The sequence below is a fragment of the Panthera onca genome, chromosome A3 (genome assembly GCF_046562875.1).
Source record: "Panthera onca isolate mPanOnc1 chromosome A3, mPanOnc1 haplotype 2, whole genome shotgun sequence".
In the NCBI taxonomy this organism is placed as follows: domain Eukaryota; kingdom Metazoa; phylum Chordata; class Mammalia; order Carnivora; family Felidae; genus Panthera; species Panthera onca.
Window position 1 is genome coordinate 57,802,265 of NC_138341.1, and position 71,447 is coordinate 57,873,711.

Consider the following 71,447-nt stretch of genomic DNA (forward strand, 5'->3'; position numbering starts at 1 on the left):
TTCTGGGGAAAATCCAAAGGTCTTAAAACCTGAATTCTGCATTTGATGATCTCTTAAACTTGCTTTAGGATTTGATATCTCTTTAACAAAAATTATGAAAAACAAAGCAGGAAGAGCCCCATTTAACACTCTGTTCTAGTAAATGATAGGTGCCCTTAGAGAGATAGACAGAAACACTCCTATGGGAGTTTAAAGGAGCACACAATTTCTTCCATTTAAGGAAAGAATCAAGGAAGACTGACTGGAGGAGATGGCCTATGAACTGGGCCTTGGATGTGTGGAGGTCAGGGATGAAGGTATCTCAGGCAAAGAAATCAGCATACAGAAGACACAGGGGCAGGAATTGTGCCGTATCAAAGGTGTCTTAGGGACACAGATCATATGGAGAACACCACACCTGCCAAGCGAGCCTCTTAAGGAGAGTTGACAGGACAAGTAGAAGAGCTGAGCTCCCATAACCACCCCCTGTTGCATCCTGGGTCAGGAGGTGTCTCCGGGCCAGCTCCTAAGGGAGATGACTGGAGAAGGAGGGGACTGAACTGCAGACTATCTCCTGCAGGCCTGACAGAGAGTCCCTCTGTGGTTTACTACAAAGGGCAAAGGCACACAACATCTATGTTCATGGTTAAAGGGAAATTTAACCACAATGAGATTCCACTTCTCATCTTTAGAATGGCTGCAAAGAAAAGTGATAGAATATAGCAAGGGTTGGCAAGGATGTGGAGCAGTCAGGACCCTCATGCACTGCTGGTGGGAATGTAAAATGGTGTCGCCATGGTGGAACAGTCTGGCAGCTTCTCAAACGGTTAAACATAAGGTTACCATATGACCCAGCAATCCCACTCAATGGGAGCATTGAAAACATACGTTCACACAAAAACGTGTACATGAACGTTAACGGCCGCATTGTTCGTAATAACCTAAACTGGAAACAACCCAAGCGCCCATCAACAGATGATTAGATAAACAAAACATGGTATATCCAGACAGCAGAGTATTATCTAGCTGTCAAAAGGAAAGAAATACCGATGCATACTACAACATGGATGAATTTTAGGAATATTGGAAGCAAAAGAAGAGAGTCACAAAAGACCGTGTATCATATGATCCTGTCGATATGCAATGTTCAGAGAAGGCATATCTACAGAGGCAGAAAGTGGATTAGTGGTTGCCAGGGGCTGGGGTGGGGGCTGGCTGGGTGGTAATGGGGAGTGGCCTGTTAATAGGCATGCGGTTTCTTTCGGGGATGATGAAAATATTCTGGAATTTAGATAGCAGTGATGGTCGTACAACATTCTGAATACACTAAAAACCACTGCATCGTACGCTTTAACGTGGTCATTTCATGTTACAAGCATTATACTGCAATAAAAAATCATTACAAAAAAGAACCGATTGACTTCTCCATCCACACTCCTGTGGGATAATAAAAATGTAACGGGTCACCCATCAAATGAAAAACACTGATGTGAACAGACCTCTCTGGCAGGGGCAGTACAAAAGCTGAGCTTTTAAAATTCACATTCTGTGTGATCTACAAGGACCTCATGAAAGTGGTGTTTGTTTTCATTTCCTTACCTCCAGTCACTTGCCATATTTTGATAATGTTCTAAATTACAGGACCCAAAACTGGTCTTTAATTACAGAGTGCTTTAATAGGGCTTGCTGGCAAATACCATAGAATTAAGGGAGCCACTAATGAAATACAGCATCGTTTTATCTGTTCTCTGGTGGCAGCTTTTAAAATGCAATTAGTACCACGCAAGATATTTATTTAGGATTTTATCTCATGTATCATTCCATCTCCAAATGAGTGTTGTGATTCCAGCTGCTTTTTACTCCTTCATATGAGTATTTTCTCATTTTCAATCCACTCTTTTCTTCCCTCTTAGAATCCAGGGAGCCAGAATGTCAGCAGCCTGGGGGGCTGATTAAAGGAAGCAAACATCTTATGGGTTTTGCCCATCCCATTCCCTGCTGTCTCCCGGCGCGGATGGAGGGAGGAATGGACACGAGGAATCAAGCTGAATCTTTGCCGGGTACCCGACCATTACGTACAGGAAAGCTGCACAGCCTCTGGGCGAGGTGTGACATGTCCCCAGGACCTTCCCCTTGATCCCAACTCTAGACACACATCCTGTGCTGACCACTCCCTACTCCCAGAAGGGACCAGGCACTTCCATGGCTCTTCAGTTCCACCTCGAATGCCCACTAAAGTGTCATGTCCTCTGTAAAACTCCCTCAACCCACCTCCCTGCCCCTCCCCCCCAAAAAAAACCCAGACTCTATTCCTTTTGGGATCCCTTTGTCCATATTCGGCAATACTTGCCTTGGTCCGCTGCTTGGCAATCAGCAGCAGGGCCGCTCGAGGGCAAAGTGATGATCTGATCTCATCTTTGCCTGCCCCAGCACCACACGCAGCACCTCGCACACAGGAAACGCTCAACAAATATTTGCAAATGAAATTGTTTCGAGTCTTTCCTATGCAAAAGAGCCACCAATGAATCATTGTCTCCTCTTAAGCCTGTAGTCCTCCCAAAGACACTGGATTTATCTGGCTTGTGGCTTGTGGCCAGGCTGCCTCAGAACAAGTGGGGACATTGATCAGTTTCACAAGGTGCGCACACGTGCCCAGAACGGCGAGGGGTACAGTGGATATGATGGAGAACAAGACAACATGGTCATGGCAGAGTCCACCTCATCAGGGCTGTCTACGTGAGGGTCTGTTTCTGTGGAAACCAGTGAAGGACTGAGTTTTATATCAGCTATGACCTGGCAAAACAAATGAAAGCACTCTTAGAAGGGAGCGTCCGCGGAGCATGGGGCGCCTAGGTGGCACCAACTCTTTGATTTTGGCTCAGCTCGTGATCCCAGGGTTGTGGGATCAAGCCCCGCATCAGACTCCGTGCTGTGCCTGGAGCCTGCTTTGGATTCTCCCTCTCCCTCTGTGCCTCTCCCCTACTCCTGTGCGGCCTCTCTCTCAAAAATAAAAATAAGTGGGAGCCCAAGGGGCAGAAAAGTCTATGAGAAATAAAAGCTCTTCTTTGCTACCAGTTTAGTAGAAATGGGGTGAAGGGTGGGTCTCTAATTTATTTATTTATTTGTTTATTTATTTATTTATTTATTTGTTTGTTTGTTTGTTTTTTATTTTTCAGAGATTCTTTTTTTTCAAATTTTTTCTAATTTATTTACTTCTGAGAGAGAGAGAGAGAGAGAGAGAGACGGGGAGGGGCAGAGAGAGAGGGAGACAGAAAATCCAAAGCAGACTCTGGAAACCCGATGCAGGGCTCCAACTCACAAACCGTGAGCTCGTGGCCCGAGCCAAAGTCGAACACTAAGCTGAGCCACCCAGTTCCCTGGGTGGGTCTTAGGTAGCCATCGACTCTGGAATCTACGTGTCTGTGTGTTTGGGGGGCTATCGGTGTGATTTTGTACAGATCGGAAGGGGAAGGGAGCCCCCATCTGACGTTTGGGGTTACTAAAACAGTAACGTAGGTCTGAAGTGCCTTGCTCAAGTATATTCACCCAGCAAATCAAAACCACTGTGATGATGGTAATGAAGAAGATGATGAGGTGGTGGTGTTGATACCCACACACACAGCTGTGTCCCGCTCCCCCACATTCAGTAGTCTTGGTGCCCAACTGGGCTCTTCATCCTCTATAAGCTGAGGGATGCTCTAGGACAGCCCCGTGTGTTTCTGGAAGGATGTTATTGAGGACATTGCTTAGCACCGTGTGTTGACGAAAGAAAGGCCGTGACGGAGAAGTACATCCCCACGTGTGCGGATGAGAACCTATGGACTCCAGAGCACAGACTTCTAAGGGCGGTGCTTTCCAAGGAGATGGAGCACCGTGGGTGGCTCTCTCTTGTCTCTCCTCTTCCTGGGTGACCACGGTACAGGCTGGCCCCGCCCTCTGAGCAGGCTCACCCCCGCCCTCCTTCCTGTGTGGCACTCACCCGTCCGGCTGGCAGCAGGCTGAAGCTGTGGACCCTGGGCAGCCTAGGCAGATCAGTGCCTGCATGGCACAGCGGGAGGAAGCCTGCAGCCTCTCCTAGAGGCCCTGCTGGGGTCTCCTAGGGTCAGGTTTCATTGATTGCAGAGGTAAAATCAGAGACTCCACGAGACGGCTGGGGCTGTGATAAGGATCCAGGCTGCTTAATCAGAAGCCATCTAGGTATTAACCGACTTGGGGAAGTGGAGCTGGCCCAGGAATTAAACTCCAGCTTCCTAGAGCACTCTGCATTGGAGGTGGGGGCTCAGGGCCCAGAAGACAGTACTATATTACCTGGTGTTTCTCATCTGAACCTTCTAGGCACATATATTCCTTGGGAGATTCACAGGGACAAGCTGCTTGGGTTCAAATCTCATTTCCTAGTTGGTTGTATGGTGTTAGGGAAATTACTTGACCTCTCAGTTTCCTCATCTATAAAGTGGCAGTGAGGTCACTGTGCTCATGAGGTTACACAGGTAAAGCACTTTGAACCACACTCGGTTCACGGCAAACACTAAGCTAATGTTGGCCGTTACTTTTCCCACTGAAGTCCAGTTTCTCCAGCAACCTGACACTGTCAGTGTTCAATCTTCTCTCCTCAACATCAACCCTGTCTTGGTGGGTAGCACCCCTATCCATCCATCTAAGCAAGTCACAGACCTAGGGGTCACCCCTGACACTTCCCTCCTGTCCCCCCAAACTGTCACCAAGGCTTGTCACCCTTATTGCCTTACTAACTTCTGTCAAAGTTACCAAACTTCTTTAAAATCTCCCAGATCCCTTCTCTCCTCTATAACCTTCCACCAGGACTAGCACAGCAGGGTCCCTAACTGCAACCACCCCAGCTCCCCACTAAACCATTTCCACCCACTGCCAGAGAGATGCTTTGAAGTGTAGATCTGATTAGGCCAACCTCTCTCTGGGTTCTCCCTGCTGAAACCTCATAATGACAGTCCACTCTTCTTGGGTTACAAGCAAAATCCTAACACCATGCAGACTGAGTCTGTTAGAATGTTTTTGGCACCAAGGGTCAGAAAGCCCTACCCAAATTGGCTAAAAATACAAGGTGATTTATTAGCTTCTTTGGAGGTAACTGGAGTAGTTCAGGCTTCAGGCATTGCGTGATCAGGGGTCTAGCACCTGATATTCTGCTCTTTTCTCAGCTCTGCCCTCCTTCCTAGGTGTCCGTTGTATCCACATCCCAGCTTCCGTTTGATCAGCATCAAGTGTGACACTTCTAAGAAAAAAGAACAAAGAAAACCATTCCCAGCCATGAAATTCCCTTTCGGCCTGAGCCAAATGAGACCATGTGCCCATTCCCAACCAAAAAATCCCTTGTGGTATGCCGTGCACTGAGGGTTTCCATTCCCTGCCCCTGGTGGGAAATGAGTCCTTTGCTACAAACACACGTTGAAACCATGCTAAGAAGATAACATTGGTTTTATTTTAATAATACTCAGCTCTGAAAAATATGAGAGCTAACCATCAACCTTAAAGCTCCCCACTGTCCTTGATGATGGATCTGGGACTAGAGGTGCCCATGGTAATGACCTCATGGTAATGGGAAGTAAGTAAAATGCTGGAGTATGGATGAGGAAGGAGGGCAGGAGACAAGGGGCTTGCTGCCCTCGGAGACGGACTTTGGATGGATGGAATGGGAAAAGTAAGAAAATGTTGCTGTAGTGTCTTCTATGCCCTGGTGGGTTCTCAGTCTTCTTCTTGTTCTCTTTCTGAAAATGGACTTAGCCCAGCAGAGGAACTGAAAGCCGGGACTCCAACAATTATTTGTCCACCCGTGTTCAAAGCAGCATATTCCCAGTAGCCAAAAGGTCCATTGATGGATGAATGGATAAGCAAAATGTGGCATATACACACAGTGGAATATTATTTAGTCTTAAAACAGAATGCCATTCAGACACAAGCTTCTGCATACTTTAAAGATATTCTAAGTGACATCAGCCAGACACAAAAGAGTAAATATTGTATGATTCCATTATAAGACTCCTCTACAGCCAATTTGTACAGACAGAAAGTAGAATGGTGGTTGACAGGGGCTGGGGTGGAGGTACAGAATGGGGAGTTACGTGTAGAGTTTCAGAATATGGGATAAAGAAGTTCCGAAGATGGACGGTGGTGATAGTTGTACGACAGTGTGAATGTGCTTTGTGCCACTGAAATGCACAGTTAAAAAAATGTTACAATGGTAAATGTTTTGTTATACATAGTACCACAATAAAAAAGAAGTGTTTGGCTCATCATTCCGGCATCGAGGGCACATCAGAGGGGCGAAAGGAAATGCTCAAAGAATGATTGTGGATTGATTGGGCCATCTGGACAAAAGGCATTTTTAGTGATATACTTTCATTTTGGTCCTGTTGGGGAAGAAAAAGTTTTCTCTACCTTTCAAGGTTTTTTTGTTTTGTTTTGTTTTGTTGGCTGGACTATGAATTAAATAAAATTAAATCTTTCATGAGACAGATTCACAGGAGAAAATCAAATTTAAGTACGTATTAAAGGGCTCCATAGGAATATGAGGCCCACAGGCAGTCAAGCAATGGAGGCTTATATGGCACCCAGAGCTAAGGAGAAGGGGGTAGGGGTCTGGAACTACAAAGGGAAGGAAAACAATTCACAGGAAGAAGAAAAATAGTAAACGTTTGGGAAACAAATGTTTGTGGGGCCATATAGAAGCAGTAGGACACAGGGAGGAATTTTAACAAACGGACTTTGCGAAGTCCCTCCCTGTCCACCACCCCTAGTTCGTAGTATGTGGTGCTTATCCATGGTGATAGCTCCCTTCCTGGAGGGGGTCCACCATCTAAATTGTTCTAGGCAGTTAGAGGAAGGTCAAAGGCTCTTCCCTGAGCCTCTGTTTCTTAGAAATAATCAGCCTAGGGGTACCTGGGTGGCTCAGTTGGTTAAGCCCGACTTCAGCTCAGGTCATGATCTCATGGTTCGTGAGTTTCAGCCCTGTGTCGGGCTCCGTGCTGACAGCTCAGAGCCTGGAGCCTGCTTCAGATTCTGTGTCTCCCTCTCTCTGCCTCTCCCCCGCTTTCACTCTGGCTCTGTCTCTGTCTGTCTCTCTCTCAAAAATAAACATTAATAATAATAATCATCCTAAAATAATCCACATGCCAAGGAGACACATTTTGGGGGTGGCAAATTTTGCTCCCCTACCATCCCATGACGATGATAAAGGTGACGATGAGGAGGAGACTCAGGCCTCCCCTGGACGAAGCTCATGAGAGCCTGTCCCTCTGGGTCCCACAACCAGTATCCCCATTCCGCAGGCTCTCTGCGAGGTGAGGTTTCTAATTCTGTTCTCTGCAGGGCGGACCCACAGAGGGAGGAGAGGTGGGGAGGGGGATTTCCTTCTGTCAGGCAGGAAAGTAGTGTGAGGAAACAGAGCTCTCCTGCTCTTTGAATGGAAAATGTCTCTTTCAGACCTCGTTTTAGAGAGTTGTCCCCTTTCCACCTTGTATGGCCAGAAGGATGATGGAACAGCTGTCACCAGTTGGGTCTGACTCATTAGTTTATCATCTCTCCCCACCCCTCTCCCTAACCCCCTCCCTCCAAACCCACCCACCCCGAAAATGCCTAAGCACAGTTGACTATTTTAAGAACTGAATTCCCTGTCGGCATGGCAACTTCCCGGCTGTACCTCTTGTCATAGCTGCCTGGATGGAAGAAAAGCCACCTATCACCAGGACTCCGGCCAGCCTGCAGCAGAGATGTTTCAGGGATCAGACGTGGCCAGAGGGTGGACATCTAAGGCAGTTTGCATATTCTTCTTTGTGTGTTTGCTTGTTTTATGGCCCTTCGGCGATGTAAAAACCATCCCTTAGCTGACTGGCCACACAAAAACAGGCTGCTGGCCAGACGTGGCCCACAGATCATAGTTCACCCGACCCCTGTTGTAGCACAAGAGCAACAGGTGTTCACACTTGCCGGGTTTCTCACTGTGGAAGTTTGAAAGATTTTGAAGGGTGAGTGGGCTACGTGGGGAACAGACGGAGAGGGTTATGGAAGAAGGACAATGTGATTAAGCGATTTCAAAACATTTCCCCCAAATATCTACATTTTATTATACTAAATTAAAGTTTTAAGACTCTGTCATCTTTACCATATCCCAAACAAAGACGAAAGCTTACAATTAGTTCCTTCTGTAGAAAATGGTATTTATTTCATAACCTGTCCTCATTCTTCACAAAAGCCAAATTTTCTTCAGATATATTGAAAGAGGGTTTTGAATTTTTTTTTCTTTTTTGCCTGAAAATTTTTTCAGAAAAAAAAATTTTTTCTTTAATTTACTTTAGGGGCACGTGGCTGGCTCAAGTCAGTAGAGCATGCGACTCTTGATCTCAGGGTTGTGAGTTCCAGCCCCATGTTGGGCACAGAGATTACTTAAAGCCCACATACGCACACGCCTTTAATTTACTTAAAAAATTTTTCTTCATCGTAGGAAATTTTAAGCACACTCAAAAGGCATAATGAAACGAATTCTCATGCTCTCATGTACCTGACATTACTGGTTTTTTCTCTTAAAATATGGATTAACTGGGGGAGAATGGTTTGCAAATATATTTGGATAGAATCCACTTCTAGGCCATGTCTGAAAGTGATTGGTGAGGGGAGGGGTAGGAGGAACATCTGTAGGAAAGAAAGGGGATCACTCTGTGATGGTTACCATGGAAACCACTAGCTTAAGATGGTTGAGTTTGTTTATGGGGCAGTGAGGTTCTTGCTAATGGACTCGGGGTCAGAGCTGTTGGAGAAATCTACAGGCTGGTCCATGAGGGTCTCTTGCTGTCTCTGGAACTCCCTTCCACCCTCCAATGCTGTTCTCAGTTTGAGAATATTTTCATTCTGAATTTCTAGGGTTTGCTTAAAAGAGAGACAGTTTTGTGTTTCCTTCCTCGATTTCAGGGCTTACTTTTTGTACTGCGTGAGCCGGAGTCAAAGTGTTCATTGCATCCTCACTTTGAGCAGTTCTGAGATTTGATAGCAGACTGCTTGGAGTCCTGTTTACAACAGCAGCGAGCAAGTGCCTCCCTCCCTCGAAGAAAGCCCTGGTAGAAGGGCTGCTGGAGGTCTTAGGGTATTGACCTCCACACTAGAATGCAGGAAACACAACGGTGCGCTCCAGAAGGGCAGGGAATCCAGCCTAAACTGATGAGATTGAGATGCTCTTCATTTACTTTCTCCTGTTGGAAGGAACTTGACCCCAACGTAGAATATCCGCCATTCGCCAATGTGCAGGGCTGCTTTAGACATCAGATTATTTACTATGGGGCGTACCAGTAGGAAGTGGAACTTCGGCATCGTGCTCCTTGGACTCGGGTCCAAGCCGCAGCATCTATTATTTCTACCGTGACATACTCGGTCAACTACTAATGGGGTTGGTGGCAGAAACCGAACCCACAAGATGCCCAGCACCCATAAACGGCAGGCACAGAGGCAGAGGCAGGCTGGGCTTACTCATCCTGGGGTAAACATGAGCAGAGGGACACACAGAAGGCCGCCAAAAACCGAGACAGATCCTCTCAGCGACAGACCCCCAGCGCTGGGATGCCTCGCCGGTTGAGGTCTTGCCCTAGTGCGCGCATCTGGCAGCTCCAGAGGGAAAAGGCTGCGCAGACGAGGCACGGCCACCGGGGGGCGCGCGGGCCCAGGATCGCGGGAACTCCGGGCTGCTGGAGGGAAAGCGGCGGGAGGGCTCGGCTCCAAACACTCCCTGCGGGGTGTTAGTTAGCAAACAGCTAGGACAGGTACCTCCTGAGCAGCTGCTTTCCCAGTCCGTGTCTCCCCACAAAATCAGAAATTCCTTGAGGCTAGTGACCGTGCTTTCTTCCCTTGCTTCTCCATTGCACAAGTCCCTTGCCCCCACCCTCGGTTTGCTGAGTAGAGTCAAACGATGCATTCTCACTCAGGAAGGCGAGAAGGTGGGGGCAAGAGGAGGGATGCGAAAGAAGGCCCTTGGGGGAGCTTTGAGGCAGCTTTTCTGGAAAGAAGTGAGAGATGATAGGTTGTCACCGGGTGGAGCCCAATCATTGGCTGAGAAGGGGAGCTTTACACTAGAAAACTTTGGGGGTGGAGCCTACAGGACAATGAACAATTTGGGGAAGAATTAAGGCGATGACTCTCAAACTTCTTGATCTCAGGACTCCTGTATACTCTTAAACATTATTGAGGACCTCAAAGAACCTTTTATTTATATGGGCTGTACCTCCCCAATTTTACCGTATTAGAAATTAAAACTGAAAATCTAAAAACGCATACTTATTGACTTAAAATTACAATAATGAACCTATCGTATTAACATAATTTTTAAACTAACTATATTTTCCACAACAACAAAAAATTGTTAGTGAGAAGTGTGGCACCATTTTACATTCCTGGAAAATTTTTAAATGTTTAGCTTGATAAAAGACAGATGGAGCCTCATATCTGTTTTTGGACTCACTCTGTTGTGATAATCAGACTGAATTTTCCCAAAGCACATAGCTTCATATGTTCACGAGAAGATAGGAGGGAAAAAGGCAAATAACATTTTATTGTGAAAATAGTTTTCACCTTGTGGACTCCCTGCCCGTTTTGATATTAAATAGAGTATTAATTGCATACAGTGTTATTTCTTGGAGAAGAATTGAAAGACTTTTCTAAAACAAAGGTTGCCTTTGGTGAGGGCTGAGGGCTGAGGGCTGAGGCCAGGCTGCCTTGCAATTCACCCATTGGCAAAGATGTGGCCTTCATGGCCACTGACACCAGAAAGCAGGGCCTCAGCTGGTGTAGACACATGCCTGTTATATGTTCCCTCCCATCCTGTGTGTGGTAGAACTCTATTACAGCTGACTTTTTTCTGTCTGCTGTTCTGAGTTGCAGCTGGCAGAATGGTGGCCAGCCTCCCTCTCTTGAGGCCAAAAGCATAAGAGAAAGTTGATTCTCCTCGGGGATGGTCTTGTTTTTCTGATTCAGACAATCTACTGATTTTTGAACCCATTTTGTGGCTTCTTATCAATTCAAAGATGTTTCAAAACAATGTCCCACTCAACCTCACACCCGATCGAATAGCTGTCATCAAAAAATAAATAAATAAATAAATAAGCGCTATGGAATCGCTATATTGTACACCTGAAACTAATATTACACTGTATGTTAACTAACTGGAATTTAAATAAAAACTTGAAAAAAAAAACAGATAAGAGATAATAAGTGTTGGCAAAGGATTTGGAGAAAAGGGAACCCTGTGCACTGTTGGTAGGATGTAAATTGGTGCAGCCACTATGGAAAACAGTATGGAGGTTCTTCAAAAAATTAGAAGTAGAACGACCACTTCATGATCCAATAATCCCACCTCTGGGTATATATTCAAAGGAAATGAAAACAGGATCTCAAAGAAATATCTGCATTCCCATGTTCATTGCAGCATTATTCACAACAGCCAAGACATGGAAACAACCTAAGTTTATATATATAAACATATATACACATGTATGTAAATATACACACACACACACACACACATATATATATACACACGCATGTATATATACACACACTGGGATATTATTCAGCCATAAGAAAGAAGGAAATCCTGCCATTTGACACCTGGATGGACCTTGAGGGCATTATGCTAAGTGAAACAAGTCAGACAGAGAAAGACAAATACTGTATGATATCTCTTATACATGTGAGATCTAAAAAAGCCAATGCATAGACACAGGGTAGGATGATGGTAACCAGGAGCTAGGGGTGGGGGGAATGGGGAGATGTTGGTCAAAGGGAACAAACTTTCAGTCATAAGATGAATAAGTTGTGGGGATCTAATGTACAGCACGGTGATTATAGTTAATAATACTGTATTGTATACTTGAAAGTTGCCAAGAGAGTAGATCTTAAGTGTTCTCGCCACAAAAAAGAAATGATAATTATGAGACGTAATGGAGATGTTAGCTAATGCTATGGTAGCATTACATGTATCAGTGTATCAAATCAACATATTGTACACCTTGTTTTAAAAGTTTATTCTTGAGAGAGAGACAGACAGACAGACACAGTGAGTGGGGGAGGGGCAGAGAGAGAGAGGGGAAGAGAGAGGATCCCAAACAGGCTTTGCATTGTCAGCGCAGGGCCTGACGCCGGGCTTGAACCCATGGACCACAAGATCATGACCTGAGCCGAAATCAACAGTCGGATGTTAACCGACTATGCCACCCAGGCGCCCCCAACACATTGTACACCTTAAACTTACGTGTCAATTATATCTCAGGAAAGCTGAGGGGGAAATAACACAATGGCTCCAGCATCTCTATGCCCCTAGGCCTACTCTGGGGGTCTGTGCAGAATGCCCCAGTCTGAATGAAGAGGCAAGGTGGGGAGAAGAGCAGAGTCAAGTTACAAATGAGGAAAGTTTCTTTCCAGTTAATTCCGTCCAAGGATACCTAACTTGGATGATTATCCTCATCGTCTGTGGAATGGCATAAAAATACTGACTTCTGGTCTCACCTCAGATTAACCAAAGTAGAGGCTGATTTTAAAGCTGCAGGCCTACTCCCAACCCTCTTCTAACCCAGTCTACCAACTCTAAAAATCCTCCGTCCTTAGGCACCTTGCAACCACGTGAGGCATGTATTTAAAATTTTGAATTCCCCAGGCCTAACCCCTAGAAAGCCTAGAACCCGTTTAAGTAGATCTGGGACAGACCGTAGAACATTTTCTGAACAAGCATCTCCGTTCATTCTGATGTAAATGACCCAGGACCACCCTTTTCCTCCAGGGTTATTACAGTCGGTATATCTGTGTGTCACAGAGAGATCTTAGGCCCCAACTCAGAATCACCCTCAGCCTAACTTCCTTATCCTTTGAACAATCACACCCTTTCCTGGGGGGGGGGGGGGGAGGAGGAGGGAATGGGTATCTAAATTTAAACTCCAGGGTTTCCAAGCCTCATTTGATGCAGGTGACAACCTTCCTCCCCAATCCCAGAACCATACCTTCCAAGAAGACCCAATCTTCTCAAACTCCATCTGGGCTCCGGCCTGAGCACTGCCTGTGCCCACGTTTCCCGGCATGCACACCTCCCTCCACCCTTCTCTAATCTAGGTCTGGGTCAGTGTGTGTGAAGATGGATACATGTCCATCTTTCAGAAAAGCCGAATTAAAGATGGCAGGGATATATTTAAAAAAAAAAAAAAAAAGGCAGATTTAAGACTTCAGCTTTCTTCATACCAGGAGCCCCGCTTCTCCTTCTCCTCCAGTTCTGTAGAGGATATTTTAGTCCCATCATCACAGAAGCTGCTTCTCTCTCTCCACCCACTCCCTCCCCCGGCCATTGGTTGGAATGGCTGCCTGTCCCTTGGCTCACGGGTTTTCCTACCAGGACTCCTGGACCCTGGCTCCCTAGGGATGGTCCATGGGTCCCTGGAATCTGTTCCGAAGCCAGCTCTCCTCATACTCTGCTTTCCTTCTAGATTCACATTTACTCTGCGTGGCACACATTTGTGAACATTAACTCATTTCACGAGTTCCTTAAAGCATCAAGTTGTGATGAGTGGATTTTTTTTTGTCCAACTGTGTCTAAACGCATACGAACACACATTTGTGTGGTGCCCAGCCTCACTCATTTTGTGCTGTCGTCTGAACTCTATGGGAACCATCAACGAAATCTGGAGTTCTTCACAGTCAGCTTTGGAAGACTCGAGTCTGGGAGAGGCATGGTGAAAATGATGAGTGTGCACAAAGCAGGGCTGCCTCCCAATTCTGGACACCCACGTTGCTCCCATGCTGATTACATCCGAGTTTCTGGGGGTGGGCTTGTGCTTCCCTGGTGATTGTAACTGGCAGCCAGGGTGAGGAACACCACCCTACTCCCACTCTGCTCCTGGAAACATCTTCCCTTCTGTATTAATGAGTTTGTCACCAGCTAGACCCCAAGACCTGACCTTTAACAGCTCACCCACTGACTTTTGTCACACATTTTTCCTTGAGCTCTTCTTTCTAAGCTTATCTCTCTCTCTCTCTCTCTCTCTCTCTTTTTTTTTTTTTTTTTGAGAAAGAGAGAGTGGGAGTGAACAAGGGGCAGAGAGAGAGGGAGAGAGAGAGAGAATCCTGAAGGAGGGCTTGAGCTCACCCAATGCGGGGCTCAAACTCATGAATCATGAGACTGTGATCTGAGTCAGAGTGGGATGCTTAACCCACTGAGCCACCCAGGTGCCCCTCTAGCGTATCTCTTAACTCAGGCAAAAGACCCCTGGGGCACAGTATCCCATGTTAAAAATCATGGAAATGAAAACTACCCCTCAAGTAGTAACAATTGCCCAAACAAGCCCAGCCACCAGTACCACCCAGACCAGTTTGACTTAACCCCCCACTCACACCTGCACAGATAGACCTTGGAGGGACCCATAGTGTGACTGACAGTTACCTTTATCTCATTAAAACACTAAAATCTTCACCCAAGGGGGAGCACAAGCCTCATTCACATAACATACAATGGAGCTATATTTCCTTAAGGCACCTGGCAACACCTATGCCCACCTCTACATACAAGGACACGGTTCCCATTTCTAAATATTCATCCTGACCTTAAATAAAAGGAACCCATTCACTCTTGCTTGGGGAGTCAAGGCTTTGGAACTTATTCCTGTGATCTCCTTATTGCTGCAAAGAAAGTCTCCTTTGTAGGAGACCTCCATGTGGTGTAATTTCCGTCTGGGACTCGCCGAGGAGCGAGCTCGTGGGAGTTCAGTTACAGGTTGACTTGGTTCGGAAGTTGTCCAGAAGAAGTTGGTTTCACCCAAGGAGAAAAACCTATCAGAATGAAGTCCTCGCGGGAGTTCAGGACATACCACCCCAAAATATGCTGCTTCAGTATATTGATTATTTGGAGCTGAAGGCACTTGAAAAACAGCAGATACAGGGGGAGGCTCTCTCTGAACTCCCCGCATCTGCCTAAAGACAGATCCTCTGAAAGGAACTCCATTGTCATCAACCCCCAACCCTCGAGTTTCATCAACCAGGGAAGACTGACTCCTGTCACAGGAGAGGAGACTACGAGTCGACACCACACCCAGATAGACTTTGTCACACACTGTCATACTTTCCCTCTGTTCTTAGGGCCCCTCCGTCTTTCCCCCAAGTCACTTACTGTCCCCTAAGTGACCTGCATCCGCACCCCCTTCTCTGTTAAGATGGTCTATAAGCTCTCAAATCTCATCTCTTTTTTAGGCGTTTGCTTTTTTTTCTCTGTGATGCCCTTATCCACGTAATATTAGAAATGAATAAATTTGTGTATCTTTTCTCCCATTAATCAGCTGGTTGTCAAGTGATTTTGTAGACCCAGCTATTGAAGGGAGGGGGGTAGAGGGAATGTCTTTCCTACATCCTCATTCATTCTTTCTTTCTTTCATCAGATATTTATTGAGCACCTAGCATGCCAAGTCCCATGCTAAGTATTAGAGATACTAGGTTGAATGAAATATAGGCCAGGCCTTAGGGGGTATAGTGGAGGGACCAGACATTAAACCAGCATCTACAAAGAGAGCTCAGCTTGTTCCCCAGGATCCTGGCCCATGCTGGTGGACTGAGGGAGGGAGGGCTCTATGAAGGATATTTTTGGGAAAAAGTATTTATCCATGGAAATTTCTCAGTACCTAAGGAAGGGCAATTTCAGGGACAACACAGGTTCTCTCACCTGCGAGTACCAACGTTTTTAAAGCACAGGCTCTTAATTGCTTCATGTCCTGACAAACCCGTCATAAATTGAAAATACGGTAAACCAAAACTGTGTGTAATACACCTAACCTATCTAAGTAGCCTCACCAAGCTTACCTGTGGGCAGAACACTTACATGAGCCTATAGTTGGGCAAAATAATCTAACACAAAGCCTATTTTTAAAAAAATTTTTTTTTAAATGTTTATTTATTTTTGAGACAGAGAGAGACAGAGCATGAATGGGGGAGGGGCAGAGAGAGAGGGGGACACAGAATCTGAAGCAGGCTCCAGGCTCTGAGCTGTCGGCAAAGAGCCCGACATGGGGCTCGAACCCATGACCGTGAGATCGTGACCTGAGCCGAAGTCGGAGGCTCAACCGACTGAGCCACCCAGGCACCCCAAGCTTATTTTTTTTTAATAAAAAATTTTTTTTAACATTTATTCATTTTTTGAGAGAGAGACAGAATGTGAGCGGGGGAGGGGCAGAGACAGAAGGAGACACAGAATCCCAGGCAGGCTTCAGGCTCTGAGCTGTCAGCCCAGAGCCCCACCTGGGGCTCCCACCCGCAAAACGCTAGATCAGGACCTGAGCCGAAGTTGGTCGCTTAAGCGACTGAGCCATCCAGGTGCCCCAACAAAGCCCATTTTATTATAAAGTGTTGAGTATCTCATGCGACTTATTGAATACTGTACCGAAAGTGAGAAACGCATGGTTGTATGGGGGCAGAGTGGGGTGAGTGTGTCAGCTGTTGACCCTCGTGGTCTCATGGCCGCCCGGGAGCCATGGCAGAGAATAGCGCCACTCATCTCCAGCCTGAGAAAAGATGCAAATTCAAAGTTTCAAGTACGGTTCCAACCGAACGTGTCATTTTTGCACTGCCATCAAGACCAAAGCTCCTAAGTTGAACCATCCTGAGTAGGGGACCATCCGTACCCCCATCTTATGGACAAAGAAACTGAAATGCAGAGAGATGAATTCACTTGTCTAAATCCCTGAGGATTTAGGAAGCAACCCTTAGGTCTGTATCATTCAGAGCCCGTCTTGTAAGAGCTAATCTCTGCCAGCTCTAGAGAGATGGGCTTCGGTGAAGGAGCTGGTAAAAGCTGACAAGGCCACGTCACTGGCCTCTCAGTGGCACACCATAAAACACCAGGTGCCACTGCCTGCAGAGCCTCCAGCTGGGGGCTACCGGGGTCAGCAGTGGTGGGAGGGGCTTCAGAGCCGCGGTGGAAGACGGTGCTGGTGGCCTCGGCGGTCACGGTGGGCAGCCAGTAGTCACCTCGTGGCACAATAGCTGACACTTATTGGGCACTTACAGTGTACCAGACGCCAAAGTGCTTAGGATGGATTAACTTATTTCCTATTTATAATCCCCATTCTTGCAGATTAGGACACTGAGGTCCGGGAAGGGAAGATAACCTTCCCAGGTTATAGGTTATAACCTTCCGTATCTAGTAAGTATGGGGCCGGCATGCACAGCCAGTACGTTGATTGCCGGGCTTGTGTGCTTCAGAACTGTGTGGTGCTGCCTGTCCTAGATGCCTATAAGGGATGTAACAGCTTGAAGTGTGCTTAGCCGATCGGTAGTGCACCCCAGGAAAGAAGAGGGCAGGCGTGACAGATTGCAAAAGTGGCTTCGGAACTCTGCAGCTCCTTCCTCCGGGAGACGAAGTCCGCTTCCCAGCCCCTGAGTTTGCTTGGCCTCGTGACTTGCCCTGACCAAGAGAATATGGTGGAAGCCAGGGGGCACCAGTGCCAAGCCTAGGCCTCAAGAAGTCTTGCAGCTTCCGCTCTCCCCACCCTTGGGACCCTGCCGCCGCAGGCAGAAGCTTGGGCAGGCTAGCCTGCCGGCTGAGAGATGCGTGGCCCAGTCACCCTCTCAGTCCGGCTGAGCCCGCCGTGTGAGTGAGGCAGTCCTAAAGGCCCCAGTGACCTGCCAGCTCACCACAGACACATAAGCCAGCCCAGCAGAGCCTGTGTAGAAGCCACCCAGCTGACCCACAGAGTCGTGAGTAAATAAATACAAGTTTCTTGTTCTCAGCCGCTGCTGTGTGGCTTGTTATGTAGCCATAAATACAGCAAGAAATACCTCGAGGAGAAGGAAGATACGAAGTTGGAGGCATTCCCACCAGGCGGTATGAATAAGTAGAAACCCTTGAGGCAGGGAAGAGAGATTCAGAGGAAGATGACGGGGAGAACCTGCCTGGGTCCCTCAGGACCCAGCACCTCACCTCTTCTCACTGCCACCAGGTGGAGAGGAATGGCAGTACTCTTCTGGAGAGAAATGACAAGATGGTGAGTGAAGAAGCTGTCAGCTGACTTTGGGAAGACAATCCCCAACCAGGCAGAGGTGGCCGCCTCTCCTCTCCACAGATACAGTGGTGGGTGCTGCGTGTGGGCAGAGAGAGGCCTTGAGAGAGCCCCGTCCACCCTGGACAGACTCCAGCCGCTCCCATCTGGGTAGCAGGGATCCAGACAGTGAGCTGTGGGAGCCTCAACTCAAGCAGCAGCTGTGCGAGTGAGGAGTGGGAAGAGGGGAGAAATGCTTAGGATGCACCTTGGAGCCAACTGAAATGGGGGGAATGGCCACTGCGGAGGAGGGGCGGCCTAAAATAACACTGCCGTTCAGAGTACAAAAGGATGCCCCGCAACAAACAGAACAGATGGAAAGATTAAAGGATACTTACTAAGTGTCATCACCGTACAAAATGTACCTATTATGGTATAACCAAGTGTTTCTGGTGATGACATTGGTAATTTTTTGACGTAGCCTGCCATCTGCCCTTGCGTTGAAGGATCACCCTTCCTTGAGGGATTTGAATTTTAAAAAGAATCAAAGCCCGCAGGTAAAGGGGAGATCCTGTATTGGTAGAATTCCAGGCAGCCATTGAAAAGTGGAGCAAGGGTTTTTCTTTTACGCGGGCCACTTCCCCGGGCTTTTGGCCTCAGTGCCAGCCGCAGAACCACAAAAAGGGGACCTCGGCCTCGGACGCTTTTAATTCCCTTCCTCCAAAGTTGCCCCTGTGTTTCTCGGACTTGGGGGAGCGGCTCTGTCCACCCCCGCCCCACCAGGCCCTCCTGCTCCGGAGCGCGAGGGTAGAGGACGGCCGAGCCCCCCCCCCCCCCGCGGCCGCCAGAGGGCGCTGCGCAGTCGCCGGGTGCGCCGAGGCCGCCTGGGCGTGTGGCCTGGCGTGGGCATTTTTTGTGTTGTTTAAATGCCAGCGTTTACTGCTGACTCTTTTCCCAAACGTGTTTCTAATTTACCCGGTATTTCTTCTACGTGAAAAACTTTAGAAGAAGAAGAAAAATTCACGCTTAACTTTAGTTCCAGGGTGGGCAAAGGGGTTTGCCACCAAATGCGGTGTGGTTCCAGAAACCTCTGGTACTGGGGCCGAGCAGCCAGCAAGGGCTCCCCAGACGCTACCCCTGGGTTAGGACGGAGGCACGCTGAACCAGCACACCGAACCCAGTTCCTGGAAATGCTCTTGCTAACAATCAGCAAGCCCGCAGGCTTTCGGCTCCAGAGGAGGGTCCGTTTCGGGCCGGTTCTGGAGCTGGTGGCCGCGGCCGGGCGGAGGGGCCACGCCGCGCCCCGAGCTCCCGCGGTGCCCCGGGCGGAGTGTGGCCCTCGGGGGAGGGGGGCGCGCGGCCGGGGCCCCGAGGTTCCGCGGGGGGCGGGGGGGACAGCGGGCGCTCTGGGGCAGCAGTGCCGGCGCAGGGCGAAGTCGGGGAGGCACAGGGCCGGGGCTCCATGACGGGAGCAGAGGGGGCGTCCTGTCTGATGGGGGTGGCGGGGACGGTTCCTCGGGCTTGGGTGGAGGCTAACAAGCCTGACCGCCACAAATAGAAGGCATGGGCGAAAAGACCCAAAGACCTTTTTTTGATTGCTGGGAGGTCTTGGGCAGAGAAAGCTCCTAATCCCCGGGGTGGGAGCTGGGGTGAGGTTCTGGGGGGAGTGTCTGATTGGCGGCTAGGTTCTGTTTTTCAGACCTGGAGGGGGGGGAAAAAATCCCCTGTCCCCTGGGGAGATTTCTCAGTCACTTTTCTCCTGCAGGAAGCTGCTTCTTGTTGGAGCCTCCTGGGATTGGCAGAGTTAAAATCCTTTAACCCAGGATGCCTTGGGCCTTTTGTTCAGCTCTGACAATGGAATTGGGTGGAGGGGGCTGGGAAGGCAAGTAGCTGGGTCTGGGTGTATCCATGGGGTGGGGGTCTGGTAAAGCTGTGTGCAGTCACTGGATGAAAAAAGCAATTTAGTCGTGTGTGTGTGTGTGTGTGTGTGTGTGTGTGTGTGTTGGGGGGAGGGTGCAAGGGAGCCCAAGGCAAGGGGCACCAGCTCGTTAACACATGTGTATGAGTGCCTGCTGTGTGCTCAGCAAACCCTTAATTACTCAGGAAGACCTTCCAAAACTGGGAACTCAATATTGGTCCCTAAAAGGTTGGGTAATGGGTTTTTCTTGCATCTGAAATCTGAGGGAACAGACCTCTGGCTCCCCTGGGCTCCCAGATTCTTCTAGATGGCTTTGTCTTCTAAAATTCTGTGCTCCCACGGGACAGCACTTAGTTAAGGACATCAGAAATGCATACCCTTCAACCATATTCATCATCCTAAAACTCTTGCTTTGAATATATCATGTCCTCATTCTGGTCCTCAGCAGCACCCACTACTTCAAGGGGCTTAGGGTGACTGTGTCCAAGCCCTCTCACCATGCAGACTTTTCTTCCCCAGCTCCCCACATGCATTTTCCCCTGAAGCCAGCCTGGCCCCTCATGGTCCCTTGGGCTTGTCGGTGGCTCTGCTTTATTTAGACAGGGAAGATCTCTTTGAGGAGGTGACTTTCGAGGCCTTCTGGTTGGGAAGGACGCAGCCCTGTGGAGATCTGGGGAAGAGTGTTCCAGGGCAGGAGGGATAGTGAGTGCAGAAGCCCTGAGGCAGAAATACACTTGTTGTGTTCCAGGGTGGGCAAACCAGGGAGGCCACTGCCACTGCCTGGTGGCAGGGGAGGGGGAGGACAGTGTGAACAAGGAGATTTGAGGGGCTCAGGGGACATAGGCAGGGACTAGATTACCAGTCCTCATGGGCCAAGGTAAGGAGTGTGAGTTTAATTTTGATTGCTGTAGGAAGCCTTTGGAGCCTCTTAGTTGGGAGTGAAGAGATTTCATTTACCCTTTAGAAAGATCACTCTTGCTGCTTTGCAAAGCATAGTCTAGGAGCCGAGGAGAACAGTTAAGATGCGATTGCAGAAGTCCTGGCAAGAAGAAACAAAACCAGGGTGGTGGCTATAGAGATGGTGAGATGCAGTACTGGTTTCTGGAACAATTTTGGAGGTGTAGTAGGTAGGACTTACTGATGCTCTGACCTATGACAGAAAAGAGGAGTTAAGGATGATGCCTCCATTTTTAGGCCAAGTGGATGGAAGGGATGCCCATGTTGGGGCAAGAGATGGATCAGTAGTTCTGTTTTGATAGCCCCCGCCAAGACCTATCAGACATCAGCTGGACACACGGAGGCAGGTTTGGGTCTGGAATTCAGGGGTGTCTTGCCTTCAGACTTAAATTTGAGACTAAGCATGTAGATGGTGTTCCAAGCTGTGGCCTGGATAATTCCACTCAGGGAAAGAGTAAAGACAGAAGAGAGAGGGCTGGCCCTGAAGCCATGGCCACATTTAAGGCTCTGGTAGAGGGAAACCAGTAAAGAAGCCTGGGAAGAACAACCTGTGAAGTTGGGAGACAAACCAAAAGATTCTGATTCTAAGGAAACTCAGCCAAGGAAGTATTTCAAGAAGCAGGATGTATTGGTCTGTTATTGCTGGGTAACAAACAGCCACAAAAATCTCAGTGGTGTATAACAGTAAATATTTCTTTTACTCATGCATTGTGGGTCATCTGGAGGTCAGCTAGATGCGGCTGACCTTGGCTGGGCAGCTCTGAGCTGCACTTGGGTCCGAGCCTGTTCTATATATCATCCTTGCACTGGCAGGGTGGTTAGGGCAGGTTTTTTCCCATGGCAATAACATTGCCACAAGTAGGCAAGTGGAAACATGAGATGCCTCCTAAGGCCCAGGCTTAGAACGGACATCATGTCACTTCCTCCTATATTCCAGTGGCCCAAACAGGGTTACACAGCCAGGCCCAAAGTCAAGGAGCCAGAAAGTATACTCTGCCTCCAGTGGGGGCAGGGGGTGGAGACTGCAATATCACATAGAGATATGGACGCAGGGAAGAGTGACAAGAATTAGGATCAAGAATCATTCTCTGTGATCAAACATGTTCAATACCACTGGGAGATTTGGTGAGACAAGGGCCATGAACTGGCCATCAGTCTAGTCAAGGTATGGGTCACTGGCACTCTTACTAAGAGCCATTACACCAGAATGAAAGGGATAAAAGCCCGGGTGGAGTGGGTGGAGGTGACAACGGGAGGTGGGGGAGAGGGCTGTCAGTCTAGAGACATCTCTCTCAGGAACATCCGCTCTGCAGAGGAGTAGCCGGCAGGAGATGTGAGGCTAAGGCTAATATGTTTTTAAAGTTAGGGAATTAAGTCTGTTTGACTTTGATGGGAAGGATCTAGTAGAGAGGAAGAAGTGAGGTGTACCGAAGACAGGGAATACTTGTGTGGTGAAAGGGGAAGGGGCCCAGGGCTCAGCTGGAGGGGCTGGCCACAGATGGGTGCAGAGAACACAAAGCTGCAGAGTTTCTGGTGGCTTTGGTGGCAGCACGATCACACATTTGGTCTGACTGTACCTCTTTTGTCTCTGAAGGATAGTCTGAGGTCAGATGGAGAGTGAAAGAGGAAGAGTGTTGAAAATATGCAGAGAGAGGAGAAAGTGTGAAGTTGTTGCCCTGTGGAGAGGGAAAAGGAATTTTCTAAGACACTGTAGTAGGATTGTCCAGCAGTTCAAATGCCTATTTGAAATTTATGGCTATAAATTTGAAGTGAGTCCATCCAGAGCAGCTGGGGAATTTTCCTCAGCGGTGCTCAACTGCTCAACTGCTCGGTTGCAGGTGTGAAGTAAACAGTTTGATTTAAGCTCAGTTGGGTTTTCGCCAGGTGAACATGATGGAGAGAGACCAGTATAAGGAAGTTAAGACTGTTTGCAAGGGAGATATTTGTGTGCCGGAACGGGCAATCTCAGCTGGCTGAGAAGTGAACTGAGGGGAGACACATAGTGAAGGAACAGCGGCACAATGGGTTGGAGGTCTCGGGTGGAGCCAAAAGACTGGAGGGGATGAGCTGGGGGGGGGGGGGGCTGGCAGGTGGGGGGGGATCTTTGAGTCTGAGATTTGGGGCATGGTGTAGACATTCATGGTTCCAAGGTCCAAGGTCTGACCAGAAAGCTAAAGCAGGGCAGGAGAAAATATACTGTTAGGGCTAAGGCAGTCAAGGGACTCAGGGGCCGGGGTGTTGGGTGGGTCATCAGCACTGAAGCTGTGGTCACCAAGAGTGATGACAGTGGAGAAAGAGCCTGGCGTCAAAATCATCAAGAAACAGAGAAAGCGACCAGGATTATAAGGTGACACTGACTAGGAGAAGTGGTGGGTAGTACACTCAGATGAAATGCATTCCAAAGGAGCTGGGTTTTCCAAGGCAGAGGAAACAGATTGGAAATTGGTGAATGAGGACCTCTTGAAGTGCTTGGTCTGTGGGAGAAAAAGAACCTCTCATGGAGAGACCTGTGGGGACAGCTGTGCTGGCAGGGGACAGACAGACTCCAGGAAGAAGGAAGTGAGGGTCCTAGTCTTGGAGATTTAGAGTAGAGGCAGGGGGGATGGGTTTGGAGGGCAGGGAGGGGAGGGGGGTGTGGGCTGGGGAGTGTTCAGCACTAGGGGGTAGGGCTTGGAGCTGGGATAAGTGGGCGCGAAGCAGATGGGTGTGCTTTCCCTGCCCTGGTCAGGGCACCCACACCTGGCCCCTTTGTGGAAGCTTCCCAGATTACCCCCGGGAGGCAGGAGGTGGGAACAGACTTCCTTTTCCCCGGAACCCCCGTAACTTTTGTTGCTGATGATTCTCAGGCCTTATCATCTACTTCTAGGTGTCTTTAGCGTTCTTCTGTGGATTTCTTGTGTCCTCAATGAGTCGCAGGTTCGGGTGGTAGGAAACCCCAGATGAGCCACTTTGCACCCACTCAAGTCCAGCACAGCACCTGACGTGAAGCGGGCGCTTCTCAAATGTTTGTTGATTGAGTTGGATACAATGCGGTAATGGTTCTCTTTAAGGCCAAGAGTGGGGCCCGTCGTCTGGCGGCGGCGGTGCGGTGGGGGGTGGGGGTGTCCTTCTACCCGGGGGCCCCCACGCCACCCCCACCGGCCAGCTGCCGCGCGGCCGCCCCTCCCCCCCCCTTCCCTCGCAGCCGGCAGGGCGAGTAACCCGACGCCTGGGCCCGCTCCCCCTCCCGACCCGGCTCCCGGTGGCCAATGGCCGCGGCCAGAGCCTCCGCGGGGAGTCGCGGGGCCCTGGCGGCGCCGCGCGGCCGGGCTGGAGCTGGGGCACCCGGAGGTGAAGAGCTGCCCGTCTGCGACTCGAGCGGCCAGGCTCAAACCCCCGCCTGGGCTCTCCGCCCGCCCCGTTCTGCCCGGAGCCCGGCCCGGGCCCTTCCCGCTGTCGGCCCCAGGCCTGAAGGCCAAAGGGACCCGGCGCTCGGCGCAGACTGTGGCCCCCAGCGGGCCAAGTCGGGCTCCCCGCCCCCTCTGCTCCCTTCCCCCAGCCCAAGGGGTCGGGACACTTGGCTTGTAGGCCCCTCTCGGGGACCAGCCAAGGGCCCTTGTGAAGTCATGGATTCTCTGAGCCTCAGTTTCCTCATCTGTAGTTGAGGCAAGTGCTTATCCACCTCTGGGTGGGGTGGGGTGAGCACCCAACCAGTGAAGGGCGTGTAAGTCCTCCTACATTAACCAGAGGACGGGCCAAACCCAAGCCACTGTGACCTGTCACCACCTGCCCTGCGGCAGATGGGAACGGCAGCTCCTCCTACCCGCCATTCCGGCTCCACCCACCATCCTGGGAATTCCCTGGGTTCAAAGGAAGAGCCCAGCACCGCTTTCCCTGACACCCCCAGTACAGGCATTTCCTGCAGCTCGTCTCTCCCGAGGCAGAAGTCAGCTGGTGGGGTTTAGTAACCCTGGGGGAAGGGAACTGGAAATATACGCTGCGCTGGCAGGATGGAGCACAGTCCGGGCACTTTTCCAACTACCTACTTTATCTCCTATATACTTACTAGAGTGTAAGAAGTGTAAAGAGGAAACCCTCACCGGCAATAGCTTTTTCCTCCTCAAAAAATTAAAACTGCACACTCCTGACCATTACCGTCTGTAGGCTACAAATTCTCATGCGTCTGATCGAAACCCGCCATCATGGTGCCCAAAAGAAAAGCAATGGAGAGCTCAGGAAATACATTACAGTCTGAAAGAAGAGAAAGAGAGGAAGTCTTTGTCAAGGATGCGTTATTTTAACATTCATAGCCTCCCCACACCCCCAAAGTAGCAGGTGTGGGTTGCCAGTGGTGTTGAGGACACACATGTGGGGGTCCCCTGAGTTCTTGGCTTCTGTGTCTGTGTCTTGAACAGGCTCCCAGGTGCCTCCTGGAACCTGCAGGAGTGGTTCACACTCTTCCTCTGCACTGGGCTGGCAACCCTTGGGCACCTTGCCTGGGGCACAATGTCACAATGATAAACTGTTCTCTCTTTCTTGGGACTTGGACTCCAGGGCCAGGCCGCCCCATCAGGCCTGCTAGATAAATCCAAAAGCAGGAAGTGTCTGGGAAGTGCAAGGGGGTCCTTAAGCAGGGAGAGGGAGAGGTGCCCACCAGCCCAGGCCTGAGGTTCTGCAGGCTTCCTGAATTCATTTGCTTCCAGACCTTTGCAGCCTTGCCAAGTCGTGTCGTGAAAGATCAGAACAGCTGGAAATTTCTATCAGGAAAGCACCAGGTGCTGAACAGGTCTCAGTCTGACTTACTTAGGGGCTGGGGCCATTTGGGGTTGGCATTCTTGCCTGAGCAGACAGGCAGGAATTGCTCGCGCTTGGAAGACAGTGCTACCCCTGCCCCTGTGCTGGGGCTGCAGTAAACCCAGGACACTGTGCTGGGGATGGAAACTAGGAGCCTCCTCCCTTCCAAGCGCCAGTTAGATGATACAAAGGGCCTCCTCTGCTGGCCAAGGAGAAGGGGATGGGCTGACCAGGGAGGGCTGGGACTGTCACCCAGTCAGAGCCAGGCGGCTGCAAATGAAACACAGGCCTAGAAGGCTCAGACAGGCACTCAATCTTTCCCAGAGCCAAGAAATCCTGGCTAGAAACTTGACTACGGAGCAAGGAAAGGCACCGGGAAATACTTGAAACCAGGCGAGACCCCTGGTAAGGTTGGACTCTTGACAAACAAGGAGCTGAGCCAAATGCTTCCCCCACCCCTCCCTGCCTGGCCCAAACACAAAAGCTGAGCTGGCCAGAGAGGACCCAGGGGAGGTGGTGGAGGAGCCGGGGAGGGACCCAGCAGGAAGAGGAAAGCAGGCAGCAGGGGTAATTTTTACCCTGCTCAGACCTCAGGGTTCTCATACAGCAAGTCTGCGGGGCAGGAAGTTCCCCAGTGGCTTTGCACAAAGCCAAGGTCACTCAGAACCTCTGAAAGTTCCCACGAGGGGTTTCAGAAACTCCAACGTGGCAGCGTGGAGTCCTAAACACACAGTAGCCAGGCTGCATGGGTCAGCTTTTATTTGAAGAAGGGGTTTGTAGAGGCAGCTGCGGAGGGAGGGCAGCACCCCCCCCCCCCCCTTAGCCCCAGGCTATGGAGGGACTGACCTGAGCTCAGAACAGACTCAGCTCTTGGGTTGGGGGTGGGGAGGATGGTGCTCAGCTTGCTTTATTTTAAATGAATATGCACAGTAGCCTGTTATGAGTAAAAGCTATAAACCTACCAAGGAATCCTTTTATTCATATTTCTTGTAATGTGTGAAGGGGGTTACTTTTTAAAAGTTCTAAAATTAAAGAAAAAAGAAATCCTACGTTTGAAGATAGATCCAGGGTCTCAATTTTCTTTTTCCTTTGCTAAATTTTGAAAGAAAAAAAAAAAAGAATAAAAAGAAATATGCTACAGTATGAAGGCTTCTTGTTGTTGTGTTTTATAAAAAAAGCTGCTTTCTGAATATGAAAGTAGATCATGCTCTATAAAAAGAAATTCAGACAAAAGGTATAAAAAAGGGAGCAGAAAATCAAGTATAATCCCACCACCCAATGCTAGATAGCCTGGATAACATTTTTGTGTATTTCTTCCCTACTATTTTCTATATGTGCACCTATGTTTTTACAAGGGGTAAAATGATTGACATATTGACATAAGAATGGTCTTAGCCATCTTCCTCTCCCCCCCCCCCCCCCCCCCCCAGCCCTTGGACCTTGGGAAGAGATGCTTTGGGGAAGGAGCTGGGCCTTGGCACCCGGTGAGTGGGGGAGAGGGGAGGTCTTCCATGGAAGATGGCGAGGGGGCCCACTGGAGGCTCTGTGGAGGATTACTTTTGCTACCCTTTGCCCATTCCACAGTAACTCACTCAGCCCATATTCTTTGGTGGTGCTGACCTCACACCATTTCCCCCTACCCCATCCTGGGCTGGAGCCAGATCAGTCAGAGGTCTCCATACCCTGATCAGGGTGATTCATCCAAGGACAGACACACGACCAAACCAGGATGAAGTCTCCTCTCTCGCATGCTAAGCATCATGTGACACCAGAACTGGCCATGGCCCTCTCCTCCCACCAAGTGAGGGAGGGCTGCTGAGACGCACACGGAGCTGAGAGATGGAGACCAAACGTTGACAGCATCACTGGGTCCCAGGTACCAACCATGCCTGAAGCCAGCAGGCTCTGTCCTGGACTCTTCATTTACATGAGCTCAGACGTTCCTTTTTCTTTTTCCCCATTAGATTTTATTTTCTAAGCATTGGATTATTTAAAAAAAAAAAAAAAATCCAAAAAAACAAAAAGCATTGGTTAAAAAACAAAGCATTGGTTTTTTTTCACATAACTTAAAATTAACCATGAACCATTTTATGTTTTTTAAATTTTTTTAAACTTGTTTTAGAGAGAGAGAGAAAGACAGTGCAAGCAGGGGAGGGACAGAGAGAGAGGGAGACACAGAATCCGAAGCAGGCTCCAGGCTCTGAGCTGTCAGCACAGAGTCTGATGCGGGGCTCAAACTCACAAACTATGAGATTATGACCGGAACTGGAGTCGGATGCTCCACCGACTGAGCCACCCAGGCGCCCCAACCATTAACCATTTTTAAAGGGTGTGGTTCAGTGGCACTGAGTACATTCACAGTTTTATGTTGTCATTGCTTCTATCCAGTTCCAAGACATTTTCATCACCCTAAAAGGAAACCCCTCGCCCATCAAGCAATCGCTTCCTATTCTGCCCTTCCTCTCGATCCCTGGCAACCACAAGTTTGCTTTCTGTCTCTATGGTTTTACCTGCTCTGGAAGTTTTATGTAAATGGAATCGCACAGTGGGTGACCTTTTGTGTCTGGTTTCTTTCACTTAGCACGATGTTTTCAAGGTTTATCCATGTTGTAGAATGTCTAAGGATTTCACTCCTTTTTAGGGCTGAATAATATTCCACCCTATGAATGTACCTATCAGATTTTGTGTATTCCTTAAGTTAAAAAAAATTTTTTTTGATGTTTATTTTTGAGAGAGACAGAGGCAGAATGCAAGTGGGTTAGGGGCAGAGAGGGAGGGAGACACAGAATCCGAAGCAGGCCCCAGGCTCTGAGCCGCCAGCACAGAGCCCGACGCAGGGCTCGAACCCACGAGCCGTGAGATCATGACCTGAGCCGAAGTCGGACGCTCAACTGACTGAGGCACCCAGGCGCCCGGATTCTTTAAGTTTTTTTAAATGTTTATTTATTTTTGAGAGAGAGAGAGAGAGAGAGAGAGAGAGAGAGAGTGCAAGTGGGGTAGGGGCAGAGAGAGAGGGAGACACAGAATCCCAAGACAGGCTCCAGGCTCCAAGCTGTCAGCACAGAGCCCGATGCGGGGCTCGAACTCACAAAATGAGAGATCATGACCTGAGCCGAAGTCAGACGCTTAACCGACTGGGCCACCCAGGCGCCCCTGTTTATTCTTATGGACATTTGAGTTGGTTCTACCTTTTGGCTAGTATAAATAATGGTGCTGTGAACATTCATTTGTAAGTATTGGTTGGGATACCTGTGTTCAATTCTTTTGGGTATATAACTATGAGTGGAATTTCTGGGCCATATGGTGATTTATGCCCATGCCTTCCTTTTCTAGTTTAATGTGAAATGGGTTTCTTTCCTGGGCAACTAAGTGTCCTACCTGGAGAGAGCGGACAAGCGGAGATATGGGAGACAACAGGAAATACGTTCTCGAGTGGGAGAGCGACGTGAGAAAGTATTTTCTGAACAAGCAGCAGGGCATATACTGCGTGGAAGACCCAAGGGAAGAGGAATCTTAGAGCAGCTGCTTCAGCGATCCAGTCTGGGAGAGGAAGTGCCCCTCCTCCTCTATTCATTCCTCTTCCCCCTCCAGCCAACACCCGCCCGCCTGCCTGCACAGGGATGAGCCAACAGGGGGCAGTCTGGGTGGGAGAGAACACATTTTCCCTTTAAACGAGAAGGGTTTGTTTCACTGTGTACCTCCCACAGCTCTGCCAGGGATTGATTTCTCCACTGTGATGAGCCACAGGTCCCTCGGGACCACATCTGAGGGCGGCCAGCCACCTTCAGACATGTCCACTCTGCCTGGGACTCCGGGTAGAGTGACGCCTCTGACCCAGCTTAGAAAAGAAACCACTGGAGCCTCTGCTCCTGTTGCTTCATTCCCACTGACTGCCACTCTCCACAACCCTGAAGTTACCAGTCCGTCTGGGGACTTATTTGCCACGTGGGATCCATGCTTCTGCTCACTCTCGTTCCCATGTGTGGAGATTCTCTTTAGAGTCAGTCTCACCCCCGCTGTGGGATGTCCTACAGGTAGATGGCGATCTTACTGGATTCTTTTCATGTTGAGCACCCTGTGTGTGCGCCAGGTTGAGCAAACGCCTGGGCGATGGGCGAAGAGGAGCTGGGCAGGAACCCGTGATGGCAGGGCTCTGGAAATATCACTAACTCGAGGCTCCTGACCCCATGGAGCATGCGGCTCAGTGCAGGGAGACGGACACCCAGAGGAGCCGGGTGGCAGCATGGAGGGACGCTGACAAAATTACAGCAGTAGGGAAATTTGGTTTTTAGAGCCCTCCTAGTGAGCCTTCATTTACTTCGTATTTTCCTTAGATAATTATTTGCTTAATTATATTAAGAATTAATATCTACTGAGATTTAATAAAAGTACTAACTTCACCTAGTTCAGGAGCTGAGCTCTCCCACCAACAGCCAGCATCGGATTGCCAGCCAGGTAAGGGAGCCACGTTGCAAGTGGGACCTTCAGCCCCCGTCAAGCCTTCAGGTGACTGCGGCTCGTCCAGCTAGTGTCTTAACTAAAACCTCACGAGAGACCCTGAACCAGAACCGTTAGGCTAGGTTACTCCCGAGTTTCTGATCCACACAAACTGTCTGAGATAATAAAAGCCCGTTGCTGTTTGAAGCGGCTGAGTTTTGAGATGATTTCTTACACGGCAATAGAGAACAATCGCACAATGTTTGCTGTTACTATTTTCCAGGGTCGCTACCCTGAGCAGGGAAGCTGGGGACTGTTCTGACTCAGGTGTGCGGTGAACAGTGTTAATAGCTGAGGGCACCTTGCTTCCAGGTTGTGTATAACGTGATGGGCTAAGGACCATCCGGACAGGTTTCAAAGCTTCTTTTGAAAGGATACGTTTCACACCAATCTGAAGTGCACTTCCGAAGCCAAAGGTCTCAGGGAGGAGATGCCAAGGCCCATAGTCTTCATTCACAGATGACCCCAAGCGCTCAGGTGACAAACGTCAAAGCGAGACTTTCTGGGGCTGTTGACCTAATGCAGTTCCCACAGTTAGGAGCTGATGGAGCATGTTCATCAGAAAAGGCAGTCCCAGCCACAGATTCATTTGAGTCCAGCCCATGTTCCCAGCACGTGGAAGCTCAGCCCTTCCCGTGAAAACACCGTGAAAACCTCTGCAGTATTTCCCAGCGAAACTGGCTTCCCTCCCTTCTCTCCCTGTCACCAGGAGCTGGACAGAGCTCTGGGGCACATGACAACCACAGCTCACGTGAGCTTGTGTCCAAGAAGTCCCCACCCTCTCCCCTCTTGGTACCGGAGATTCTGGGAAATCAGCTCTATTTTCAGCCTCCAGATTTTCTTGTTATTACGAGCACTGAGCTCCTCAGAAACAGGTAGCTGCAGGGGAGCTGAAAGAAAGGAAGATGAAGCGAGACCCACACAGCCCCTGAAGGAGACAGTTCTCAATTTCAACCTGAAAACTCGGGAAACCTTTGTCAAGAATACTCTTAGCTGCCGCCCCTTGGAGACATCCACTGTATTTGGGGTTAGGTTTGGTAAGGCTTTTCTCAGTGAATGACTTGTCAGCCAATTTGAGCCTCCTTCCTTGAAAGAAGTTTGATACAGAACACTTCAAAACAGAGTTTTGACATGTCTGTGTTTTTTGCTTCTTATTCCTTTCTTCTCTGGTTTTGCTGCTCAGAGACAGACCTTAAATTCAGCAACATCGGCCTCCCCATGGCTGTAAGGGGAAGCAGTTGAGAAATGACCATTTTTCAATTTCCCCCGTCCCTTGGGAAGAAAGAACACTGAACTTGAGTTTGAACTTTTAAGGACCTAGGGGCTTACAAGTCTTTCCTCCTCCAGCAAAGGCCCATAGACAGCAAAGGAAACAAATCCAGCCAACTGGCTATTTGAAAGCCTTCACTTAGCATTTGATGAAGGATGCCATTTGGATTAACCATTAAAATTGACTTCCAATTCCCAACAGAAATTAAACGCACCCAGGCACTGCACGCAGGGTAAATGAAGACACCAACACCAAAAAAGTGAAAACTGGGTTTCTCTGAAATAAGCACAGTTTGGGGCACCTGGGTGGCTCGGTAGGTTGAGCATCTGACTTGGGCTCAGGTCATGACCTCACGGTTCATGAGTTCGAGCCTCGCGTCGGGCTCTGTGCTGATGGCTCAGAGCCTGGAGCCTGCTTCAGATTCTGTGTCTCCTTCTCCTTTGCCCTTCACCCCGCTCATGCTATGTCTGTCTCTCTCTCTCTCTCTTTCAAAAATAAACATAAAAAAAAATAACAAGAAAAAAGAAATAACCACAGTCTGGATATTGGGCTACCCAATAGGATAGGAGGATAGGAGGGCTCCTCCACAGTTTCCTTGGCCTCCACTCATGTCCTCCTTGAGTGGACAATATCAGTGCCAGGGCCAAAAGGTAAATGGCGTGCAAATAAGGTGTCTCTCGCAGCAACTTTAGACCTGGCTGGCAGTGTAAGAAAAGCAAAAATGAAATCAAAGTAAAATACTGCCAATGCTTCTATTGCAATTTGCATCACATTACCCATAATGATTTGTAATTTTACATTTAAAGCTATTATCTTTTGGCAGACACCTTGACTTTAAATAAGTGTCTGTTACCCCAAGGGGCTGCGGCAAACTGTGCCTAGCATCCCACAGTAAGATCCAGAATGAGGATATCCACCCAGGAGTGTGGCTACCCAGGCAGGAGCACCACCAGCCTGAGGCCGTCTCTCCCTCTTTGGCGTGAGGCTGCCCTGGCTTGGCACCTACCATGGCCACTGCTTTGGTGACTGTCATCCTGCCAAAGGCTTTAAGCTACTACCTTTCATCTGCTCCCACTTCTTTCTGCATAGAAAGTATCAAGTATCTTACATTCTTCCTTTGGTGCCCTAGGACCGTCTGACAAGTGCACTAAGGGATCATCTCTTGGTCTCTGACATCTCAGAACCTGCATATGCTTAAAAACAGCCAGAAAGCTCCCAAAAGAACGGCTTGCAGAATGAGAAGTTGGATGGATTCCAGCTGGAGTGCCACTTCCCTAACCCCACACACCTTTAAGTGACAAGAGACTAAGGAGTGATAGGGGGTTATCACAGAACATTCCCATCCTTTTGTCAGAGCCTGAGAGCCCCTTGGAGCAAATGACTCTACAGAAATTCAATCAGAATGGAAGAATAGGCAGAAGCAAACTGAGGGGCAGGCTGGGAGCTATGTCTCCCTCACAAACATTCTCCACACTGATAGGTACTAATCTAGTAAAAAGAAATAGGACAATGACATAAAGTACATAGCCAGTGGCTGGCACATAGGAAGTATATCAGTTAGCTCTTTCTGTTTAACCGTCCAAAACTTAGTGGCTTAAAACAACAACCATTATTTAGCTCATGATTCTGCAGTTCGGCGTATTTAGGCTGGCTCGCTCACTCTCTGCAGTCAGCTGGTCTAGGATGGCCTCCGCTGGGGCCACTCCTCTGCACACCGTGGCCCCTCTTTCTCTGGCAGGCTAGCCCAGCCCATTCACACAAGTTCCCAGAGAGAAATAGGCGCGTTCTCCTGAGGCGTAGACTGGGAACCGAACACACGCTATCTACTGCACTGTCCTGGGCAAAGCAAGTCACTAGCACAGCCTGAATTCAAAGAGTGGAGAAACAGGCTGTTGCTGTTGGTGGGAGCGGCTGAGCAGTCATCTTGCAAAGCGGTGCTTACAAAGGGAATGAGGAAAGATTGTGGCCATTTGTGCAATCTACTTCTGCGGACACCGGTATATTCTGTGAGTACGTAGAGTTTTTCTACCATTTCCAAAAGGAATGATATTGATGTGTCAGTTGCCACGCCTAGGATGAAAAGACACTCGAAAAGCAAGACCATCAGACTGATACAGAAGGTAGTCAGAGGGCAACACCTTTGTTCATGTGCTGGTTTCCCCTAAAGCCAACCCCCGTGCCCAGGGTCCCTCCTCTGATCCAGCCTCCCTTCCCCCTCCCCTTGATGGGAGGACCTGGGTGGGCCTTACCCAAGTCCAGAGGCCTGCCTTCAAGACACGAGTGTGTGGTTAAGGTGACTTTCTCCATCTTTCATGAAGCTCCCCATCTAGCAATCCTGTGTCCTTGTTTTCTGCTGTCTTCTTGGAGTCATTTCAGTCTCTCCGGCAAGAATGGACCCTCTGTCAGTTAGAGGTTCATCACCTTGATCTGAAATGTTTATGTCCGCCTTATTTGGTATTAACGTGTGGCCAGGGTCCATGAGGTCACCCTGTTTCTCAAATTGGCTGGATATTTGAAGACAAGTGTGAAGAAACCCAGGCTCTGTCTCAATGTGTACTAACTGGCTTCTGTCGCATTCTCAGGTGAGACAAATCTGTCTAGTGATTTCCCTTCAGGAGTGGGAAACGTATCCCCTCTTCCTTCTGATTCCCACCACCAGTGTTATCCCACACATATGTGCGACGCACTCATAGAACTGCATGGTTGTTTCTTCAGCAGAGCAGATACTGTTGCTTCTCATCTTCATCCACAACTGTCTTTTTCATCACCCTTTCTAGCTCAGGGTGAGCGTGGGACATCACAGTGACCTGTGAGATGGAGGTAAAGTCAGCGAAGTGAGACTTCTGGAAAAGCTTGTTTCCCTGACTTGAAAAAAACAAAACAAAACAAAAGGACCAATGAGCCCTTTGCCCTTCCTCCTTCTTCCCACTGGGAGCATTGCTATGAGGCCAGGAATTGCAGCAGCTATTTTGTGACCATGAGGACTAGAGTCATGAGCCGAGGATGGTAGAGCAAAATTACAGAAGAGGCCTGGGTATCTGATGACGTATTTCAGCAGCTGTGCCAGCCCTAGGGTTAAACGAGTTAGCGTAAGTCAATATTGGTTGGATTTTCTTCTCATTTGCAGCCAAACAAATTCTTTACTGTTATAGGCAGGATTTTTACTGGTTTCAAAGTAAAGTAGATCACAGAAATATAACTGAGAGAGCTGAGTATTTCTAAGGAAGTTCCAGAAATATATCAGTCAGAGAAATCACTGTCCATTTCAGGCTTCAAGTTTCTACTATAACTTGCCCAGAAGGGAAATAAAGCAGCATCGAGGAGGGTTAGGAGGCCACTCCCTGAAACATATTATTGTATTCTATTAAATCGCAGATGCCATCAGTTGTAAAATGCAGCATCGTCTTATGTATCACTGTGAAAGAAAAAAATGTTCTTAAGACCACCGCTAATTATAGGACACATGAACTCTGATTTCGGACATTTTAAAGTGGAGGGGCACCCTAGAATCAGTGAGATATAGCATGTATTTGCTCCTTTGATTATTGCCTGCCGTCCCCATTAGAGGTGACTCGTTCTCTGCTGAGTCCCCATACCTGGGATTGGGTCGGGCACCGAACAGACTCCTTCCATAAATATTTGTTATTGCATGAATCAGGGCTCAAGTCCCTGCCTGTCCAATAACTTCTCATGTCACCCTGGCTGAACAAAGCATTTCCCTTTGTGCCTCGTTTCATTGTAATGTAGTTTAACTGAACCTCACCAGCACAGGAGAGATAAAAAGCCCCACATAAATGGAAAGCGGACCCACACTCTGCATCACCATGGCGATGCCTCCCAGCACCTCAGATGGATGCAGAAAGGCCTCATTCTCCATCATCGCTAGAAACCCCACTTTCCCCAGGGCCTGATTCCTTCTAAGGCTCTGGGATTAACCCTTTCCAGCCGAGACTTTTCCAACCCTCTGGGTTACTCAGTGTGCTCCCTGCAAATGGACAAGAGCAGAGGAAATATGCAAGCGCGTTCAAGCACAGAGATGGAGTTTTGTAACTTCCCTGAATTTCTCCAGGAAGTCAACATGCCAGTATGTCATTGACACAAAATATCTTTCAGTAACATCAGCCTGCATCTCTCAGAGGGATAGTCTTGCCTAATCAAAATCACTGAGCTGAGGAGGAGGAGGGCTATGTGTGCCCTCAGAAACAGTAAAGATAATGGTAATAACTTACACATAGCAAGCGACAAACCCTTTGTATATGTCTCCTCATGTAAACGTCAACAAAAACTTGTGGGATAAGAAGTATCATTTTCCCCTTTTTTTACAGGAAGGGAAATTACAGGAAGAGGCATAGAGATGTTAAGTCACAGTAAGTAGCCCAGCCTGGCTTTGAACTCAGAGTCTGTGCTCATTATGGTCTACTGCTTTGTAACTGCCTTCCACTGGGTACCTAGGTCACGCTAGGCTTTGTGCCTGGCACCAAGGCACAGAGAGGAATAAAGCCCAGTACCTTCTCTGAAAAAGTTCATGCTCTGGTGGAGAAGAGAGGCCTGCTGACAGAAACAGGCAGAGATGGGTACACAAAGGGTCACAGGGACACAAAAGAACGAGAAAAAGGGCTGCGCCTGGGGGCAATCAAGGAAGGCTTCACAGAGGAGGTGGGTTTGAGCAGGGGATTGAAGAGAAAGTAGGAATTTGTTTAGTAGACAAAGGAGGCTCAGAGGATCCCAGGGAGCAGCTTCTTGAAGGCTGGATCTGGGGAAAGGGAGGAGGCAGAAGTCAGGGCTGAAAATAAGGGAAGGGGCTCCGTAGGGAGAGAGTTTTCCTGCCTTGGTCAGGGAGCCTGGGAAGGATATAATCAGCAGAGTAACAGGGTTGCCTTACATTTTGGAGAGAGTTTTCAAGTAGCTGCACTGGGGTGATTGTGGGGAGAAGAAGAGAGAACCGCATCGGAGTGGACCGTGAATATTATGTTCCATGAATAACACGGTCAGATGGAGATGAGAAAGGTGGACAGACACGTAGACCAATTTCGGCTTCAAGTAGAGAAGGGGATGGACATCCATGCCTACAAGACTCTCACACAAACTGTGTAGGCCTTCCGTATGTTCACGTGGAATGACAACGGTTTCTGGCAAGGTCTCTACTCCCACTTCTAAAACACCACCATTTATCTCTCTGATGCCTGAAATTCCACCTCCAGATACTACTCCTCTGGGTTAAACGCTGACCTTACTTTTTCAGGGTTTTCTTGTTTTTCCAAAGTGATTCTTTTACTTATTTTTTAAATTTCCAAAGTGGCCTACGTTTCTTACAGAGAAAGGAAACTTAAAAACATACTGAAAAAAAAAAAAAAAAGAAAGAAAGAAAAAAAAACATACTGAAGATGTCCTATGTTTCCTTCCTGACTGTGGCTGAGAAAAACAAAAACAAGAACAAAAACTCCTCCATTTCCTAGACTTTTTTTTTGTAGTCAGGTGTGACTATGTGACTAGATTCTGACAATGATGTAAGCAGGAGTGTTCTGTGGGACTCCTGATAAGGCTGCTTAAAGGGATTTGACTCAGCAGGAAGTGAGAGAGAGCTTTAGTCTTTCTTTTCTTCCTTCCAGCCTGCAACCCAATGTGATGTGATGACTGGTGCTTCAGCAGCCATCTTGGATCATGAGGTAAATTTGAGGATGTTAGCCACATACCAAGATAGTGATCAAGAGGCCACACTAATACCAGTCCCTGGACTGCTCAACTCTTAGATAGGAAAGAAATACTTTTCTGCTGCTCTTATTTTCAGCTGCTCTTATTTTGGTATTCTGCCACATGCTGCTGAACCAAATTTGGTATGACACATGAACCATGCTGTCTTTTAGAGAAACTGGCCCAATTGGAATCACCTATGGGCTATATGAAGCCAGGTCCTCCCTCTCAGGACTTGGGAATTAGGTTAGAAAAACTCTAGTTAGTCGGTGTTGAGGCTTGACATAGAAAGTCACACACTTGTGAGGTTCTGAGGCCACCATTTTAGGGCAGCCACTATGGGGCCGTGTGCTGATAACTGCATGTTTTTTTCACGCAGTCTGCTGAGAGAAAAGATTGAAGTAGACACAGGCAGGAGAGATGAGAGACCATGGAACCCTGGAGAGTGAGAGAGAGCTGGAGACGGCAGCTACCTGAGAACATTTCTGTTCCCTCGAGGTCATAACTGTACTATCTGCAATCAAGTTTCATGTGAATGCCAGTTTCCTATTAATGAGCCTTTTCTTTTAAACCTAAGCCAGCTTGAGAGCACCGGGGTGGCTCAGTAGATTGAGCATCTGACTCTTGATTTTGGCTCAGGTCAGGATCCCAGGTTCACGAATTCAAGCCCCCGCATTGGGCTCCGTGCTGAGAACGTGAACCTTGCTTGGGATTCTCTCTCTCCCTCTCGCTCTGCCCTTCCCCTGCTCTCTCTCTCCCAAATAAATAAACTTAAAAAAAAAATTCTCTCCACTCGCACTAAGATAAAAAGGAAAAAAAAAAGAAAAGATTAAAAAAAATGAACGTAAGCCAATTTGAGCGAATTTCTGTTTCTTGCAATTAACAGACACCTAACACAACCCTACAACCTGACCTGTAATTTCCTTTTTAACTTTCTAGGTTCCCTTTTAAGATGCAAATGCTCCTGAGGAAGTAATGCCTACGTCACTAACGCTTTAGGACAAATGACTTGTCATCTTCCTGAGTGGAGGAAGTGAAGCAGGAGGCTGGCAGCACCAGGAGCTGCGGGTGAGCAGATATCCAAGGGGTGGGCCTTTCCAGGGACAGACCTGCCCGTCCTCATGGTTGTGCTTTGGCTCAGCCCTGCATCCAGAGCTCTCTCCCTGCCCTCAGGTCTGCAGGAGTTGGCTATAAAATTCCTGGAGAGAGCTGTTCCAAAGCACAGGGGTATAATACAGAAGGTGAAGAATTAGCTGGAAGTCTGATCTCTTCAGACCGGGTCTGCAGCCCGTACCCAGTTCCGCAGAAATTCAAGACTGTTAATTTTTGCTCCATCTACAAAGAGTATGGAATTTCTTTATTTTGTTGCACCAAAAACTTGCCATCCCACGATTTAGTCATTTCTCCCACCTTCTCATGTCCCAGGTGACAAACTGTTAATTAACAAGAAGAAAAAAAAAAAAATCAGCATTCCTAGTTACCTACCAAAACAAGTGGCTTTTTTAATGGCTGGCTTTCGGGAAGCCTGTCGAAAACACCTATACCCTCAAAGCAAGTGCCCAAGCCACACTTTACTTGAACTTACTTATACCCTTTCTCACTCCACAAGGGATCTGAGGGGGCTGTCAACTTTCTGTGTCATCAGATTACTCCAAACCTATAATGAACACTGGCCATGTGCAGAGGGCTAGAAATAGAACAATGGCACACATGAATCAAACGCTTACTGTAGGCAAGCATTGTGCTCAGGGATTAACTCATTTGGTCTGGGAGAGGTACTTCCGTGTTTCACTGAGTCGACATTACCGTCCTTTGGGAGTTGCGTCATTACGCACCGTCAAGAAAGAAAAAAAAAATCTGTCAATTACCTGGAAGATGCAGTACCAGTCAGGATATGGAAGAGTGTGCTGTGAAAACAGAACCCCAAAGTTCAATGGCTAAAGAGGCTTATGTTCCTCTCTCCCCTTAAATGCCCATTGGCCCCACATTGTCTTCACCCTGGGACAGCCTCTATCTGGAATTTTGCTGCCTTTTTTGTTTGTTTGTTTGTTTAAAGTTTATTTATTTTGAGAGAGAGAGAGCACTCACCCAAGCAGTGGAAGGGCAGAGAGAGAGAGAGAGAGAGAGAGAGAGAATCCCAAGCACGCTCCCCACAGTTAGCACAAGCCTGACGTGAGGCTTGGACTCACGAACGGTGAGATCATGAACTGAGCCAGAATCAGGAACCGGACGCTTAACAGACCGAGCCACCCAGGTGCCCCACTAGCTGTCTTTTAAAGCTTCACCCAGGATGTGACACATGACACTTCCTTACACACCCCATTGGCCAGAGCAAGTCACAGGGCCACTCCCCCCAGCTCAGCAGATGGGATGCATGCTCCTGTAGAGAGGGGCATTGTAGCAAACAGTATTACAATTCCCTATTTCTGTATCGATTGGAAGACATATCCTGCCATAGCCCAGTTCCAGGGATATTAAAAGGTAAAAAACTGTACATCCTGGAGTGATGAAAAATGGAACTACCATACCCAGCATACAGGTGAGGAAAGGAGGCTCAGGTGAGTCACACAATGCCCTTGAGACCTTGGAGTGAAAGAGCAGAGGCTTCAGCCCAGGTATTGCCAACCCCACCTTTAACTCGGCCCCAGTGAACCCTCATGGAGGTGCAGGGTCTGTCAGGTGCTGGGGAAGCCTTGGGTACCCCTAAATTACCCTCCATGTATTAATCTCTTTCTTAAAAAAAACTAAACAAAACAAAAAAACCCTCTTTTCCTCAAATGTATTGAACTAGCACTAGGCTAGCTACGATACTGAGGACTAAGTCTTTAGTTCCCTTAAACAAAATGTCCCAGGTCAGCCAGGGGTCAAAAGGAAGATTCACAGAGGTCAGCTGTTAGCTGTGGAAAGAAAGACATGCACTCAGAGGCTAAGATACACGTGACCCCTTCCAATACAGGGCTGGCCCTGACCCTGGTAAACCATCCCATAAAGAGATGACTATTTACTCTAGGCAGAGGCCTGGTGGGTGTGGGTCGAGTGCCAGGAAGCCAGTGAGCTGGCCATTGGAATGTGAGTGTGGGAGGGGTGGGGGGAAGTGGCCACTGGCTTCCACTGAGTCACAGAGGACTGAGTCCGGGAGGGTGGCTGGCCCCACTTGGTGCAGCAGGAAGAAGCAAGGTCAGAAGAGTCAGAGGTTGGGTGGGGCAGGGAGGGGAGGCCGGCTGTCTCAGGCCCCAGCGGATCTCAGAGGTGGCTGGCAAGCAGGCCTCTGATGAAAACACTGCCCAGCGAACACCCCCCGGGATCCAGTTGGTGATCCAGAAGGCTCCTTCTGGGATGTAAATCAGGGTTGCCATGAGAACATCCAGAAGCTTGCCTTTGTCTGGTTTGAAATTCTAAAGTTGCTGGGCTAGGGCGTCCAGTACAGATGCTGAAAAGTAAGACTTAGGGTCCTTCAGCTGCCACTCCTCCCCAGGGCGAGAATCTCAAGCATGAGCAAGCTTCGAGACATTTTAAAAATGGGAAGTAAGAAAAGCTGAGGCTTAGAAGCCAGTCGAAAGAATAGAATGGTTGGAGGGGATGCGGACAGAATGCGAAAATGAAATAACGCCAGCTATAGGACGGACTGCTGGTTAGTCACGGTGTAATGTGAGTGTGCAGTCCCAGCTCTGCTTTATAAAGTGGAAAGGGATTACCGTGGAGAGAGGAAGTGTGCGGCCAGTCAGACAGCTGCTGGCCTCCTGCAGAGCTCAGGGCCCTGCCTTCACCAGCAGAAACCCAAGCTCCCTGCCCCAGGACCCGTGGAGAGAGAGTTCACTCCTGCCCTCTGCCCCATGGGCCCCCAACCTCCACAGCACTCTTCTGGACCCACCCTCTGGCCTGTGTGGCCACTATCCCTGCTCCTGTCTCTGTAGAGCCTTCTTTCTCCTCTTCCTCTTCCTCCTCCTCACCTGGGCCGCTCGCTCTCCTCTCCATCCTTCAAGGCCATCCTCCAGAATCACTCCAGCCCTCACTGAACACTGCTGTGTCCATTCCTGGGGCTCCTTTGACTACAAGTGTGGGCACCCGGCTTGCACTGGTGAAAAATAAAAAGCAGGGAAAGCGGATGACTAGGGAACGGAAGCGTTTTCCTCAGCCTTCTTAGGGCCCCTGGCCGTGTCTGAAAATTAGACTGACAAAGACAGGTTAACCGCAGAAAAGCATACAGATTTAGTTCATCTAAGTCTTGTGTGACACAGGAACCTTCATAAGGAAATGAAGACCTGAAGAAACCTGAGTATTTTATGCTAGGTTTGACGAAGAGTGGACAGTCACAGAGGAGTAAGATAAAGGAGTAGAGGAGTATGAGGTATTGTAGTAAACTGGGGGGAATCTTAGTAAGGCCTCGTTGTAGGGTTCTTCTTGGCGTCCCTTCGTCATCAGAGATAAGGATGCTTCTTTTGGGGTGCTGGGGTGGCTCAGCTGATTGAGCGTCTGACTCTTGATTTCAGCCCAGGTCATGATCTCATAGTATGTGAGTTCAAGTCTCAAATCAGGCTCTGAGCTGACAGCATGGAGCCTGCTTGGGATTCTCTCTCTCTCCCCGCCTTTCTCTCTGCCCTTCCCCAACTCACGATCTCTCTCTCTTTCTCTCCCTCTCTTTTTCTCAAAATAAATAAATAAACAAAAAAAGGATGCCACTTTCCTCTGAGTATAGCAAGGGCACCTTGCACATGAGGGTTTTATGATTTGTTTCAGGGAACAGTCTTGGTGGTGGGGGGGGGGGGTGGTGGAGGGGAGGGTGGCACTGGGAGTGACTTTCCTGCTTCTGCTTTTTTCTCCCCAGTTCCCTCAGGCTAAAATATTCAATATGCTAAGATGCCATATTTTGGGGTAGCATGTCCTTCCCATCATAACCAACCTGAGGAAACTTCCAAGCTAGATCCTGTGGCTTCAGGGTGGAGGTGGGGGGCTGGGAGGATGCTGGTCAGCTAGAGACTTAAACTCCATCTGTCTGTCTCTCCCTGCCTGGTGCCTCCTCGTATGATTTTCTCTTTAGGTTCGTTTCCTCCTGTCAAGCTGGCTGCCCCCTAAGGCAGGAACATGGCCTTGCTACTCTGTTTTTCCCCTTCCATCCTCAAAACGAGAAGTGACCTCTTCCTGTGCTACCTGGTGGCACCCTCCCCAGTGGCTGGGGCTGTGAAGCCTTTGAAGAGAATTGGAAGGCGGCTGGGGCTCAGAAGCCCAGGGCAGTCGAACCGCACAGATCATTATTGTCATATCTGCTAATGGTTGTGGGTGTCGAGGTCTCACTTACTCTGTGAGCTCCTCGTGGGGCTTCTTTCCTGTGCTTGTTGTGCTGTCCCCCAATAAGCGGGCCCTCGGTAAATGTTTGCTCGCTGGCTGATGAACTGTCAACACCCACAAGCCTGGCCAGGACCATTGATCACTGAAACGAGACCTAACCGTGAAGAATCCTCAGATCTTAGAGTAGAATCCTCAGGATCTTCCAGGCTCTTTGGAAATCCAGAATAATCACGGGGGGTCCAGACCTCCTCCTGCTGCATTGCCACCATCAAGAATGAAGAGTGCCTCTCCCAGCCCGGGGCTCCCACCCCTCTCAGGGCCCAGAAAGGCAGCTTTCGTAGAGAGGTCTCCCTGGGCCAGTCCAAGGATCCCTGTTCATTTCCCTCCCACCAAAGATCCCAACCTTAAGGGCTGGGATAAAAATGGCCAGTGAGGGGTGTGGCAGCGGGCACAGTTCCTTTAGCAGAGGTGATATCAAAGTGTATTATAGAAGACAATCAAGGGTTATAATTTGTCATTTAATGCATCCATTTGAGGGGTGAGAATTTCTGCGGCTTTCGGCTATGTAATTGCTCTTTTTCCCACCCCGACATCCCAGGGTTGCCCAGCAGCGCCTCCTTGGTTCACAGCCAGCCTCTCCTCCCCACCTTCCTCAGCCCTCTCTCCTGAGAGCTTGTCTGCAGATTCAAAAAGCAAGGCGGGCCGCACTCACTCCTCAGTCTGTGAGCATTTATTGATTAATCTGTCAGTCGATAAGTACTTAGTGAGCATGTGTTGTGTGTATCAGTCATTGTGCTGGGGGCTAAGAGGACCCCTGAGAAGTGTAAAATTGGACCCACTCTCCAGGAGCTATGTCTACACAGGGAGATCCCTGAAGACACATGATACTGGACTGGATGGTCTTAAAGGTTCTTCAGGGCACTAATATTATGTGGTTATAGACCAAGTGATTAGGTTTGGGCCAGGCTCTGATGGATGGTGGGGTCTGGCTACCTGTTAGAGGGTAGGTGGAGGGGGTGGGGAGGGGTTTATTATATTCCAAGGACTGGGAAAGGCAAGAAAATGAGAAAGTACAAAGTGTGTTCGAGGCTCAGGGGGTTGACATGCTTGGATAGAGGATTTTTCTGAAGAAATGACAGGTTTGCTACAACACTGGTTAGAGCTAGTGAGTATATAACATATCTCAGGCAGAAGAGAAACAGGGAGAATTTGAGCAGGTGAAAACCTACAGTTGAATAGTTTTTACAATGGCGTTCAGACCCCACTTGCCCCCTGCTGCCTCTCTGATGGACACTGTTGGCTTTGCCCTCAACGGCCACCTCCCTCCTCTTTCTTTTTAACAGAAATCTTGGGATCCCAGATTTCAAGTACTAAAACTAGAACCACCTTGGGTAAACTGGGATGGTGGGTGACCCTATCAGGGGCTGTTGAAGTTGTTGGGAAATGCACCCCAAAATAAGGCCATTGGCCATTCCCAACACACAGTCTCTAACCTCTGCAGCAGGTTACCCGGGTTTGGCGGTCCTATTACCCAGTCTGGCTAGCCTGACAGCATTTGCCCCCTTTCTCCACAACACTGGCTTGCAATCTTCACCATGGCTCTCAAATTGCCCACTGGGCTCCCACTGTACTCCCTTTGCAGCTGATTTCCAATTTCACAGAGGAAAGAGAGACCATCAGCCAGAAAACCCCCCATTCTCCTGCATCCTCAGAATGCATCTCCTTTCCTGCTGCCAGAAGAAGCCTTTCTCCATCTCAGTGCATTCATCAGAAATCCAGAGGCCACCCCCCTTCCCTCTGCACCCACCTATAGCAATCACCCTCTCTCACTCTCCCTCCAAGTCTCATCTGCTGCCTGTTTCTAACTTTCCCGTCAGCCTGGCCTCTGCTTCACCCTTGCTCTTGCCAAGATCTCAAAGGACCCATTACGGGGCTCCTCTCAGGCCACAGCTGGCTGCCCACGGCGCTCCTGTTGACCAACCCCTCCTTGAAGCCTGCCCTCCTCCCTTGGCCGCACCCCTTCCTACCTCTGGCTGTTCCCGTTCGGTCTGTTTCTTCTCTTTCTTTGCACTGGAAACATTGGTCTTTCCTTCTCTCCTCAATTGTATTCGCTTCTTTCGGATAATTCCATCTATAAATATGGTTTCGACTGTTACCAAATCCTGACAACTCCTCAATCTGTAGCTCAGGCCAAGACTTGTTTTCTGTGCCCTGACCTTTATGTGTTGTGAAGTCATCAGTGTGATTGTTAAAGTCTGTGATTTTGGAGTCAGATCTACAGTTGAGTCCTGGCTTATCAGCTGCGTGACTTTGGTCAGGTGTTTAAGCTCTCTCTGTGCTTCACTTTTCTCAGTTGTGAACCAGAGATCATAATATACCAACCTTATGGGGCTATTGAGAAGATTAAATGAGATTATGTAGAATGCTTAATATAATGTCTGGCTCATAGTAACAATCAATGCAGTTATTTTTATAGCATTCGGTTGCCTATTACTCTTTTTTTTTTTTTTTTTTTTTGAGCATTTGTGTCCTGAACTACCAGGCACTAAGCAATGGAAATCATTCAATCATTAAAAACAAAAAAATTTAAAGCCCCATGGGGTGGGTGTTGTAGTCTCTCTGCAGGTGAAGAAACCGAGGCTGAAAGACAAAGCATCTCATATCAGGTCACAGCTCAGCAGAGCCAAGCTGGCCTTTGAACAGACTGATGCCAAAGTCCTTCTCAGTCACGTCAATGAACCCATCTCTCAACATCAAATCAACATGCGTTCTCTTTTCTGCGTCTCACACTTGCCCTTCCGCTTAGAGTCCTGTTTTGCCAGAAGGATGTAGCATTTATTTTGTCAGCAAAAATCAACTCTCTCGGAGAAAGAAGGGCGTGGAGGGGGGAAGTGGTGCTAGTCTGCTCTCTCCCTCTACAGCCTCACCGCACCCATCCCATCAGGAGGCCCTATCCTCTTCTTTCCATTTAGTGCCCTTGCCCTCCCGCAGCCCCTCCAGGTCTTTCGAAGGGGTATTTGCTAAAGCCAGAGTCAGCGCCTACAATAACCTAAAGAACTGTTAAGGATCCCTGGCTGATCTTAGCCTTGCCCCCAAATCCACCCTTTGCTCTGCTGTTAGGGTCACATTGCTAACACCTAACTATGTTCATTTCATTCTCCTAAGGGTCCTCAATGCCCCCCCTCCATTTCCCCAGGACAAAACGTTAGGGAGATTCAGGAAAAAGAGAAGTCCCGTGTGAAAGGTTCTGGGGCCCCTTGGAGGAAAGAGAATTGCCAAAATTAGAGCCTCGGAGTCTGTGGCCTGAAGTTTAGGTAAGCATCCTCCCACAGAGGCTGGGTTTAAGAACCCAATAGTTGTGTCCAGGTGAATCCTATTGCTCTCTACTGCCTCCCAGCCCGCCACTGGCTGTCCCCATCACCCCAGGAGGGGTCAGTAGCGAGCAAAAGGTGTTGCCATAGGATGGGACTGGTGACCTCGCTTGTGGGCTTCCTCTCCAGTTCCCCGGGCAGAAGTCCGAAGAAAACACTCTGGCCACACAACTGGTCTTTTATTAGCATCTTTTCTGGCAGTCTCAGGGAGAATTTAGGGCTGGAGCGACTGGAAACTAGATTCTTTTTCCCCCTCTCGGGTTTGGCTCCTCCTACCCCTTGCTCCCGAGGCCAGGAGACTCCCCGGGCCGGGAGGAAGGGCTGAGGACTGTTTGCTGGCCCAGCCCCTGGGCACAGGAGAGCCGCGTGGGAGAGCCGTCGTGTTAATTGCTCCTTGGGCATGCCACCCCCGGGGTGACTCACACTTTTTCCTGCCCGGTGGCGGCGGCGACTGTGGGGGCCGTGGGGGCCCACTGAGGAGCCCCTGGGGCCTTGCTGGGCGCGCCCCTTAGGTGGCACGTGCCCTGGTCATCCCCGGGGTGGTGCGTGGCTGGCCCGGGTGTGCAGCCTCCCTGAGCCTTCTCTGGATGTCTCCCATTCCGCCTGCCACGTGTGGAGCCTGTGCAGCCGGCCCGCCCTGGGGGAAAACGCCGAGTAAGAAGAGAGATCTGTGCGTGGTTTCGCTCTGCAGCCACTCTCTGGAAAACCATGTGAAAAAGGGGAAGAGATCTTCTCAGCCAGTGAACCAGGTCTCTGCAGTATTGGTCAGGGGCCCTAAACTGTTAAAGAGTGGTGGGAGGGAGTGGGTAAGAATACCAAACAAAGGAGGAACCCAAAGATAGTATCCTACTTGCCATTGAGCAGGGGCAGTGACTGACTTGGGGGGTGGGGGGGCAGTGAATCAGTCAGTCTGTGGGTTGCCTCTTAGGTTCTTGCCAGAAGTCCTTGGGCTAGTTTAAGATTTATGAACACCAGCTTCTTACTCCCCAGAATTCTAGAACTTTCGAACTAGAGAAACCTTAAGCCCCTCCCCCCCCCCCCCCCCCCCCCCCCCCCCCCGTAGTTGTCGGTTCTCATTTAATGAAGGGACCTAGAGTTAGGTGACCTGAGCCAGGCCATGCTGTTGCTGCTGTTAGTTAATGACTAGTCACATCTAGAACCCAAGTCCCCAACCGTCCTTTCACCTATTGTCAAATAAGCATCTGCTCCCAGCCTTACCTGCCGGGGGGGACGGGGTGCGGGGTGGGGGGAGGAAGGCTGGTGGGGGAGATGTACACTCCAAGGAGCTGATCTTAGGGAAACACTAATCAAATGAATGGGGTCTCCCCTGGGTTCGAAACTTCATGTAGAAACAATTTTGTGTTTCAGTGGAAAACTGAATCATCCGTACTATCATCTACAGCACACCCTCCAGGGTTGCCAGATTCAAGCCCTGTTCGCTGCCTTTAAGCTATTTTGCAAATCGTAGGTAGTTGATAGGGATGTAAATTCTGTCCTATCTGGTAGATTCCACTTCTTCCCACCCCCACCACGTTGGCAGGAAAAAAAAAAAGCCCACTTCTGTCCTCATTTGCAATTCATCTCAACATTCCCTTACTCCATGTAAATTTGTGCTGTTTTGACTTTTCCTTTGAACCAGTTATAACATCGATCTGCCTGGTTCTGTCATATCATTTGAGCAGAATGAATTCTTTAACACGTGTTCATTTTTGAATATTTTTACGGAAGTCACGATTTTACCTTATAACAGTGTCATACCTCATCCGTGAGACACGGCCATCCCACTGTGTGCTGTGGTGAGAAGCTGTTGGATGGGTCTGTTTCTCTGAGCTACTCTTCTCTGGGTTTGCCCGGGGCAGGGGAGGACGGTGTGACCTGGGAGGGCCAAGTGGCTGACCTGGGCCCTGCATCCCCACTCACTAACTGGTGTTCCTTTTCTGACACTGTATCCAAAAACTATGTCAGAGAGGAAAGTCATACCTAGTTCTGAGTACATGAAGCTGTCTTGGAGGAGAGGCAGAGGGCCAGCCCCCGGGAGCAAGGCTTTCATGGGACAGGGAGATAGCCTGGCTAGGAGCCTCTCTGGGTCATGTTTCCTGGTTTGAATTCTTTAGCGTCTTTTTGCTCATGGGTTGTTAGAACGTTGAATATAACAGAATTACTTGCTTACTCTACTAAAATGGGGGGGGGGGGAGAAGGAGAAAGAGATGGGAGGAAATGAGGTAACAAATGGAAACTGGAAGAAATGAGAGAGAGAGAGATAGAGAGCACAAAGGGCAGCGTACAGACACTTCCCATCATGATTCCCTGGGCTACACAAAATGATCCAAGGGCACAGCGTTAAATAAATAACAGTGCCCAGATTGTCCCTTTGACGCTTCAGATCATGTAAAGGAGAAAGCCTCAGTTTGGTGCTAGTCTGTCTTCAACACCTCTCTAACATTTCCTATCTCATCTCTTAATCAAGGGCGGGTAGGCCTCCAGCTCTGAGCTTCCAGTCACCAGCAGCATCCAGCTAGAATTTCATACTATTGCTGCCGTTTTCATTGTATTTGTCTTACTGTTTTATAATTTCCTCCTGCTTATAGCGGGAGTACTGATTTTTCCCTGATGGAAAGCTTTTTTAAAAAGTAATCTTATTCACGTTTTTAAAAGGGAGCCAAAAGGAAAAAAAAAAAAATCAATGTCAAAAAAATTTAAATGAATCGAGGCTGTGCAAAAGTCACGAGGGTGGCACAAAATGACTGGAACTTCGGGCTGAAACACAGAAGAAAAGGGAAGAAGACAAAGAAGAAAAGAGAGAGAAAACATATGAATAAGAGAAGTGAAATTGGTGGCGGTAGGGGGGTTTGGGGACAAGGGGGTGGCTGGGGATACCAGCGGGCAGCAGAGGCGGTGCAGTGAGGGAGGGGAGGGCCAAGGGGTGTGGGAGGGGGTCCCACTTTTATGTTTGGGGTCGAGGTAAAGACGGCGTGTCTTAGATGTATCCCAACTGCTTAGGAGACTCTGGGAAGTTATTCAGGAAAACCATAAGTGGTTTAGGGTGACTCTGACCTTCAAGAAAGGGAAGAGAAGGGGTGTCCCTGCCGTGGGCTGCCCTGCAAATGAACTCTACGCTCTCTTTCTGCCATCAAAGAGCTACTTGAGTAGACACCACCTCGTTTTTCCTTTCTTCATTGGTATTCATTAGGTATTTTTAAATGTCTAATTGCAAGAACTCATTTCAAGAAGGTTGAATTTTCACGCCGTGACATGAAATTTGTGTCCAGTAACTCAGAGCCTGTCTGCTTCACTACTTAATTTAGAGATATGCTGGTTGGTGCAAAGCTTCCGGTGCCAAAAAATCTTTCATTTCTGAAGTCTTCTAGCCAAGCTCAATGAAAAATACAGCCATAAATACTCATTCCAACGACTCCCCAGGCCATAGTCACAAAGCTTTTACACTGCATTTACTCAGGGCTCCCCAGCCAAAATTATCTTGCTCATTTTTCTCCAGGGTCCTTGGAAACGTCTGTGTCCCACCCCCCCCCCCCGCCTTACTGTGTACCCCCTTTTCTTGCAGGCCATGTGTCTACACGCCGGGTTGAAGCAGTAGGCCCTGGTTTCCCGCAGCAATAAGCCTCTGACTCTCGGGCTTACCGGGAGGTGATGCTCTGGCCAGAGGCACTGGAGGCTGAAGTCTTGGATTCTGGCTTTTGCCATGGGAGGCCCCTGTCACTGGAGTTCAGATATCCAAGCAAAAGCCGATGAGTCCCTGGGTGGTGGCCTGCAGGGTGGATTTGCAAAATCTACCTATATGGGGAAAGGGGAGAGGGAGATCTCAGAAGGATCTAGGAGGACAGATAGGAGTTCACAAAGTATAATGCTCCTCTCTCTCACCCCATGGATTGCCCTAGAACCCCTGGAGTTCACTTAGTTTACATAGGCTGCCTCCAAAAGCCAGGCATAGATCAGTCACCAGCCAGCCTGCACAAGGATATGCTTGTGTTTCTCAGGGCTGGCTACATATTAGAACTAACTGGGGAGCTTTAGAAATACTGATGCCTGAGCCCTGCCTCAGACCATTTAAATCTAGAATTTCTGAGGGGTAAGCTTTTTGTTTTTTTTGCTTTTTTTTTTTTTTTAATTGAGATATAATGTAAATAGAGCGAAGTGCACAAATTTTAAGTATACACCTTCGTAAATTTTTGCACCTAGGCAACTACTACTGAGATCCATATTCAAGATGTGAAAGCTTCCAGTCCCTCCGAAAGTTCCTTTCTGCAAATAGCAAATAGCAAACGCATCAAATCAGGAGCCGGGGCAGCCAGCACTTGTCTTGAACTTTTCTAGTCTTCCCAATTGTGGGGGTAGGACACAACCCCCCTCTTAACATCTTAACTTCGTTGGCTGCAACTCTGTAAATTAGACTAACCAAAGATAGAATAATGACAGAAAAATAAGCAGGAGTTTATTTATTTATTTTTTAATGTTTATTTGTATATTTTGAGAGCGAGCAAGTGAGAGAGAGTGTGGGTGGGGGAGGGGCAGAGACAGAGGGAGAGAGAGCAGATCCCAAGCAGGCTCCTGGCTGGCAGTACAGAGCTGGACTCAGGGCTCAATCCCATGAACCGTGAGATCATTACCTGAGGCTGAACCCACTGAGAAACCCAGGCCTCCAGGACTTTATTAATGTGTGCATCATGCATACACATGCAGTGCTCTGAGACCAACAAAAGAACAAAATAACAATGTATTTTTTTTTTCTTTTCCTTTTAAAGAGAAAGCCGGCATGAGCACAGGAGATGGACAGAGGGAGAAAAAGAATCTTTTTTTTTTTTTAAGTTTATTTATTATTTATTTTGAGAGAGCTATTGGGGGAGAGAGAGAGAGAGAGAGAGAGAGAGAGAGAGAGAGAGAGAATCCCAAGCAGGCTCCTCACTGTCAGCGCAGATCCTGGTGCAGGGCTCAAACTCACTAACTGTGAGATCATGACCTGAGCTGAAGTCGGGCGGACACTTAACTGACTGAGCCACCCAGACGGTGCCCCGAGAATCTTTAGTAAGCTCCTTGCTTAGCTCGGAGCCCGACCTCACGACTGCAAGATCGTGAGCCGAAATTAAGACTCTGTCGTTTAACTGTCTGAGCCACCCGGGTGCCCCTTTGAAAAAGAGACAAGAGGGAGGAAAAGGACTTTGAACCTCCAAGGGTAGATTGCGCGAAGGCAAATATCTGGGGAAACTAATGGAAGATGAAGGCTGGTATTGGCATGTTCTGTGATGTGGATTCCTCTGGTGCTGTCTCTGGGCTGATAAGGGTCTAGGGTAGCGTCCAGTGATGGACTTTGGTCCTTCCTGACAGAGAGGGGGAGGAGGGACACCTTTACCAATCTATATTCTGCTTTTTTAGGCAAATAGGGGGAGGAGAGAGAGCCTTTCCTGTATCTGCGTCGTCTCAACTGTCTTTAGCTCAAAATAGTCTTCATGCGGAGGAGGCATATCTTGGGGAGGTATGTTCTGCCCCCCTCCACAGGAGACCCGTGTCAGCGCTCTATGATCACCTCTTGGTCCCTGAGGTTGGGTGAGGGGAAGGGGAATGCCCGGGACCCCAGAGCATGTCTCTCCCTGGTGCGGTCACCGCTAACATTTAGAACTAATGGCTTGAAGACACCCTGAGGCCTTTAGAAAAGCAGAATTCTGAAGGGGTTTTTTTCTTTCTTTGTTTTTAGGGCCTCAGGCCTGCCTAGAAGGTGTTTCTGTTTTTTTTGTTGTTGTTTTTTTTTTTTTTTTTTTTTTTTCCGTTTAACCAGTCCTGCCTAGAAGGTTCAGCACCTTTCTTTAAAAAAACTGTTTTTGTCACCTACTTTTAAAGTCCCATATTACCTCTCTGGGGCATCTGGGTGGCTCAGTCGGTTGCGCGTCCAATTCTGTTTCTGCTCTGGTCACAATCTCACTGTTCGCGGGTTCCAGCTCCATGTCGGGCTCCGTGCTGACAATGTGGAGCCTGCTTTGGACTCTCTGTTTCTCTCTGTCTCTGCTCCTCCCGTGCTCGCACTCTCTGTCTCTAAATAAATAAACTTAAAAAAAGAATGAAGTCCCACATTACCTCTCTGCTAATTGGGTTTTGTGTGTGTGTGTGTGTGTGTGTGTGTGTATACATGATAAAATATACATAACATAAAATTTGTCATTAAAAAAAATTTTTTTTAATCTTTATTTATTTTGAGAGAGAGACAGAGTGTGAGCAGGGGAGGAGCTGAGGGGAGGGAGACACAGAATCAGAAGCAGGCTCCAGGCCCTGAGCTGTCAGCACAGAGCCTGACACGGGGCTTGAACTCACGAACCGTGAGATCATGACCTGAGCCGAAGTTGGACGCTTAACAGACCGAGCCACCCAGGCGCCCCAAAATTTATCATTTTAACCATTTTTAAGTATGCAGTTCAGTGGTATTAAATACATTCACACATTGGTCAAACCATCACCACTGACTATCTTCCAGAACTTTTTCAGCATCCCAAACTGACACTCGGTGCCTATCAAGTTATAGCTCCCTTCCCTGCTTCCCCGCAGCCTCCGGCAACCACCATTCTACACTCTCTATATGGATTGGCCTACTCTAGGTAGGCCATGTAACCGGAATCCTACAGCGTTCATTTGTCCTTTTGTGACTGGTTTATTTCACTTAGCGTGAGGTCCTTAAGGTGCATCCATGTTGTAGCATGGTACACAATTTCTTTCCTTGGAGAGGCTGAATAATATTCCATTGTACGGATACACCACAGTTTGTTCATCCATTCATCTGGGGTGTTGATTATTTCCACCCTTCGGTTATCATGAATAATGCCATTATGAATGTCAGTGCACAAATAGCTGTGAAGTGTTTCTGCATGTATACTTTCAGATGCTGTTTGACTGATTCCAACATGCTGGAGGCTCTTCATGTGCTGTCCCTATTCTCAAAGCCGGGCCTCCTCATAGAGCAGGTGGAGAAGCCAGGAGGTGGCAGGACCAGGCAAGCCTTCGTGCCATCAGGGCTTCTGATTGATCCCTGGTCATACCCAGTGCTGCCTCCTTGGAGGTGGGCTCCTGTTCTACTCAGCGTCCTTAGCGTCCCTGAGCTCCAGAGAGTTCCTGGACCTTGTCTGCAAGTTGGCCCTCCTCTTTTCCTTGAGAACAGTTCTGCTTATGAAGGGGGTAGAGAGGACTTTGTCTTCCACAAAAGATCCTGATTGCACCCTTTTCTTCCAGAGCAGCCTTACCATGAACATGACCAAGAGGGGCCACTCCAAGTATCTTCCTAGAACAAAAAAAATCTGCTTCACGATGACTTCCTGTCTCCGCCAAGTCCCGGAAGCAGCTGGCAGCCCTTAAATTGCTGCTTCAGGGGCTAAAAAAAATATCAGCTTTGCTTAGCCAAGCACCCCATTATACTCACTGGCCTGCCAGGTGACAGACAGGATCCGGCCTCAGGTCTGAACTGCACAGCTAGCATGGGTAGAGTTTACTTGGGTGTGAAGGGGCCACGGTGCCATGTGGGCCCGGGAGAGGCCCATCTCACTCCGCCCCAAGGGGCACATGGTGTGGCCCACTGGGTAGTAAGGACCTCCGGGGGTGTAGGTTGTAAGCTGGTATTTCCAGGGCTGGGAGCCTGGGGTCAGGGCTCTTGGCTGGGACCTCAGCTTCCTCGCAGCCTCTGGGAGGAGTGGCAATGCCAGCCCTTGCCTTGGCTGTAAAAGCCAAGACAGTGAGCTCATATGCTCCTCTGGGGCCTCCTAAAATCGGCACCAGAGGAAACCAAAGTTTTGGGTTATGCCAGTGGGGACCCAAGCCAAGGAAAGTTGAGTTTTTACTCCTAATGGGGGTCCCCTTAGGGCTTTTAGGCTGTAGGGGGCTTGGAAACTGCTCATTCACCTGGATAATCCTCAAATTCAATCAACAAACAGCGAGACTGATTCTCAGAGAAGTAGTTTCAAATCTTCCCATTTCCCAGAACTACACTCAGTCTATTTTGAGTTTCATCCTCCCCAACTCTCCCTGCTCTGGGGGTGCTGCTATAGTGTAAAGTGGTCAGGATTCTGAAAGCGAGGCCAGCATCTAGAGGCAGAGTGCACACAACTGTGCATTGTAAGGCCTGGAACAAGGAGCTAGACTTATCAACACTCTACAGGCTTCTGGTTTTCATAAAGCAGTTCTTGCCTGAGGATGAAACTGAGAGACGGCAAGAGCCCAGCAAATTAGGTCTGCCTGCTGGTGGCCAGAGCTGGTCAGACATTTCTGGGGCCACCACCTTCTCTGGGGCTTATTAAGGTCAAGATCTTCCCTAACAAGGGTCATTCAGCTAGTCAACAGTGACTGCCTGCTTTTCCTCAAAGCAAGAGCTGGAGCCCAGGAGAGGGAGGCAGGGATGGGGCCTGGTCAACCCCGGCCAAGAATGGGGTATTAAAGATTCACAAGTTCTTTACATTCGTCTTCCCCATGATAGGCTCTGCTCCCCAACACACTTCAAAGGAGCACCAATTTTGTGCAAGTCACACTTGCATGCCTTGAGTGATAGAGACAGAGATAAGACAGCCAGAAATTTGCCATCTGGTAGAGGAGAGAATCAGGCATACAAGGAAGGGAGCCAATGCCCCAAATAAAGTGTAGGAGAGGGAAGACATTCCCTCTATCCCCCTAGCTTCAATAGCTGGGTCTGTGAAATCACTTGACAACCAGCAGATTAATGGAAGAAAAGATATACAAATTTATTCATTTCTAATATTACATGGATAAGGGCATCACAGAGAAAAAAAAAAGCAAATGCCTAAAAAAGAGATGAGATTTGAGAGCTTATAGACCATCTTAACAGAGAAGGGGGTGCGGATGCAGGTCACTTAGGGGACAGTAAGTGACTTGGGGGAAAGACGGAGGGCCCCTAAGAAGAACAGATGGGAAGTATGACAGTGTGTGACAAAGTCTGCCTGGGTGTGGTGTCGACTCGTAGTCTCCTCTCCTGTGACAGGAGCCAGTCTTCCCTGGTTGATGAAACTCGAGGGTTGGGGGTTGATGACAATGGAGTTCCTTTCAGAGGATCTGTCTTTAGGCAGATGCGGGGAGTTCAGAGAGAGCCTCCCCCTGTACCTGCTGTTTTTCAAGTGCCTTCAGCTCAAAATAATCAATATAGCAAAGCGTATTTTTGAACTTCTTCAAAAGCATGAGTAGAAAACGCAGAGTTCTGTTCACAAAGGAAGAAATCCCCAAGCTGTGTGGGATGTTGTTCTTTCAAGGCTGTGGCATTGTTTTTATACAAGTTTGGTATTCTTTTTTTTTTTTTTAAGTTTATTTATTTTGTGTGAGAGAGAGCATGTGTGTACATGAGTGGGGGAGGAGCAGAGAGAGAGGCAGAGAGAGAATCCCAAGTAGGCTCCGCCCTATCAGCACAGAATCTGACACGGAGCTCAGTCTCAGGAAATGTGAGATCTTAACCTGAGCTGAAATCAAGAGGTAGACGCTTAACTGACTGAGCCACCCAGGGGTCCCATGGTATTCTTTTAAATAATGGCAGAAGCTCCCAAAATTGAAGTAGGGTCAGATGTGTGCTAAGTACTCCGAATGCATTAATTTGTTTAGTTGATATAACAACCCTAAGAGGAAAGTATTATTATATATTTACTTATTTATTTTTAAGTAGACTTCATGCTGAGTGGGGATTCCAGTGCTGGGCTTCAACTGACAACCTTGAGATCAAGACCTGAGCTGAGATCAAGAGTGGATGCTTAACTGACTGAGCCACCCAGGTGCCCCAAGTACTATTATTATCATCATCTCCACTTCACAGATAAGGTTACACTCTGTTTAGAGGTGTAAAATACTATTTCTGGGGTGGTCCGCCTGGTAAGAAGAGGAGCCATAACTTTGGCCCAGTTTGGTCCAACCCTAGAGCTTGAGTTGTAGATGCAGTGTTGCACTGGATGTCCAGAGGCGTCAATGGGCACGTTGGTGGGAGCTCCGAAGACGTGGGTGCTGATTTTGCTGTGAGTGCTATCCAGCCTATGGTCTTAAGCCACAACTGTGCCCCCAAGGCTTCAGTTTCCTTCTCACTTATTTTAATGGTTGAACCAGATGGCTACGAACGTGCCTTCTGTTTACGAAAATTCTCTCAATCGGATTTTTAAGTTCTTACCATGAAACCACTTCATGTTCACTCTCTTAAATGCCTAAATCCCAAAGAACATTTAGGAGGCAAGCAAGCCGCTATTGTACTTACCCACTCCTGGATGTCTGGGAAGGCTACTAAAAAGGCTGAATGCAGCAAAAGGGTAGAAAGTGGGGGTTCAGAGGTAGGGAGCCATAATCACATTTGGAAGGAACTCCATACCCTTACTCTAGCATTTATACAGTGTGCATTAGAGTTGGCTGCTATGTCAAACAGCCATGATGTTTCAATGGCTTAACCCAAGGAAAGTTTATTCCTTACTTAGGAGTAGTCCAACCCAAGTGCCCTATTTCAATGGCTCTCCTCCAAGTGGCTTCTCAGAGACTCAGGCTCTGACTGTTTCCTAGATCCTCGGGGTTTTTTGGCTCCAGTTATAGAGGATCACATGAAAGGCTTTTAGGGAGAAAGAAGCAGAATCCTGCTTCTACCCCATTCCATTGGCCAGAATTGGTCACAAGATCTCACCCACCTTCTCAGGAGAATTGGGAAATGTAGTCTGACTGTGTGCCCTAAAGGAAGCTGATTTTGATGACTATATAGTGGTTTCTCTAGAAGACCATATGTAGTCAACTCAATCTGTTAAAAAATAAGCAAAGAGGAAATTTGCCCTACCAGTCATAGAAGCTCGTCATTGCTGTCCTCTCTGTGTTGTTGATGGCTCATCCTCCCACGACTGTTCTAACTTGAGTGTCCCTCAGCAAGAATAAAATGACCCCCCCTTTCCCTCTTTGGTTCTCTAAGGGAAAGTAATAGGACTTTCTTTTTCTTCCTTCCTTCCTTCCTTCCTTCCTTCCTTCCTCCTTTTTTAAAGAAAGGCAGACTGTCACATGTAGCACCTCATTTGGATATGTCTGGAGTCTTGGAAGCTTGATTACCATACGTTCTTCTACAAATGGACCTTGAGAGCTTGTTTGGAGATTCTAGCAGGGGAGTGCAACTACCCAGACACCCTCGACCTAAGAATGGTCCTCCTCTATGGGGAAGGTTATCCTCTTTGACCAAGTGTGCAGCTTCAGGGGGGAACACACAGAGAGGTAAGGGAGGAAGGGGACACCCACTTAGCCAGCCAGATCAAATCAACCCTGGCGATCAATGGAATGACAGATGTCTCAGCCAGATTGCCCTCACATCTGGTAGTAGGCCTTTCTTAAAGTGTATAATAGGACTTTCTTCAGTATCTTGTCTTGGGATCAAAGGTAGTAATAGTAACTAGCATTTATCGAGCACATATTATATAATCAGGTACTTATATCATTATCTTAGGATGGAGGCAAATCTTAAGATCTGGATGAAATATGTAAAATTAGTAATGTATTTTAATTTACTTTTTTCTATAAATGGCTTTCATTCCTTTTTTTAAAATGTTTATTTATTTTGAGAGAGAGGGAGAGAGAGCATGTGAGAACACATGCGAGCAGGAGAGGGGTGGAGAGAGAAGGAGAGAGAGAATCCCAAGCAAGCTCCACACTGTCAGCACAGAGCCTGACGTGGGGCTCAATCCCACAAACCTTGAGATCATGACCTGAGCTGAAATCAAGAGTGGAGTGCTTAACTGACTGAGCCACCCAGGAGCCCCTAAATGGCTTTAACTTCTATTTTTAATGCCCATTCTTCTGGGTGGCAGAAACTTAATTCCGGTTGATTTTGGCTCCTGCTCTATTCCAGGTTTTGCCTGAGTTTCCAGGTGATGGGAAGAGGCTGGGATTCCATGTCCTGGTGTCCATCTATCCATAGTGGCATCTGCCATTACATCCTGTCAAGTGACAGAGCTGAAGCAATTTGAGTTTAATGTCCTTTATTCAAGGGAAAACCCTCCACAGACGAGGGGAGTAGTGCCTCACAAGTAGTAGAGCACTGTTCCCAAGGGTGTTTGGGCAAGAGCGAGTTTTATAGGGCGTTAGAAGAGGCAATGTGGAAACAGGGCATGATTGATGAGGGTTTCCTTCTAAGACTAACAGGTCTTGTTTCCTAGGGTAAGGTAAGCTCGCTGAAGCTGAGGTGGAGGATTGTGATCGGTGTGTGTTAGGTTTCCCTGACAGATGTTTTTCCTAAGCACAGGCTGACTTGGGTTTAGATTTGTGACGTGAGCCTCCATTTTGTGGGTCCCGGTATACAAATTAACTTTATCAATCCCAACTGCCAGACTTGACATCCCATCAGGACCCTGCCTGGGTTACTCCTTCGCTCCACACCTCCAAGTCATGGTTCTCTCTGCTACCTCAAAACTACCTCCTACTTCACCAAGAACAAGCCACAGTTTCCGGCATCTGGAGAGAGACTGATACTCCCACCTCCCCGCTCAGCCCTTCTGCCTGACAAATTCTGCTGCCTGGAGCCACCTCCCTGGGGTAAGCCTTTTTCTCAGGGACACTACTACCAATGTTTTGCCTCCCTTTGGCTTCTCTCCTCCCTTCCATAGCCTTGATAATCTTTATATGCCTAGTTTTCTGTTTTTCCATGTTTAATATTTATGCCACAAACTTGATGCTTCCATCATTCAAGGGTTAAATTTGGCAGTTCGAAAGGCCTCCTTACCACTCCTAAGTAGTTTTGTGGCTTTTCTGCCTTATCACTCCTCCCCTGAGGCAATAAAAGCTAGCTGACTTCAAGGCGATAAGGAAAGACTACAGACCGAATCAGGAGGAGGGCAAGGGACACTAGGAAATAAATACACCGTTTAAAAAGCATTTGTAAATTTGTCAAAATATTTCCCTGTCACAATCTCGTTGAATTCTCAACGACCGCTCTCTGATGGCCATTACTATCTCCATTTGACCCACGAAAACACTAAGCTGTATTCTTAAGATCTACCTTGCCAGGATACGTTTTGGTGTTTGGCGGATGAAAGAAGTTATTTCCATCTTGAATCGGTAGAAAGTTGGGAGAAAAGGCCATTTACAAGACATTCACTGTTATTACTTTTAAGCGCCAACACAAACTGATAGGAAATCTTATCTAATGGAGACAAGTCTTAGACATTCTTTAACAAATACCTAAGGCACACTTGAAAATTTTAAGAAGCCTATTATTTGGAATGGATAGAACAAAACATTCGAGAAGTATCCTCTTAATTAAGTTAAACTCCTTCTAGCAATCTCTTCTAATGATTTGCTTATTAGGAAAATCCTTTTATTTACCAACAGTGTGAATGTAAAGTTTGCTTAATCATTCAATAAATATTGATTGAGGCCTTTTTCGAGGCCGAGGCCAGACAGTAATTAGGTTTTAAACTCTCCAATTTGCAGCATTGAGATTCCCTGAGCTGCCTCCTCCCCCCAGCTTTAAAATCTTTTTCTAAAATTTAACAGCAAGGTTTCTTCATTCAATGAACACTGGAAGCAGGAGGTTCTGCACCAGAGGGGGCTCTGGGAGCCTCACAGAGGAGAGAGGGTGGGGGGCCCGGAAAGAGGTGCTTAGAACCGTGGGGAGGGGGGAGGGGGACAGTGGCTGGCATGGCACGGGTGCCGACGAGGAGCCTGAGGATCTGAGGAATGAACAAACACCGCAGTGGTGTGGAAGGAATAGAAGACCCCTCTGGGGACAGTGCCTCCATTTTCTATAGATGTCTTCCTCCTGACCTGTTTTGACTGACCCTCAGTGCCCCAGGACGACTGGGCTTTTCTTATACCCAGGGAAACCCATCACGCCTTGGTATCCTAGTGCCAGACAGCGCCGCAGAAGAATCTGGAGGAGCATGGGACACAACAGCAGAGAGGAACCAAAGAGAAGTGTGCGGCTGGATGTTTGGAGAGGGCAGGTCACGGTCGGGACAGTAACCAAGGTTGGGTGGCAGGGGAACGTGGCTGGGGCTCTCGCTTCTAAAGGAAACCACGGTAAAAAGTGGTTTTCGAAGCGCACAGACCTTTGCCCAGGATTCCAAACAGCACTTATCAGAGAACCTCCAGAGAACTCCTAACCTGCGTGTCCAGGTTCAACAAGGGCTCAGCATCTTACGGTAGAAGAATCAGCAACCTCAGAAGGAGGGATACCTGGCACCTGTGAAGCTTTGCAGGCGTTGGGTTCAATGGTTTCGAAGGCACTCACCTTCCGTTAGGAAAGACGGCGGCTTCCCGTGGGTAGCGGGGAGACTGAGGCGCTTCTCAGGAGAGCTTGGTGCAGCCAACGCTGGCATCCTTAGTAAGAGGTATCCGAGTGGTGTTGATATTGCCACCAACTGCCTTTTCAAACGCCAGAATCAGTAATGGCCATTTCCAGTAGCTGGGAAGGTTCGCGGTTAAGCCTGTAGAGACTATAAAGGAAGGAGTCAGGTGACCTGGATTCAAATCCTGGCTTCACTGCTTTCAAGGTGTGGTAGATTAAGGATGGCTGCAAATTCTTTTCACGCCTCCTCCCATTGAGAGATGGAGTCCAGGGCCGCCTGGGTGGCTCTGTGGGTTAAGCGGCGGACTTCGGCTCAGGTCGTGATCTCACGATTGGTGGGTTGGAGTCCTGCCTCAGGCTCTGCGCTGACAGCTCAGAGCCTGGAGCCTGCTTCAGATTCTGTGTCTCCCTCTCTCTCTGCTCCTCTCCTGCTTGCACACTCTCTCTCTCTCAAAAATAAATAAACATGTAAAAAAAAAAAGAGAGAGAGAGAGAGAGAGATGGGGTCCACCCCCATCTTGCTTACCTAAGCCTGGCCTCTGATTCACTCTGGCTAAGAACCTGCAGAAGTAGTGCTGAAGGCCAGAGCTAGAGGAGACGTGCGGCCTCTGCCTGGGCTTCTCAGGACAGTCCCTCTCAGAGAGGCTACCTCTGACACTGAGTGACGGCTCTAGCTTTCATTTGCTCAGCAAGCATATGGGGACATCCAGCCCAGCGGAGCCTCTGGGTAACCACAGCCATGGCCAACATCTAACTGTAGATGCCTGAGCCCCAAGTGAGAACCACGCAGACACCTGCAGAGAACCAGAAGCAACAATAGTAAAGTGCTGCTTTCCGCCCTGGGGGTGTGTATGGAGCATGACCTCGGGGGAGATCATTAGCCACTTGGAGGTTTAGTTTCCTTCTGCAAAGTGGGCAAGAGAGCAGGTCTACTTCCTAGTTACTGTCACACGAAGGTAATAACGGTGGAAGTGGTGAGCGCGGTGCCCGGCACCCAGTAGGACCTCCAATAAATGCCAGGCTTCTCCCCTGCCCGCGTCTGCAGGAGGTTATATATCCCAGGTGTGAGTGAATCTTGGCGGCCGCTCACAACTTCCTGGGCAAACACCCAACTTCCCTCAAAGGGAATGCCCGGGATCGAATTTGAAAATGGGGTTGGAGAGAACTTCATTTTTTTCTTCTTTCTGGGGCAATCTGTGTCCCCCTTAGGAAAAATACCACTACGTTGTATGAAGAAAATTGTATGTTTTTAAAAATTTCTCCTCAATTCAAAGGATCGAGAGATTAAGTTTTTGCCTCTCTTTTTTTTTTTTTTTTTTTTTAACAAGAAATAAGCTTGCTCACACTGAAAAGTACCGGCATGAAATAAAACAACTCCCCTTCTGTTTCACAGCCAGCAGGTTTTCTTCAACACCCCAGCCCTGGAGAGCCACAGATTGCACAGCGGGCAGACTTTGTTGAACAGATGAACAACTGTGGCTTAATCTGTTTGGGGAAAAGAAAAAAAAAAGTCCTGAAGCAATTGATAAAGAGGCTGAGAGGCTGAGGTCAGTGTGAAGGAAGAGTAAATGAGGCCAGATTGGGGAACGTTGAAACCTAAGTCTCTTTCACCCCCTGTGCTGAATTGGGTGTGTGAGGAACAGTCAGGACGAATCTGCTGGGAGGGGGACTGAGAGCCTCCTGGATGGCCTGAGTTTGGAGTTATGTTTTCATTATTATTCAAAATTATTTTATGTCATTTCTTCCTCATAGGTTTTTTTGGCTTTTTGTTTTTGAAAACTGTACCAGAGTATAACAGAAAAGTACATGAATCTTAAGTACCGGCAAGTGAGCGTTCATAAACTGAACACATCGTATAACCAGCACGTGGGTCGAGAATGGAATATTAGCAGCACCCCAGAGCCCCCCACAGGGAGAATCGCTCTCCTGACTCATAACCTCATTATTTTCAGTAGCTCAGACACATTCATGTGTGTTCTCCTAGAGACACTGCACACATATACAAGAATACAGATGTTATTATTTTGCACAAATGTAAAAATGTATTAAAAAAATTTTTTTTTAATATTTATTTATTTTTGAGACACAGAGCATGAGCAGGGGAGGGGCCAAGAGCGAGGGAGACACAGATTCCGAAGCAGGCTCCAGGCTCTGAGCTGTCAGCACAGAGCCCCATGTGGGGTGGGGCAGGGCTTGAACTCAAAAACCTCTAGATCGTGACCTGAGCCGAAGTCGGAGGCTTCACTGACTGAGCCCCCCCCCCCCACCCCCCACCCCATAAAGATGTATTTTGCGCACTCTGTAGCCTATTCTCCAGGACGATCTGCCTCTGGATGTTTCCACATTTATCTCAGGGATCGTTCCATATCACTACATAGAAAGCAGCTAAGTTTCTTTAGTGGTCACATAGCAGTCCTTTGTCGGAATGTACCACAATTTAATTTCACTAAAAGGCAAAGAGGTTGTGTTCCACCTTTTTGGAGCTGGCCTTTTTTTTTCCTTTTAGAGTACTCTTGAGGCATCTTTGTTGTCCTTTAGATGGAAGGTGGCAACCAGATGCTGCTCTCTTGAAGCCTTAAAAATACTGCTAGTAGTTCTTCCTCATTTCTGAGCCGTGTTGGGTGTGGTACCACCTGGGGTGGTCGCCTATTTTATTGCCTTGTCCTGTTAGGACTCAGTTGTTCCATGTTTGAATACGTATCCAGGAAGTGGAAATAATGTCCCTGACACCCCCACTTCCTTTTCTGGCAAATCAGTGTCCGGTGAACGGATCCGACTGCTTTCACCCACCCCTTTCCTTCAGTCAGCTGCCTGCCCAGCATTGTCCTGGCCGAGACCTGGAGGTTGGGGAAGAAGGGCCTCAGGAGCTCTTCCAGACGGGACTAGTTGGAGGAACTACTGTTCTTTTGGGTTGAACCAAGCCCTCCCTTTCTGCCTGCCTTTTCCTTCTGTGGGTCTTTTCATCTCTCAACTCCAGTCTGGGCCCCAGGCTCTGGACCCTCCCTGCTCTGACCTCAGCTCTCAGAATCATTTAGACTTGGTGCTAGTTCGAGTCGGCGCCTACTTTTTTCTCCTCCGAGTATTCGCTCTTTCGATTTCTTGCCAATCATATTTATAGAACAAAAGACTCTGTCTCCTTAAGGCCTTTTGATCCCCTGACGGGAGGAACAGTTATATATTTGGGAGTTGGGGCGATCTCCTCCTCATCTCCCTCCTTCACTACCAGAATCAAACCCGTCCTTTCCCAGCCCTCGGGGGACGGGCAGGAAGGGGCAGGCGTGGCTGGGTCAGGACCTCAGGGCGAGGTGGGAGTCACCTACAGCAGAGGGGAAATGCCACCAGCTTGTATGAAGGGTGCCAAGGCTGAGCTACAGAAACACGCCCTCGGAAGGCAGGGTCACAGGCAAGTATCAGGGAGGGAGCAACTCCAGTTCAGGGTAGGAGGGAAGTCCTCGGGGGTGTAACACCGGGAGGTGAGGATCGCTGGCTCACCTCTTGGAACTGGCAGCCACACCTTCTCTGAGCCTCAGAGAAGGCAGTAACAGTGACCGCCTTGTAGACTTGTAATAAAGATGAAATGAGTTGATATATAGCCATGGTAAGCGCTCTATAAATGTTAGCTCTCATTATTATACGAGGTGGCCCAGACACAGTGGCCCCAGTGCTGATTACCGGTGGCCAGATTAGCTCTGTCCCTGCTCCATCTCTCCCCCTGTGACTTGGCCTTGGCCTAACGGAGTCCCGCCTCTCCCTGCCTGAGCCAGTTCTTGGTCTCTGCATCCCCTTTCACGCCCCTCCCTCATGCTTGCTCCCTCCACCAGGGAGCCCTCATTCTTTGCAATCCTTCATCACTGCCTGTCCCTCCTTTCAGGAGGGGCAAAAAAGCCCACAGCAACCCCTGGAAGATGAAACCGCTTCTTCTCCTAGTGCTTTTGTGTCTCACTTGCCCCTTAATCTTTGCATTGTCCACTCTCCTTCCAAACTCCCAACTCCAGGGTCTCCCTGCCATCCCCCCCCTCCCCCTTTGTGTGCCCTGAGGACAGTCTGGTGGGAGAGGAGAGGATGCACAATCCTGACACCTGGGGACTCTCCTGAGATCAATGATGGCTAACACATCTCTACCTCCTGGCACCTATTGTCCGTGCAGGAAGATAAGAACAACAGACCTGAACAATTTACCCCTGAGGACCTGCTACACACCCTGCATTGTTCCAGGCACTTCACAGTTTACTCTTTCAATTAATCCTCACAGCAACCCTCTGACCTGAGTATTAGAACCATTCTGTAGATTTTCAAACTGAGGCTCAGAGCAAGTACATATCAAGGTTTCATCATTGCTTAATAGTCGAAATGGGATTTGAACCCAGGTCTGCTTGACCTCAGAGCCCAGTAGGACTTCTGATAGTAATAACATTTTACATTCTGTTTTGTATTTGGATCAACTAGCCCAGGAAGTGGTGTTTTCTACTTTTGAACTTGGGATGCCCAATGGATTAGCTGAGGATTGCAAGCTTTGTCTTATCCACACACAGATTTGATTTTGAAATAGCCAGATTGTAGATTCTCGAAAGTAGTTTTGCCAAGGGTCACGTGGGTGCATTTGTTTTCCCAAACTTCTGAAATACATTCCTCTGTAATAAATCTCCCAGAGGAGAGCAAGAATAAGAGAGATGGTGTCCAGGGGCTCCCCACCTCCAGGGAGGGGGCTCATCAGGATAGAGGCACATCACAGAAGGCACGGACAGGAAAAGCATGGATAGAAAAGGGTGCCTCATCATGTGGGCTTCTAAAATGGCTTGAGAGTTGTACTCAAAGGGAGCAATGCTCACCTTCATGGTTAGCTTAAGAGCACTAGCTTTCAAAGGCATCCTTCATAGCTCCCAAACAGTCAGAGATGTATAAAATGTCTAAGTGGAGTTTCAGTCTTACCTTCGACCTGAGGTCTCTCCCACCTGTTTCCCTCAAGGTTTGAACTACTCGCCCTCTGGATTTTTGCCTGAAGCTCTCATTTGAGCATGGTCTGTCTAATGATATCCCTAGTTTTCTAGGATTAAATAGGGGGACTGCTCTGGATTGAATGGTGTTCCCACAAAATTCACGTCCACCCAACAACCTCCGAATGTGACATTATTTGGAAACAGGGTCTTTGTAGATGTAATTATTTAAGATGAGGTCATCCTGAATTTGGGTGGGCTCTGAATCCCACGACTGGTGTTTGCCTAAGAGAAAGGAGAGGGAGAAATCACACAGGGACACAGGTGAGGAAGAAAGCCATGTGCTGACAGAGGCAGAGATTGGAGTGAGGCATCTCCAAGCCAAGAAACACCAAGGATTGCTGGGACCACCAGAAGCTGGAAGAGGCAAGGGAGGAATCTCCCTTGGAGCCTTCAGGAGAAGCGTGGCCTGCTGACACCTTGATTTTGGACTGCTAGCCTCCAGAACTGTGAGAGAATCAATTTCTGTTGTTTGGAGTCACCAGTTTGTGGTAATTTGTTCTGACAGCTCTAGGAAACCAGCACAGGGATCTCATTTGGCTCTTTAAATAAAAAGCTTCTTTTATTATGAACATGTCCATAGGCTTTGTCTTGTTTTTAAACAAAGCTCCCTGGGCCTCAATTTTCTCACCTAAAGACTGTTTGTTAGCCAGCTACGGCTGCATGAAAACTACCCCAAACCTCAGAGGCACAAAACAACGAGCATGAGTTACCAGGCTCCCAGGTCTGCGGGGTGGCTGGGTGGCTCTGCTCCACATACGTCTTGCTCTTTGAGGACCACAGACCTCCTGGGCGTCTTCTGAGGGCAATGGCGGAAGGCCAAGTAGGGAAGCCCCACTGTGTAGGCACATGTAAAGCCTCTGCAGGTGTCACATCTGCTAACATCCTATTGGCCAAAACAAGCCAGAAGACCCAACATCAGTGGCATGAGAGTACCCTCTGCTCACAGCGAGAGGGGAAAGGGAGTGAACACAACCATAATCCCAACTATCAACACAGATGGCATAATACCTGAGGCTATAGACTGAATGCCTGTGTTCTCCCAGAATTCATTTGTTTGTTGAAACCTAATTACCATTTGGAGGGGAGACCTTTGGGAAGTGTTTAGGTCATGAGGGTGGAGCCCTCACGCCCTTATGAAAGGGACCCAAGAGACCCCCAGAGAGCTCCCTTCTGTTACGTAAGGACAAAACGAAATAATAGCCATCCACGAACAGGAAGCCAGTCCTCACCAGACACAGAGTCTGCACACAGAGTGACTTGATCTTGGACTTCCCAGCCTCCAGAAATGAGAGAAATAACTTTGTGTGTTTGTAAATATCAGTCTGTGGTATTTTTGTCATAGCAACCCAAATGGACTAGGAGGCCTGTTTAACAGGATTATTGAGAAGTTTCTGTATGTATAACTAAATTAGTATAATGAATAATCAACTTTTATTGAATGCTTATTATGTGGTAGACACTGTTCTAAGTGCTTTCTAAGAGTTTTGGTTATCTATTGCACACACAAAAAAACCCTGAAACAAACAAAGAACAACAACAACAACAAAAACCCTAAACTTTAAAACTTAGTGACTTAAAATAACCTTTCTCACAGCTCTGAGGCAGGCTCAGCTGGGTGGTTCTGCTCCACAGGTGTCATTTACTCAGGTGTATTCAGTTGGTGGCTGGACTGGGCTAGAAGAACCCACAAGGCTTCACTTTCATGTCTAGCGTCTTGGTGCTTCTCCATCTGGCTAGCTTGAGCTTCCTCACAGCATGGTGACTAGCCATAATGGACTTCTACATGACATCTGACTTCAGAGGGATGAAATTAGAAACTGCAGATCCCTTAAGGCCCTACTTTAGATATTACACGGCACAACTCTGCCCAATTCTATTGCTTTGTGTTAGTTTCCTATTGCAGCTGCAAAAGAAAAAAAAAAATTACCAGAAATTTAGTGGCTTAAAATAACACAAATACATTACCTTGTAGTTCTGGAGGTGAGAAGTTTAAAATGGGACTCATTGGGCTAAATCCAAGATCTCAGCAGGGCTGTGTTCCTTCCTGGGGACTCTGGAGGAGAATCCATTTTCTTTCCCTTTCTGCTTCCTAGAGGATGCCTGCATTATTTGGCTTGTGCCCCTCCTTCTATCTTCAAAGCCAACAAGGGCTAACCCTATGTCACTCTGACTCTTCTGCCTCCCTCTTAACTCCTAAGGACCCTTGTGATTTCGTTAGACCAGGTGGACAACCCAGGATAACCTCCCTACCTCAAGGTCAACTGGTTAGAAATTTTAATTCCACCTGCAACCTTAATTCTCCTTTGCCGTATAACATTAGATAGTCACAGTTTCTTGGGACTGGGACACAGACATCTTTGGGGGCCATTATTCTGCCGATCAGTCGAAACTAGTGACAGGGACAGTCGAGGCTCAAGGGGAGGGGATATAGACTATTCGACAGGAGGAATAACAAAGCTTCTGTGGCTCTTTTTAACCAACAACAATACGGATTAACTCATGCAATCCTCAGAACAGCCCCACCAGATGGGTACTAGAATTATCTACATTTGAAAGTAGAAAACGGAGAGCAGAGGTGTTCATTACTGGCTAAGTTTAGCCAGCTGGTAAGCAGGAGAGCTGGGTCTTCAATCTAGGCCGTTTGGCAGTGGAACCAGAGCACTTTGTGCCTGGCCTTCCTGGTCCTTGGCAGATGTTTGTTTTCTCCTTCTCTCATTTTCTCAGCCTTTTACGAGGCTGAGAATCCCCTATAGTTCATGATACACATGCATCTCTCAGACATACACCCACACGCACAGAAGGTCTATGGTAAAGTCCCCTTAATAATCAGGGTGATGGAGTGATACCTATTTAAGTAAATATAAATTTGGTGTTGATTTTCCAATCATGTTCTGACTGGTTATTAGTTTTCTTGTGATTTCTCTACCTGGGTTCTGAATTGTCCATGCAACTGCCACCTAACTTCCATACCCTTTTTTTTTTTTAATGTTAATTTATTTTTGAGAGAGAGACAGAAGGTGAGCAGAGGAGGGGCAGAGAGAGAGAGGGAGACACAGAATCCTAAGCAGGCTCCAGGTTCTGAGCTGTCAGCACAGAACCCCACTCGGGACATGAACTTACAAGCCGTGAGATCATGACCTGAGCTGAAGTTGGACGCTTAACTGACTGAGCCACCCAGGCGCTCCTCCATACTCTTGACTTGTTGACTGAAACTCAGTTCTGGCTGCTAGTCCCTATCCTTAGCTATTGTTTTAGTAATACGTGGGTCCTTTCCCCTCTCTGGTGTGGCACTGGCCCCAGCATTTCCTACCCCCATCCCAAGCCTGGACTAGTCTCTCAGAGGAAACCTTTGCTCTACTTCAGCTGGAATTTCCCATAGTGCAGGTCCCAGAACCAGAAGTTATGGGGCTATGTCCAGAGTGAGTGGAAGCAGCAGCACCTAAAATAGGCCTCTTACCTGGTGCCTGTCTGGCTCAGTGAGTAGAGCATGTGACTCTTGGTCTTGGGGTCATGAATTCAAGCACCATGTTGGGTGGGGTCATGAGTTCAAGCCCCATGTTGGGCGTAGAGCTCACTTAATAAAAAAAGCGGGAGAGGAACACCCTAGCATCATCTTGTCTGAATACATTCAAATTTAGGTGGGTTTGAAATCAAAGTGTGTGGAGTACTATGTATCATGGTACATTGCCAGGTTCTCTATTTCCTGCCCCAGAACCTGCAAGAAGAAGAGCCCGGTGTCAAGACAGTCTGGCAGACAGACGTGGATGCATGCCTTGTAAATAGAGTCATGCTTTTGGATTCATTCACTCGTTAGACAAATATTTGTTAAGTACTTGCTATGAATCAGTCACTGTGCTAGGCATAGAGGACAAAGATGAATAAATTGGATGGTTCCTACCTTCCAATGGAGTCCACAGTTAATTACAATTATTATCCACATTTTCTACCTGGGCATGTAGAGTCTAAAGATGTTAATCACTGCATATGTCTATCAGTAAGGCAAGGTGTTTTTTTCCTGAAATTGTCATTCAGAAAAGAGGCAAGTACTTTTATCTTTGGGTCTGTAAAGGAACAACACACTCTTGTGTGTCCCCTTTACTACTCTTACTCAATACTTAAGACATTTCTGGTCACCAGATGTGTGGGTTTTCCACACACCAAGCCCATGTGACACCAGCTGGGTGTCCTACAATTTAACTCAATTCTTTTTTTTCAAATTTTTTAAATCTTTATTTATTTTTGAGGGAGAGAGAGAGACAGGGAGAGATAGCATGAGCACGGGAGGAACAGAGGGAGACACAGAAACTGAAGCAGGCTCCAAGCTCCGAGCTGTCAGCACAGAGCCCGATGCAGGGCTCAAACGCATCATGGACCACGAGATCATGACCTGACCGAAGTCGGACACTCAACCGACTGAACGACCCGGGCGCCCCTGTTTGTTTATTTTAAAGGTGACAAAGGGAAATTGCATGCTGATTTGTTCCTTGCAGGCTGTCCTACTGGGGCTGAGGTTATAGGCATCTTTTAATCCTTCTCAGGAAGTAAACAAGAGAACAGGGAAGATTAAAACTCATGTTGCTTAACAGGGAGAATGGACTACAAAACCTGAATCCAGAGCTGTTCTTAGTCAAATTAGTCCTTTTTCTCAATATTCAGTTAAAAGTCAGTCTTTTCTCTCTTAGTTCAGTGCTAAAAGTGATTCACAGGTTTGAAAAATGAATCCTCCATTGTAGTAGGTGCTTAATAAATGCTCTGAGCTGAAATTGAATGAAGTAAGTGGACAACGGGGCCAGGGACTTAGATTTTATGAAGTTTGGTCTCATTGGAGAATTAAGGCAAACACGTTAAGGCAAAAAAGTCTGACCCATCTGACTCTGCCCTCCTAGTTGTTTCACTTTGGGCAAAGATCCCACATGTGCCCAAACAGAAGCTGGCACCAAATATAAGGCAGACCTAAACTTTCCAAAGGGGAAATCCTCCCATAGTGTTTTGGTCAACCTGAGCACAGAAAAACTTTAGTGACATAGATAAAACTGTGATATGCTTATTAAATTTATGAATTATTATACATATTTAATATCATTTATTCAATTAATTAATTTATAGAAAAAATTAATTTGTAAATATCACTGTTTTCCCACTCTATTCCATGAAACAAATCTATTCCAACTCTTCGCACACCTCTTGGTCATCAGTGTCCTCATTGCCCCTGGAGCCATTTATTAGGCATTCACTCTCACTTCCATCTGGATTGTTGGGGACTCTCTTGGACCCTGCATGGGATGCTGTCCCTGGAAATTTTTTCCCAAACTACAAAGTACCCATTCGCATAGCATTGACCAGCTCATGTTTTCACTGGTCTCTCTGACATAACTACTCACCGTTCTGCTTTTTCAAATGATCATAAAAGGTTTGTTTATGACAACTTCCAGCATTGCAAATGTGAAGTCACTTCCCCAGGAATAACTAACAAATCGGTGTTGCATTTCTTCACCTTCTTTTGCACTAAGTCAGTGATCTCCCCAAGCTTCCACAACTAGCATGAATTAAGAGTATTTTAGGCTAAGATCTTCCTCAATCCATAATATGGTTGTTAAGCATAAAGAAATTTAGAAAGGGGAGTCTGGGTAGCTCAGTCGTTGAAGCACCCGACTTTGGCTCAGGTCCTGATCTCACAGTTTGTGAGTTCGAGCCCCACATCAGGTTCTGTGCTGACAGCTCGGAGCCTGGGGCCTGCTTCAGATTCTGTGTCTCCCTCTCTCTCTGTCCCTCCTCTGCTCACACTCTTTCAAAAATAAACATTTAAAAAATAATAAAAAAAAGAAATTTAGAAAGCATTGGTGTAACATGTGAGACACTGTAAGGATCCTATGATATTGTGATTTACATTAAGCTATAGATATAGATACAGATATAGATTTGGTCTTTGTCCCCATTTCTGGTAGAGAGCTCCAAAAACCCTTGGAATTTCCTAAGTGATAACAGGAGGAAAAAAGAAATGGGTGTCTTTTGTTATTCCTATAAAAAGCCCCTTCAACCGTACCTGGGTTTACATTAATGAGGTGATTTTTGGAAAGTCCCAAGATGAGCTTAGGATGGGGGCTGGTTGCTGGGGGAACATTGTCACCCCTCTTTCCCCACATGCATGACCTCTGGGGAGGGGAGAGGAGCTGGAGGTTGAACTGATTGCCAGTAGCCAATGATTTCATCAGCCTTGCCTGTGTAATGAAGCCTCAATAAAAACCTAAGGACAATAAAAACCCCTGTTGCCCCCGCTCGCACTCTGTCTCTGTCTCTCTCTCTCAAAAATAAACATTAAAAAACTTTTTTTAAATAATAAACAAACCTCATTAGTCTTTCAGGGGAACAGGATTTTATTTTTTTTATTTATTCTCTGCAGTATCATATAAATGTTC

General features: G+C 48.0%; 2 long non-coding RNA genes across 3 annotated transcripts in view; both read right to left on the reverse strand.

Annotated features, from left to right (window-relative positions):
• Positions 1-31,964: 31,964 nt before the first annotated feature.
• Positions 31,965-44,775, reverse strand: LOC132660762 (uncharacterized). Its single transcript, XR_009601872.3, has 3 exons — positions 44,416-44,775; positions 41,053-41,177; positions 31,965-34,480 (listed from the first exon to the last, which is right to left on the reverse strand). It is a non-coding gene; the product is annotated as an uncharacterized LOC132660762 (long non-coding RNA).
• A 17,363-nt stretch (positions 44,776-62,138) lies between these two features.
• Positions 62,139-71,447, reverse strand: part of LOC132660753 (uncharacterized) — a 23,953-nt gene continuing 14,644 nt past the window's right edge. For both annotated transcript variants that reach the window (XR_009601868.3, XR_009601869.3), the window contains one exon: positions 62,139-66,934. This is a non-coding gene — a long non-coding RNA (uncharacterized LOC132660753). The remainder of the gene's footprint in view (positions 66,935-71,447) is intronic.